Source organism: Oncorhynchus tshawytscha, linkage group LG22 (assembly GCF_018296145.1).
Source record: "Oncorhynchus tshawytscha isolate Ot180627B linkage group LG22, Otsh_v2.0, whole genome shotgun sequence".
Classification (NCBI taxonomy): Eukaryota; Metazoa; Chordata; class Actinopteri; order Salmoniformes; family Salmonidae; genus Oncorhynchus; species Oncorhynchus tshawytscha.
Genome location: NC_056450.1, coordinates 14,566,963 through 14,622,443, shown reverse-complemented (window position 1 = coordinate 14,622,443; position 55,481 = coordinate 14,566,963). Strand labels below are relative to the sequence as shown.

The following is a 55,481-nucleotide window of genomic DNA, read 5'->3' as shown; positions in this document are numbered from 1 at the left end:
TCTGGGGTGGCGCTAGAAGTAAAAGGAATCAAGTGTTAGGTGCACACCGACTGACTCATATGCTTTTTTTTGATGAAGAGTCTCTCCCTTCTCACGTGTATTTGGGTTTTACGACATATCCTGTTAGAGCCTTCGTGCCCAAACCAATGCAGTGTGATAGATGCAAAATACAGTGCCTTGCGAAAGTATTCGGCCCCCTTGAACTTTGCGACCTTTTGCCACATTTCAGGCTTCAAACATAAAGATATAAAACTGTATTTTTTTGTGAAGAATCAACAACAAGTGGGACACAATCATGAAGTGGAACGACATTTATTGGATATTTCAAACTTTTTTAACAAATCAAAAACTGAAAAATTGGGCGTGCAAAATTATTCAGCCCCTTTACTTTCAGTGCAGCAAACTCTCTCCAGAAGTTCAGTGAGGATCTCTGAATGATCCTATGTTGACCTAAATGACTAATGACGATAAATACAATCCACCTGTGTGTAATCAAGTCTCCGTATAAATGCACCTGCACTGTGATAGTCTCAGAGGTCCGTTAAAAGCGCAGAGAGCATCATGAAGAACAAGGAACACACCAGGCAGGTCCGAGATACTGTTGTGAAGAAATTTGGATACAAAAAGATTTCCCAAGCTTTAAACATCCCAAGGAGCACTGTGCAAGCGATAATATTGAAATGGAAGGAGGATCAGACCACTGCAAATCTACCAAGACCTGGCCGTCCCTCTAAACTTTCAGCTCATACAAGGAGAAGACTGATCAGAGATGCAGCCAAGAGGCCCATGATCACTCTGGATGAACCGCAGAGATCTACAGCTGAGGTGGGAGACTCTGTCCATAGGACAACAATCAGTCGTATATTGCACAAATCTGGCCTTTATGGAAGAGTGGCAAGAAGAAAGCCATTTCTTAAAGATATCCATAAAAAGTGTTGTCTAAAGTTTGCCACAAGCCACCTGGGAGACACACCAAACATGTGGAAGAAGGTGCTCTGGTCAGATGAAACCAAAATTGAACTTTTTGGCAACAATGCAAAACGTTATGTTTGGCGTAAAAGCAACACAGCTCATCACCCTGAGCACCTCATCCCCACTGTCAAACATGGTGGTGGCAGCGTCATGGTTTGGGCCTGGTTTTCTTCAGCAGGGACAGGGAAGATGGTTCAAATTGATGGGAAGATGGATGGAGCCAAATACAAGACCATTCTGGAAGAAAGCCTGATGGAGTCTGCAAAAGACCTGAGACTGGGACGGAGATTTGTCTTCCAACAAGACAATGATCCAAAACATAAAGTAAAATCTACAATGGAATGGTTCAAAAATAAACATATCCAGGTGTTAGAATGGCCAAGTCAAAGTCCAGACCTGAATCCAATTGAGAATCTGTGGAAAGAACTGAAAACTGCTGTTCACAAATGCTCTCCATCCAACCTCACTGAGCTCGAGCTGTTTTGCAAGGAGGAATGGGAAAAAATGTCAGTCTCTCGATGTGCAAAACTGATAGAGACATACCCCAAGCGACTTACAGCTGTAATCGCAGCAAAAGGTGGCGCTACAAAGTATTAACTTAAGGGGGCTGAATAATTTTGCACGCCCAATTTTTCAGTTTTTGATTTGTTAAAAAAGTTTGAAATATCCAATAAATGTCGTTCCACTTCATGATTGTGTCCCACTTGTTGTTGATTCTTCACAAAAAAATACAGTTTTATATCTTTATGTTTGAAGCCTGAAATGTGGCAAAAGGTCGAAAAGTTCAAGGGGGCCGAATACTTTCGCAAGGCACTGTAGTTGCATTGGCTCGGGAAGTCGGGTAGCCCTGGGTTCTCTCGGCAAAGGAACCGTCAGGGACTTCCGGGATGTCTCGGAGGCGAGGTGGAAGCCTTGGTCGGGCGAGAGAAATCAAACCTCCTTTCCTTCCTTCACTCCCGTAGTCTCCCATCGATCCGAATGGTCAAGGCAATGGGCGAGTCGAGATCCGTTGGTAGTTCCTGGGCTGCAAGCTCGTTCATTACTTCCTCCGATACTCCGTGCAGAAACATGTCAAACAGCGCTTCCAGGTTCCAGGCACTCTCAGATGCCAACGTGCGGAAATCCACCGCATAGTCTGCCACACTGCAGGAGTCTGGGAAGTTACCCTCGTGGTAGGCTGCCTAACAGACAACCCGTGGAATTGCTCCAGCAATGTGTTCACCGCTCAGTCTTAGCGTTCGGCCAAGGTCTGGACCCTTTCCATAAGGTCATGAAGCTTCTCCCCGTGCCTTCCAATGGTGGCTCCTTGGGAGGAGATGGTGTTCCGGAGCTGGTCCGAGTCTGCTGGGTCAGTCATGGCAAGTTCGTACTATCACGTTTCAGGGAAGACCCAGATGCAGACAATGTCAAAGTAACAAAAGTTTATTACAAGAACAAGGGGCAGGCAAAACGACAGGCCCCGGGCAGGCAGAGGCCAGTAATACAGATCAGAGTCCAAAAGGTACAGAACGGCAGGCAGACTCAGGGTCAGGCCAGGCAGAGGTTAATTAATAATCCAGGGTGGTGTGACAAGGTACAGAAACGGCAGGCAGGCTCAGGGACAGGGCAGGCAGAGGTCAATAATCCAGGCAGAAGGTGGACTTTGTAGCGTTTATTACATTGCTTATCAACTGCACAGCACACACAGAGTGGAAATCTGAGAAAATAGGTATCATTGTGAGTGCGGTTGATTGTTTTTTGGGACTCAGGGATTTTACAGCAGAGGCATTTACAAATAATTCTGTCGATGAATGCTCCATCCTCACAGGCAGCTAAGCCTGTTTAGGGATGTGATTTGAACTGTTACTGAAGAAGTGAGATGTTTCCCCCTCCCCCCTCAGTGGGATATTTTGGGGTTCAATAGACCGTGCAATAGGTGGCGGCAATAGACCAATAGGTGTAATCTGCCATAAAGAAGAAGAGTGAGCCATAGCCTGTTGTGTATACTCCAAGCCTGTAGATGGCAGCAACGTTAATGTTCAGCTACCTTCTAACCGTACAACAAGAGCCAAGAGGAAGGAACAAGGCACGTAAGAATTAAAACGCCGGTGAACGGCGAGAAAGTTTGGTGTATCCACAAGTTTTAACCTTTTTGTAATTTGATTCAACCAGTGGAAGATTAAGAAAATGTAAGTTCAAAAGCGGGTTTCACGTAAATTGATAATGCACAGTAGAACTACCCAGCGAAAATGAATAGTGTATCTAGTGTTAGCGATGATGTCGTTGTTGAAGGATAGGTGTGTTTGATAGCTAACAGCTAGCTCTCGTATTGTTAGGTTAGCTGTCCCGGATTAGCTCAATATTAGCTAAGCTGGTCAACTCTGTATAACGTGATGCTAACATTATATGACTAACGTTAGCTGGCAACGATCACTGTCAACTACGTCGAAGTTTATGACGGTTAACACGGCAATTTAGCTAATAGGGCGTAAAGTTAGCAAACGTTAGCTAAAACGTTGACTAGCTACTAGTAGCTGTCTAGCCATGAAGAACATTGATCGTGCGTGTCTTAGCTAGCTAACTAAGATGTAAATGAGCTAGATGTTTCTTTGTTTGTTCCTTCTTCCCTAAAACTTTTATTATTCTCATGTACCAAGCTAGAAGATGGCTGTCAACGTTTACTCCACATCTGTGACCGGCGACAACCTTAGTCGCCATGATATGCTTTCTTGGATCAACGAGTCTGTACAGATGAACTACGCCAAGATTGAGCAGTTGTGCTCAGGTCAGTAAGAAATCACGTTAGCTAGCTAATTTAGCTGATCTAGATCAAACCAGAAATATGTCCATCGGCATAGCTAACTAGCCTGTGATGGCCGTTCCGATGGTTCATTCAAAGCGTGGTAACGTTGTTTTCGACAAACCTTTATTTGGAGATGCATACCTTGCCTTTTAAACTCCTGTTTCCAGTTGCAGGTGGAACTAAAAAAAAGAGATTATAAATAAAAATAATTTCTGACTCAATACAGAAAGTGCATTTTAATATTTTTCAGAATATTAAATTGCAAGTTCCACCTGCAACTGCAAAATAACGTTTATAAGACACCTGTGGCATCAGAATGGAGAACCAAGAAAGTATCACCAGGAAATGTTGGATGTAAGTTTTTTAAATCGTATTGTCAATGCTCGATCAATTATTACATATCTATAACCAGTCTGGACTATGCTCAATTAAGACATAACTATAATGAGTCTGTTCTACTCTTGCTATGTGCAGAAGGTCCAAGCCCGCTCGGCAACTAACTACAACACCATCAGCCTGTATGTGTAGCCCTATACCATGCATTCGAAAGTATTCAGACCCCTTGACCTTTTCCACATTTTTTTTTTTTTACGTTACAGCCTTCTTCTAAAAGGTATTAACATCTCATCAAAATACCCAGAATGACAAAGCAGAAACTTGTTTAGAAATTTTTGCTAATTCATATTAAAAAATGAAATTACATTTACACAAGAACTCAGACCAATTACGCAGTACTTTGTTGAAGCACCTTTGGCAGCGATTAAAGGGGGGCCTCTAGGGGTTCTGAGCTTTCTGATTGTTCTGGAACATATAAGGGGATAATGTATTATAATGTCTTGGGTGTGACACTACAAGCTTGGCACAGCTTTATTTGGGTAGTTTATCCCATTCTTCTCTGCAGATTCTCTCAAGTTCTGTCAGGTTGGATGGAGAGCGTTGCTGCACAGTTATTTTCAGGTCTCTCCAGCGAGGTTAGATAGGGTTCAAGTCTGGGCTCTGGCTGGGCCCCTCAAGGACATTCAGAGACGTGTCCCAAAGCCACTCCTGTGTTGTCTTGGCTGTGTGCTTAGGGTTGTTGTCCAGTCGGAAGGGGAACCTTCGTCCAGGTTTCCTCCAGATGTGACGCTTGGCATTCAGGCCGAAGAGTTAAATCTTGGTTTCAGAGTCCTTTAGGTGCTCTTTGGCAAACTCCAAGTGGGCTGTCATTTGCCTTTTACTCTACCATAAAGGCCTGATTGGTGGAGTGCTGCAGAGATGGTTGTCCTTCTGGAAGGTTCTCCCATCTCCACAGAGGAACTGGAGCTCTGTCAGAGTGACCATCTGGTTCTTGGTCACCTCCGTGACCAATAATGGGGTATTGTGTGTAGATTGAGAAGGCTGTAACGTAAGAAAATGTGGGAAAAGTCAAGGGGTCTGAATACTTTCCGAATGCACTGTATATTTATCTACCGCCATCTTAGAAACTACTCCCCGTTCATGGAAATTGTACTTCCCACAGATAAGTGGCTTTGGCTGTCATAGGACATTTAGGCAAGAGGTAATGTCAGGAGCAGAGGAACAAGTACCCCATTTCTATACTTGAGTAAAAATAAAGATGCCTTAATAGAAAATGATTAAAATAAATTTCACCCAGTAAAATACTACTTGAGTAAGTTATGAATTATTTGGTATTAAGTATAGTTAAGTATCAATTGTGATTGCTAAAATATACTTATGTATCAAAAGTATGGATCATTTCAAATTCCTTATTAAGCACCCCCCCAAAAATGACTAAAGTAGTACTTTAAAGTAGTTTTACTTAAGTACTTCACACTGATTATAGCCTATAAAAGTTGAGACATGATTAGCTGGTAATTTAATAAATGATTTATCACATTCACACAGGTGCCGCTTACTGTCAGTTCATGGACATGCTTTTCCCTGGATGCATCCCTTTGAAGAAGGTAAAATTTCAGGCAAAACTAGAGACTGAGTTCCTCCACAACTTCAAACTTCTGCAGACCAGTTTTAAGAAGATTGGGGTTGACAAGGTGAGTGTTTCCGAGTGTCTAACTCAGTGTGTACCTTCGGCTATTGCAGTATTCCTAAAAGATCACATTACTGCCATTTTTGCCACTGAGATTGACACTTTTTAAACAATTTCCAGATCATTCCTGTGGATAAATTGATAAAAGGCAAGTTCCAGGACAACTTTGAGTTTGTGCAATGGTTCAAGAAATTATTTGATGCCAACTACGATGGAAAGGAGTATGACCCACTCGGTGCTCGCCAGGGCCAGGACACTGCTCCTACGCCCAACCCAGGGCAGGTCGCATCCAAGCCAAGAAAGCCCACCACTGGTGAGGAAGAAAAATGTATAATTTCTAACATGTTGATGACTATAACATAAATACCTAATTGAAAATATAGCTACACGCAACAACAGCGTCTAATCCAAGTTACTCCCAGTCAGCCGGTGGAACGTAAATTGTTCCTGTCTTTGATGCTTGATCCCTTAAATGCATACTGTATGCATCTCTATTTCAGTACAGTTCCACAGCTCCCCACCTCTTATCAGACCAGCGGCGAGAGTCGGTAAGGTGGTTTAATGGTCAAACGGGGATCTCCAATGGGCACATATGGTGGGCTTTCACAGTCATGGTCACACTAGGCTAGGTTAGGTCATAGATACCATACTAAATTACGAGAGGCTGTGTCATAAACATCAAAGTTCCAGAATGGGCTGAAAATGGCATCCAGGTTGGTCAGGGAGAAATCCAAACCAGTCTAATTGGAAGGAAGGGCAGTAGAGGCATAATCCTGATTATACTTATGCGGGACAATAAAAGGAGTGATAGATCATCAGCTGTTAGTGGCGGTCTCAGACGTTCCCGCAGGTGAAGAATCCGGATGTGGTCCTGGCCTGGCGTGGTTACACGTGCTCTGCGGTTGTGAGTCCTATTGGACATACTGCTAAATTCTCTAAAATGACATTGGAGGTAGGTTATGGTACTGAAATGAACATTCAATTCTCTGGCAACAGCTCTGGTGGACAATCCTGCAGTCAGCATGCCAATTGCACTTTCCCTCAACTTGAGACATCTGTGGTATATTTGAGTGGCCTTTTGATATCTCCATCACTGGGTGCAACTGTGTAATGATCATGCTGTTTAATCTGCTTCTTGATATGCCACACCTGTTAGGTAGATGGATTATCTTGGCAAAAGAGAAATACTCACTAACAGGGATGTAAACAAATTTGTATGCAACATTTGAGAGAAATAAGCTTTTTGTGTGTATGGAACATTTCTGGGATGTTTTATTTCAGCTCAGGAAACATGGAACCAACACTATCCGTGTTGCGTTTTATATTTTTATTCAGTGTATATGTGACACAGTATAGTTGTTGCATTTACAACTGTCTAAGTCCTATCATCAACTGATTTCAACCAGTGTATGGCTGTGTAGGGTCCTATAAAATCAGCGTTAAATCCACACTGCGGAGAAAGTGGACAGAATCCAGACATTAAAACGGAATTCAATATTCCACAATATATTGAATTTAGTAGGAAAAATGCATTAATTTGCCCAAGATTATCATAAGACATGAATAAAATGCATTAGTGATTTCGTATTTTGCCGTTTGTCTACCACTTTGTGTAGCCGTTAGCGATGATGCTAATGTAATGTCAACCATGTTCTGGTAGATGGAAAGGCTTTCCCCAAACATTTCTTGGTTAACTGTTAACTACAAAGTGGCCTATGCCTACCTGGCAGAATATAATTATTTGCACCAATCCAGTGGCCATTTGTTTAGCAAACTCGAATCACATGAGCGCTACAGAAACATTGCTAACCAAACAATGATCTCTGGCTGTTGCACATTTGAATTAAAGGGCAACTACACTAAATTCCTTTAAAAAAAATCCTATGCACACCTCAAGTGGTCTCCTGATGTGGTTTAAGCATTGCTGTTAACTTAGAAAAACTCAATTGGATGGTTTATTAAAAAAGCAATGTTGAGAGCTAAAACTAGGAAAAATGGAAACCTGGTACAAAAAAAATTAAAAAGATTTTAACGGGCTCTAGCTGTGCATTGATTGCATTTGTTTGAATGGCATATTGACAGTTAATTACAAAAATGTATGGAATCATTCCTCTAAAACTGTCTGGCTAGCTAACAGACAGAGTGCAGATGCATTCTTCAAATTCATTATTTTACTCTTATCACAGCACTGGAAAACCATTTAAGTCATGATGAGACAGTGGATTGTCCAGTCAGATGGAACAGAGTAACTAGGCATTTTAAGGTCATAGATTTAGCCGGTGGTAACTTGTGGAATAGACACCAGCTGGAATGCGGTTTTAACCAATCAGGATTAGACCCACCCATTGTATAAAGTTGACTGACCCCCTGACAAATAGCTGACCTTTATCCTATCATACGTAGGTTCATGTCCATTCCAGTATTCTATAGGCTAGGAACTGGAGTCAGTGGGTATAAATGTGCAATTGTGTGTATAAGGTTGAGTGCATGGACACAGTCCACTGTTATTATTCTGTTCTAGTTTGCCAACTTGTGATTTGTGTTGGATCCAGCTCCCACGAGGTCTACAACGGCAGTAACCAAACCCCCGCCCAGGTCAGCGGGGAGTGCCTTGCGGAGGCCCGGAGGGGCAGAGGACGTGGAGAGGGTGGAGCTAGCCCAGGAGGTATGTTCTTTCGGAGGGTCACTGCTAAAATGAGTTGTTGTGATGAGACACAATGAGATTTCCCCTCAATCTCCTGTCTGGCTTTTGTGTGCTCGGTCAACAGTTTACTGAAATTGAAGCTTGTTTAGTTGTAACATAAGTCATGACAGCCCTGCCCAGTCGTTCCCCTGTCACTTTTATGTATTCTCTCGCCTCAGGTCAGTTCCCTGAAGGCCACTGTCCAGGACATGGAAAAAGAGAGAGACTTTTATTTTGGAAAGCTGAGGTCCATTGAGGTCATCTGCCAAGAAGTGGATGGAGAGGCAGATACGACGATGCAGAAGATTATGGATGTTCTATACGCCACTGATGTGAGTGAAACTTCACAGGAATACTCTGACCGACACATCTGAGAGACTCCGTCTTCTGCATTTCTATACATGTTTCATAACCAATCATTATCTGTAGTAGGAAACCAATGTAGCGTTGTATTTGAATATTGAAATGCTAATTTTGTTTCCTGCTAACAGGAGGGGTTTGTTATTCCTGATGCTGAAGGAGAAGAACCAGAAGAGTTCTGATGAAAATGGACACAACTGCAGTTCATACCTTAATCACACACTTTTCAATACACACACACACACACACACAAGTTTCCATGTGCAACGTTCATACGCACTCTTTGGGTCTAATGAACATGCACTTACTCACACTGTGGATTAAGTTGCCTCTGGATTATACACTGCCTGCCACCTTGGTCCAAGTGTTTATTGGACCAAGTGTTTTTTTTGGACCATAAAATACATTTCAGAGACCCTGCTGATCCAGCCGCCAGAGAAGAAGAACCCTGGATAAAATTCCATTGGGTCCTTATTTTCTGGGGGTTTTCTGCCTTGTTCTTATTCTGGCCTTTTCTGTGCCTTTAAATTTAGGCCTGTTACTTTTGAAATATGTTCAGGTTGTCTTTTTATTCCTTATATATTTCCAATTTACCTAAACAGTACTGTACTAGATTATTTTGATATGATATTTGCAAATATGAGTAATTCTTAAATATATATATGAATGTTTACTCTGCCAATTGAAATGATTGTAATTTTTATGGTATGTTTACACACATTCATTATATACTTAAGAGTTAAAATTTGTGGTTTAGGCGATCAGCATTTGTATTTAGTTTGTTTTTATCTCCGCAGGTATTCATCACATTACTTATTTGATTTTTCAATGAAATTAAGTGTTTTTATTGAGCACCTTAAATAAAAAAAAGAATGTACTTCTTACTTAAAAGCAAAATTTACAAGACTCATTCTGCCATTTGTGTATTGTATGTAGGCTAGAGTTGCACTCCACTTACCTATGTTCTGATTTACTTCCTCGTGTAAGCCAAAGACCGGATGTATGGTTGCCAGTCCACACAGTGAAGAAATACATCCCTCGAGTCTACAGTTAGAGCAGAACTATACACTCTTAGTAGAGGAACTGAGAGCTCTATTCGTAGGAAGTCTGCTTGTGAACTTAGTAGCAATATACGGCTTCTACAGGCATCACTTTTCTTTAAAAATGAAGGTTTGATTGGAAAAACTAGATGTGTTTATAGGTTGAAATAGCTTGTTTTAACTTCTGTGATGTTATTAACTGAAATTGAATTGGAATGTGTATATTTATGTGCTCGTTAAAATGTCCTGACGTACATTTGCATTGCTATTGGCAGTTGGTTCTAACTGCCGTTACCCAAGGCCCGGTGGGCCTTATTCACCTGCAGTAAACTCAAATCAGAACAGTGACATAAATGTAAACCTGCCCAGAGTAAAGGGCCATAAATAAAAACAAATGTCTAGAAACCCACTGCGCCATAGACGTGGGTGGCAGGGTGTACTTGTCATACTGGGTGGTGTCAATTCTGCCACCGGTCGGCAACATGGCAGCCCTTTGTGTTGGCCGGATGCTGTTCCTGATCGGGCTCCCTGCCTGCACCCTGGGGGTTCGCAATAGGGAGCACCTGCCTTGTGGGGACCACTGTGAGGCAGGGGACCTGAGCGACGGTGGTGGTGTGGACCCTATCCGTGTCTTGATACTGTATGTCCTGTTGAGCCAGCTCCATCATCTGCGTCTTCGTGTTGCCCTCTTCCTCCGCTGTTGCACCAGGGGCTTCCTGACGACCGCTCTCCTCATTCTGAGCTGGTTTGTGTCATTTTCTCTGATCAGAATATACAGGTCCTCGTCTAGATCTTCCATGTGGGGTGTTCCTCCGTCTCTCACTGACCCCATCCTTGCATGTTGATCTGGCATCCGGTTTCTGTTTCCAGTGACTTGGCCCCACTAATCTGCCTATATATTCTCCTGCAGGTGAATGAGGCCCACAGGGCCTTGGGTAACTGCAGAGGTTGTTTGTCTACAACACTGCACTCTATTGATCTCTTCATCCATAAGCTTCTCTGTGTCTGTCAAGATGCAAAACAGATTTGGATAACTGGTCATAATCTTTTCATGTAACGATTGTGTCAAATGGGCAGGACTCTGTCTCTCCCCTTCTGTCTCCCTAGTGTCATCTTTCTGTCATCAAGTGTGCAAGGTCTTTTTTATCAACAGAAAAAAGCTTGGAAATCTGTTCAGAATCTGGTTAAGTTTGATCTCCATAGATATCAATGATTTATGTTAGGACCATCTCTCTCACATTGTGACATCACCAAAAGAGCATTGTTCTTCTGTGAGCATTTGTGCCTGTGTTAAAGGTGGAAAGCCATGACCAGTGTGAGCTTGTGGACTGTCACAGAGGTACTGTGAAGATGGCCAGCCTTACAAGGTCAGACAGTAATATCGATATAAAGCTAGTTCGAAATTGGGACTTTTTAAATGTGTCTGATCACGAAATCACATTTTGAATTGCTGGGTGTTCATTGTGTCCATTGCCCGTGTTGTCACAGTTCCACCTCCGATGACAAGCAGAAACACACCACAGCTCCGGTAAATCCAGAACTAAATGCATCTGCACACTGTTATGCTCCCCCAAAGTGCTCTGTTTTATTTACACAGACATTTCCATTCAAATTGCCTGGGTTTTTGCTGCCTTGTCACCCATAATTTCTATGCAGTTTTTAATGAATCTTGCCCTCCTAAGACCTTTTCAAGTGAAAGATGGTTCATGTTGGTTTTAATATCAAATGTGGAGTTAAGTATGACTGAGGTGCTCCATATCCTCCCTCCGCAGGGTATTTCAGGGGAGGCGGGGCGTTCAGGGAAGAGCAGTGACTCCGCGGAGGAGGACATGCCAGCTGAGGGGGGAGTGGAGAATCAGATCAACGAACAGCACCTTCGCCGCATTGAACGCATGTTCAGAGAGGCTGACACGGATGGAGGGGGGGGTGAGTGACCCGAACACATAACACCTCCCCATAACTAATAGTATACCACAGTATCATTTTTAGCCCAACCCAGTATCATTTTTAGCCCCCAGTGGATCCCTGCCAGTTTCACCAACCAGCTGCACATTTCTACATAGTGTTGTCATACAAACACACATGGGTCGTTCCATGAAATTAGTCCCATTTGATATTTTAAATTCAATTTAAAAGCTAAAGTGTCAAAATTCTGTATTGTTGGGTTTAGAGCTTGCAAATAAGGTATTTTACTGTACTTGTTGTGCATGTGACATTAAAACTTAAATTCTGTATTTTGGCTACTACCTCTATGCACCCTCTGTGACTTTTATTAAGATTTTAACCCCAAAAATTCCCCCAAGTTTTTACCATCATTGTAAAGCCCTCGTTATTTTGTTTCTTTGACAGAGTCATTTCTGGAGATGATTATTTATTTTTTTGTGATATATTTCATAGTGATTCATTATGAGGGAAAATAACAAAAACAACCCCGTCCCTCAATTTAAGGTTGATCCCGTTACGTGAACTGAACTCTTGTTTGAGCATGGTGAAACTATTCCTTTTAAAATATTTTTTCTCCAAAAGAAACATTGAACATCTAACAGTAAAATCATAGTGATAAAAGCAGGTGAGATGGTTCTATCCCCATTAAAAATCTGCAAACCTGACTCTCCACCCTATGGCAAAATGTGTGGAATCGCAGGAAATGAGTCATAGAATTGCAAAATCTTTTCTCCACCCCATGGAAAAATGTTTAGATTGCAGCAAGCTTACTGTAAAACAACATTTTCTCTATGCCCCATGGCAAAATGTGTAGAATTGCATGAAATGTACTTCAAAACTAAAAATGTTTTGCTCTTGCAAGGTGGGGGGGTGGCTCCCAAACAAAATGTTGCTAAGGGCCCTGAATAGGCTAGTGCCAGCTCTGACTGCATGTGTGGGTATGGATGTGGGTACGCAGACCCACGAGCCACTGTGGCCCCTCATGATTTTTTGTGGACCCCACCCCAATCTAAGTTGCCCATCCCTGCCATACATACATGCTAGAAATATTTTAACAATTTCAACTTTTTTTGTGAAGCTTGCATTCAATTGCCTGTCTCTGTTTGCACACGACAAGCTTCCATTCCTCCTGTAAACAAGGTGATTTATAGCTGATTTAAGATGAAATCGTCAACCCTGTTGAGGTCAACCCTGTTACTTTATTTGGCACATAATAAAGGGACACATTTTCTTAAACAATGTGTCATTCTCATTCTCTCTGTCAGGGTTGGATATGGCTCAGTTCCGAGATGCGATGAAGAAGATCATGGGCGATGTGGATGACGAGGATGTGGACATTATCTTTATGAAGGTGGACACCAACTGTGACGGCAGAATGGACTGGGTGAGAGAGCAAAACGACAATGAACAGGAGTGCTGTTTTGTCGTCAGTTGACCAACTCTGGTGTGTGACAAACACGTAAACACATTTAAGTTTTTACTCTCATAAACAACAACTTTGTGTGGTTTCAGGTTGAATATCTGAACTACATGCTTTTAGAGTACAGAGAGAAAGACTCTTTGCAGCAGCAAAACAGGCCAATCTACTTTCCCAAACCACTCAAGATTGTGCCTGTGTAAGTGGTATTTCATTGGCTATGTTCTACAGGTTCAAGTAGTATACAAGTAGTATATGTGCAGTGTATGCATGCTTTAATTTTTCTGTGTCTCTGCCTGTGTAGTGCACACTGTGAGACCATTGTTCGGCTCCAGTTCTACCCATTCCAGCCCCCAGCCGGGGAGAAAAAGACAGACTCTGGGGAGCATGGCAGGGCCTCGGGGGGTTCTAAGGGCCGCGCCCACAGTGGACGCTACCTGTCAATCAGCCGTGATGGCGTTCTCAACTACTGGAGCGAGAGGTTCAAGCTGCTGCGCACAGTCAATGTGCGTATCAGCCATGTTCAAGCATTATATCACGAATAATCAATCAATTCATCTATTACAATTGAATTGAATAGCAATTCATATGTTTTCCCCAGACAATAATGTTTGATATGATGTGAAAACTCTGAAGTAATACATGATGTTGACATAGATGGAGAAAAGACAGTTGTGAAACACTGCTATGTAATACAACATCCCACCAGTAGGTGTGCTTCATGTCATGCTTGTGGACCAGCAGGTATGCTTCATGTCATGCTTGTGGACCAGCAGGTATGCTTCATGTCATGCTTGTGGACAGCAGGTATGCTTCATGTCATGCTTGTGGACCAGCAGGTATGCTTCATGTCATGCTTGTGGACCAGTAGGTATGCTTCATGTCGTGCTTGTGGACCAGCAGGTATGCTTCATGTCATGCTTGTGGACCAGTAGGTATGCTTCATGTCGTGCTTGTGGACCAGTAGGTATGCTTCATGTCGTGCTTGTGGACCAGTAGGTATGCTTCATGTCATGCTTGTGGACAGCAGGGTATGCTTCATGTCATGCTTGTGGACCAGTAGGTATGCTTCATGTCATGCTTGTGGACCAGGTATGCTTCAGGTATGCTTCATGTCGTGCTTGTGGACAGCAGGTATGCTTCATGTCATGCTTGTGGACAGCAGGTATGCTTCATGTCATGCTTGTGGACCAGTAGGTATGCTTCATGTCGTGCTTGTGGACAGCAGGTATGCTTCATGTCGTGCTTGTGGACAGCAGGTATGCTTCATGTCATGCTTGTGGACCAGTAGGTATGCTTCATATGTTCATGTCATGCTTGTGGACCAGTAGGTATGCTTCATGTCATGCTTGTGGACCAGTAGGTATGCTTCATGTCGTGCTTGTGGACCAGTAGGTATGCTTCATGTCATGCTTGTGGACAGCAGGTATGCTTCATGTCGTGCTTGTGGACAGTAGGTATGCTTCATGTCGTGCTTGTGGACCAGTAGGTATGCTTCATGTCATGCTTGTGGACCAGCAGGTATGCTTCATGTCGTGCTTGTGGACCAGCAGGTATGCTTCATGTCATGCTTGTGGACCAGCAGGTATGCTTCATGTCATGCTTGTGGACCAGCAGGTATGCTTCATGTCGTGCTTGTGGACAGCAGGTATGCTTCATGTCGTGCTTGTGGACAGCAGGTATGCTTCATGTCGTGCTTGTGGACAGCAGGTATGCTTCATGTCATGCTTGTGGACAGCAGGTATGCTTCATGTCGTGCTTGTGGACAGTAGGTATGCTTCATGTCTGCTTGTGGACAGCAGGTATGCTTCATGTCGTGCTTGTGGACAGCAGGTATGCTTCATGTCGTGCTTGTGGACAGCAGGTATGCTTCATGTCGTGCTTGTGGACAGCAGGTATGCTTCATGTCGTGCTTGTGGACAGCAGGTATGCTTCATGTCGTGCTTGTGGACAGCAGGTATGCTTCATGTCGTGCTTGTGGACCAGCAGGTATGCTTCATGTCGTGCTTGTGGACAGCAGGTATGCTTCATGTCGTGCTTGTGGACAGCAGGTATGCTTCATGTCGTGCTTGTGGACAGCAGGTATGCTTCATGTCGTGCTTGTGGACAGCAGGTATGCTTCATGTCGTGCTTGTGGACAGCAGGTATGCTTCATGTCGTGCTTGTGGACAGCAGGTATGCTTCATGTCGTGCTTGTGGACAGCAGGTATGCTTCATGTCGTGCTTGTGGACAGCAGGTATGCTTCATGTCGTGCTTGTGGACCAGCAGGTATGCTTCATGTCATGCTTGTGGACAGCAGGTATGCTTCATGTCGTGCTTGTGGACAGCAGGTATGCTTCATGTCATGCTTGTGGACAGCAGGTATGCTTCATGTCATGCTTGTGGACAGCAGGTATGCTTCATGTCGTGCTTGTGGACAGCAGGTATGCTTCATGTCGTGCTTGTGGACAGCAGGTATGCTTCATGTCGTGCTTGTGGACAGCAGGTATGCTTCATGTCGTGCTTGTGGACCAGCAGGTATGCTTCATGTCGTGCTTGTGGACAGCAGGTATGCTTCATGTCGTGCTTGTGGACAGCAGGTATGCTTCATGTCGTGCTTGTGGACAGCAGGTATGCTTCATGTCGTGCTTGTGGACAGCAGGTATGCTTCATGTCGTGCTTGTGGACAGCAGGTATGCTTCATGTCATGCTTGTGGACCAGCAGGTATGCTTCATGTCATGCTTGTGGACAGCAGGTATGCTTCATGTCATGCTTGTGGACAGCAGGTATGCTTCATGTCATGCTTGTGGACAGCAGGTATGCTTCATGTCGTGCTTGTGGACAGCAGGTATGCTTCATGTCGTGCTTGTGGACAGCAGGTATGCTTCATGTCGTGCTTGTGGACAGCAGGTATGCTTCATGTCGTGCTTGTGGACAGCAGGTATGCTTCATGTCATGCTTGTGGACAGCAGGTATGCTTCATGTCATGCTTGTGGACTTGTGGACACAGCAGGTATGCTTCATGTCGTGCTTGTGGACAGCAGGTATGCTTCATGTCGTGCTTGTGGACAGCAGGTATGCTTCATGTCGTGCTTGTGGACAGCAGGTATGCTTCATGTCGTGCTTGTGGACCAGCAGGTATGCTTCATGTCGTGCTTGTGGACAGCAGGTATGCTTCATGTCGTGCTTGTAGACAGCAGGTATGCTTCATGTCGTGCTTGTGGGATGTTCTATTCTTTATCTGTGAAACATTCTTTGCATGTTTTTCTCTGCTCTAGATAAGTCAGATGCAGCACACAGTGGCCCAGCCCGTCTGGGTGACAGACATGGTCTGCCTGAGCAACATCAACCAGCTCTCCATCTCCTCCACAGGGCGAGACGTAGGTGTGTCTGTGGGAATCTCTGTACAAACATTTGTATACATGAAAACAGCTTGTTATGCAGTGATATTATGTTGTACAATGCCATAGCTACTGATTTATAGCTACTGTATGTTTGTTGAAGTGTTTGTACAGTGTGTTTGTTTTTCTCTCACCAGAATTCTATGACATCAGTGCCAGTAAGTGTGACATAGTGTTCTCCCTGTCGGAGCTGGAGGCCAACGTGGAGGTGATGGACTACTGGTAGGCTTTGTGTGTATTCCAAATGGCACCCTATTTCCTAGTGCACTACTATTATTATTGATTATTACTTCTGTTTAATGGAACATAATGACTTTTGCAGGCCTTTTTGTGAGAATAACCTTTTTCTCTCTGCTTCCTTTCAGGACAGATGGTAAGAGAGGAGTGTACTCCATTGGGGATGCCAGTGGCACCATATACATCTTTGTCTCCTCTGATGTGGTCCATAATGGCCTGTTCAACAGTGCTGCCTTCAAGACAGGTACTGCGTGAAAACATGCAGGTGAAGATGGTAGGTTCATGCCGAAGACCAAACTCACTTCTTTGCCTCTTTTTCAGGAACAAACTATCGCATCCCTGTGTCAGCCCTGCTCAAAAACACCTCCAGCTCATTTCTCTGCTTTCGAGTCGTAAGTAGCCTATATAACTTTAGTTTTTCCTGTTCACACTCTTTCTTCCCCTCTTTAGTTAGTTCTCTGTTTCATATCTTCCCCTTTTTTTTATGTTCCAGCCCAGCCACAATGACTGGATCCACCAGATCCGCTACATCCCAGAGTTGAATGCCATCGCCACCTGCTGTGCGGCAGACCAAACTTCCATGATCCTGACCACGCTGCCCCACTCACGCAAGTGTAAAATTCAGTACGCCCCCTTTCACGTTTTCCACATCTTTATTTTTTCAGTGTGTTTTACAGGACTGTTTAAAGACGCACTGCAGCTATATTTGAACTTTTCGTGTTGAAAAACAATATCCCATGTATAAGTACAGTAATATACACACACTTAAAGTTAACAAAATATGTTTTGAGCAACGTAGTTGTTTTTTTTGACACAACCACAAACTTCAAAGATTAGGCCGTAGAAGGAGTTGGCCTGATGCGATGTCATCGGCCTCCCTCCTTGGTTGTGGGAACATCTTGTGCCATGTAATGTCATACCTAGCACCTATTGAGATGTGCCTTTTTGTTCAGTAAAACAGGTGCTAAATGAGGTAAAGAAGAGGCTGGAGTGCCTCTTTAAAATGCCCTCAAATCTCTCATTTCTAATGTTCATTTCACGGATGAATATAATTCTCTTGTTTTTCTCAGAACTGCACTCTTTCACATGCAGAAGGGAATTCTGTGTTTTGACTACTCACCTGAGCTCAACGTTCTGGGTATGTGTAGAAGTAATTCTCCGTACAGTGCTGTTTATGATGTCTAAACCAATTACATATATAGTCAGTTACAAAATTATTGCCACCCTTGATAAAGATTAGCAACAAATACTGTATAAAATAAATAATAAATGCTTATTATTGCATGCTCCAAACATTTTAAAATTATATTATTTTATATTAAAACCGAAAGCATGTTTTGATTCCACTGGTCCTGGGGCCCTTGTTAAGGTCAACAGCATCAGGAACTTTAGGAGGTTGACACTTCCAGTAACCCCAAGCACACATCAAAATTCACAAAGAAATGGTTAATTGACTACAAAAATCTACATTTTGCAATGGCCGTTGACTTGAACCCCATTGAAAACCTGTGGTGTGAATGGAAGAGGACAGCCTATAAGCGCAGACGAAGGATATCAAGGATCTGGAAAGATTCTGTATGGAACAATGGTCTAAGATCGCTCCCAATGTGTTCTCCAATCTCATTAAACATTACAGAAACATACTAAGGGTCATTATCCTCACAAGGGGAGGGTGCTGGAGTATTGAAAACAAGAGGTGCTAATAATTCTGACCCCTATCTTTGAGTTTTTTTTTATTTTTATTACTTGTGAAACTAAATCTCTTTCTCTAAGCAAATGTATTCGTATAAAATAATATAATTTCCCTTTTTTTTTCATGCAATATAGCTCAGTATTTATATTACTTATTTTATACAGTATTCTTTGCTGATCTTTCTGTAGCTGTCAATCTGGATATTATTATTTTGATGCAATATCCCATGATGTGTGTTTGTCCGCGCTTGTTTTCCAATGTTCCAGTGACTGGATGCTTCGATCGGGTTGTGAGGGTCTGGAACCCCTATGTGACCAATCAGGCCACATCACAGATGAAAGGTCACAGCACCATCATCACTCACATCGCTGTCAACGGCAGAGACAACAAGATCATCAGTGTCTCCAAAGACAAGGTCAGATGTCCAGCATTATCACTACAGGGACACTCAATGTCACCCGTTGACTACTCAGATTTGTAATGCTCATTTAGACCACGAAACAGGTAAGGGTCGTTTCTTTCTGTTCCAGAATGTGCGGGTGTGGGACCTGCAGGACAGTGTCTGCCTCCAGAACATCCAATCCAGGAACGTCAACATGGGCTGCTTCCCCATCACCAGCACCTACTATAACCACACCAGTAACACCATGGTGATGGCTACGTACCTAGTGTGTGTTCGTTATTGCCTTTAACATGTGTACTCATACACACACTATTGGTTGTACAAGGTTCTTTGGTATTGCTGTGTATTTATTTCCTCATGTTTATGTTGCGCCGGGCAGATTGGAGTTCTTCGAGGGTCTATGGAGGATGCAAACTGCTCTGTACCCACAGCTACAACATCACATGAACAGCCACTCTGTGCTGCTCTCTACAACTCCAACTTCAAACAGGTTGGTGATGGTTCAACACTTGGGAGTGAGGTAAAGGTCAACTAAGGGATGATCATACAACCTATTGAAGCTAGGTAAACCCACCTTTTCTCCACTGCTCTGTGCCCAGGTGGTAAGTGGGTGCCATGCGGGTGTGGTCAGTGTGTGGGACATCCTGACGGGGGAGAAGGTAATGCAGTTCCAAACGACCCCTGAGCGACCAGTCGAGGTCACTGCCATGGCATTCGACGGGCCCAAACGCCGCCTCATCACCGGGTCTAAAGACGGCACCCTGCGTCTCTGGAACTTCAACAACGGGGCTCTCCTTTCTGAACTGCCCCTGGTGGACAGCAATGAGGTACTACGCTGTATCCTGCAGGGCACTGGTCCCTAAGTGACAGACCAGACTTGTCTTTCTTACCACCAAGCAATGCCGTTCGACTACAGAAACCGTACTTACTGAAATGACTTGTTGGCAGGTTACAGGGATTCTGTACATCAACGAGAGGATTTATGTTTCAGGCTGGAGCAAACGGGTCATGTGGTATCTGTGAGTGCTTCATGTTTTTACATCTTTGGACTGTATGCAACTTTTAAGCACTTTTTTGGCTGGCAATTGGTCAACTTGTGTGGCTTTTGTATGTTGTATCTGTATTATTTGTATCGTTTGTGTCTGTATGTTTACTTCTTCCCATCTGTCTGTCTTTCCTCCTGTCTGTCCGTCCGTGTGTCAGGGACAATAAGGAGGAGGATAAGATGGAGCACCGCGTGTGGAACCAGTACCACTCAGACGACATCTATTCCATGCACGCCCACGGCAGCAAGATGCTGGTGACCGCCTCCTACAGCGGTGACATCATTGTCTGGAACATAGATTCAGGGCAAGCCTTCTGCCGTTTCAACGCTAGCGAGAGCCCACTGCCCCTCTTACCCATACGGGTGAGGCGAGACACAATGGAGCGCTGACATTTTTTTTGTCTGTTGATGTTCATGTTGAGTTTCTAATCAGGTGATAGAGAAACCAGGCCAGGTGGTGACTGTTATGAGTCCAGACGGTTTGGGGAAGGAGGATGAGGACGATGTGTGGCTCCGCTCTATGGTGGAATTTCTTGAGACCGTGAGCCAGACTCTCAACCCTCAGGCTCGTCGTCCCAGCTGTGCCAACCCTGCCCACACCAACGTCATACAGGTACACATGGAGTGTGTGTGTGTGTGTGTGTGTGTGTGTGTGGGTGTGTACACTGACTTTAATACACGTGTGAGTGTGTGTGTGTACTGATGTAGAGGTGTGTGTGTTTGTGTCCCTCAGCAAATCAATCAAGCCCGGCGTTGCAGTATTCCAGAGCCCCCTCCTGATCCTGTGATTCAGGGGCCTCGCGCCAACATGCGGCATGTAAAAGAATGTTTCAATGCTTCTCTCTCTTTTTGTATGTTGACCGTTGTGTAAGGGGTTTCCATTACAGGAGGTTGGTGGCACCTTCATTTGGGAGGACGGGCTCATGGTAATGGCTGGAGCGGAATGGATGGAATGGTATCAAATACTTCAAACACATCATTTCCATGTGTTTGATGTCGTTCCATTTACTCCGTTCCAGCCATTATTATGAGCCGTTCTCCCCTCTGCAGTCTTCTGTGGTTTCCATGTATTGATGTGTGTATGCATGGGTGTGCATGTTTCTATGCATCCCACAGGGCCGGAGGGGTAGCATCTCGGCTCCAGTCTCTGCTTTACTGCCCCAGCCGGTCACAGTCTCCATGGGTAGGCGGACGACACTGCTGCCCAGACGCAAGAGCAAAACCATCAACCTAGACGAGCTGGAGAAGCCTCGGTTTGCAGTGGAGAAAGTACTGTCTGACTGACATGTACACTGTAACCTATCTGACGGTTTAATATTGTTCACCTTGATTACCGACAGAGGATGTCAATGACTGTCTCTCCCTCTCTTTCTCTCCCTATTTCTCTTTCTGACGAGCAGGTGTTGTTTCTGGCCACCCGTGAGCGTAGCCCTGACACGGCCATCCTCCTGACCAGCTCAGCAGACGGCTACATCTACGCCTGGTCTATCGGCCGTAACGGAGGGCTGCTGGGGAAATTCCGTGCCGTGCATAGCAAGGGGCCAGTCATCTGTGCCATGTCCACTGACAGACAGGAACAGATACTGCTCACTGGAGACAGCAACGGATACATCACGGTAGTACTGGAGGGTTTGGAGACCAGAGAATAGTCCATGTGTTGTTTATCTATGTTGGCTACACCAACTGATGTCTTTGAGTGAAGGGGACAGTGGTGAGAAGTGATCAGGGTGGAGACATTGGCAGGATGTTTTACAAATCGACTATGGACTGATAGTATCTTTCTTTTCTCTCTGTTTTTCTTTGTTCACGTCATCCCTCTACACCTGTATTTCCTTTCCCGCAGCTGTGGGACATTGAGAAGTATTGTTACCGTATGAGGGGTGGGGTGGCGGAGGAGGAATCATCCAATGAGGACTCTCTGAGGTTGCCTCAACTCATACCTCCCTACTGCAAAGTGGAGGGACCACGGAGGCTGGTGGTGGAGCAGGACAAAGAGGTAACTCGACAGCAGTGCACACAGAACATAATGACAGTTACAGAGCTTTAGGGAGGAGGGCAGGGTAGGATGAATGTGTAACAGATCTGAAACTAGCTAGTGGTCATTGATGATGTCACCTTCCGTAGACGGAACAGACTCTGTCATAAATAGATTTCCCACTCATTTCTATTATCCCTCTCTGACCAGATTTTGCAGGGACGGAGTGTGTCCCTGATCCCCCCTAGGCCCCTGAGTTCCTGGCGCTGCCACCTGAAAGGGATCGTTCATCTTGAGTTTGTGGAGCGTTTCCGCCTCATCGTCACAGCCAGCCTGGACTGTAACGTACGTCTGTGGACCACCGCTGGCAGATACATCGGTAAGCACCACCACTACCACCACTGTAGTTACGTGACCACTGTAGTTACGTGTATGGTGTCATTAGTTTGAGAACGTCTTATGGTTCTATGTAATATGTTTTATCATCAGCCACAAGGGGGCAGTGTTGGTACGCTCCAACTACAGTATGTCTACTAATACTGACAACTAGTACCCGGTCTGTCTCTACATCTCAGGTACATTTGGGCAGGGCCTGTGGCGGGTGGGCGACCCCAAGGCCCTCCACACAGAGCTCCCAGTGGACCTGAAGAGGATGGGGTCCTGTCAGACACTTAAAGTCCTTAATGAGGGGAAGTACCCGCACTGGAGGTGAGGGGAAAAGTCCAAATGCGCAAGCCCTTCTGTCTCCATAATTTGAACTCTATGGCTGATGAAAGGGACTTTCTACACACAAAAACATGCTAGTCATGCACTGTACCCATCCATGCACTGTACCCATCCATGCACTGTACCCATCCATGCACTGTACCCATCCATGCACTGTACCCATCCATGCACTATTACTGAGTCTGATGTTTGTCCGGTCATGTCATCTGTCTGCATCTCTTTGATGTCCTCCTATGCCTTCTTAGCTGTGCCAAACGCATCCTGGAGGGCCTGACTGCACAGAAGAGTCAGCAGTCGACAAAGTTTGGTGGGGTCACAACGCAGCTGAGGGAACTGGTTCCTACCGACCCACGGATCGTCATGTACACCGACGAGCAGATTGAGAACACATGGAGACTGTGGCAGGAGAAGGGAAGGCAGGTGAGTTACAGATGCCATCCACACTCACAGTAGCATACGCACATCTGATTAAAGTAAAGGACTGACTACAACACACCTGTGTGGTTACTGTGCCTAACGATAGAGTGTTGCTTCTGTCCTTCCCTCAGACCAGCAGCATTTTAGGACGAGCATACAAACAGAAAGTGAGACATCAGCTTCCGTCCTGTACCCCTGACCTCCAGACAACCTTCAGCAGTCAAGAGCAGGTAAGACTCATACCTTAAAGAGCCTACAACTAACTCTATGGGACTGTTTCCTGGCCTTAGATGTGTAGTTCTCTGTCATTTTTGAGAGAGTATGAGGCACCATCTCTGTTGTTCGAACTCAAAAGGGATAATGATGTGCCTGTTTATTTATTTTGTTTGTTTCTCTGTCTCTCTGTAGTTGAGGGTGTATAAGGCCTTGCCCTACAGTGTTCTGCGGCCCGTCACCCTGCCCCCTGTCCCAGAGCTTCTGAAGGACCATCAACACAGGTTAAATGAGGGCACAGACACTGGCGCCAAGCAGAAGAGGAGCACTAAGCGCCGGCCCCACTCACACACACGCTACCTGGCTGCTCCTCCATGACCAGCAACTCCCAGGTGCTAATATGACCCTCGCTGATTACACTCAGAAATAAAAATGAGTCTGGCAAGGCACTATTTCATGTGTTTGGTGTAGTTGTTTTAGACGGATCAGGTCGAGACAGTAATACAGGACACGTGTAACGCTTTTTCTCATATGTGATGAAATGGTGAAGAGCGCATTGATTTTTTATTTATTGCACGTTTAGAGGATATCAAAAAAATATACATTTTCTCAAAAAATGTGGAGAGTTTGAGGGAAAAAGTAATATGTACAAGCCATGTGTGTCTAAGAGTTCTCCCGGGGTTTAGGTCTCCTCTCCATCTGAGAGAGAGTTGGAGTTTGGTTATCAGGTTTCATGTCCAGCTTTGACAGGCCTGGGACCTCCTCTCCTGCTTGTCCAGCTGGGTCACTTCGTCGAATGAGAGGGTTGCATCGGTGTTTGCTGAGGACCCACCAGTGGTACTTAAAGAAATGCCAAAAGGTCAGCAGCAGAACGTACCGATTGTAAAATATGAATTGAATCCCCAAAGCAGTTTCCCCGCTGGGATCCTGAAGATTCTTCAAACCACTCTAGAAATTCTGATCCCCCTCTTGCAGTCATATGAATCAAACCGACTGTACAGACTCCATTCCACGTGGAGAATATTATTGCCTTTCGTGAAGCTGAGACTTATTGAAATCTGAAAATATATACTTTTGTCTACTACAGCAATGTATCTGAGTCAACTTTTTTCCTGTGAAGGGGAAGAGAAATAAGAGGGTGAGGTTAGAAACAACAGGACAAATATATAGAGCGCTCCCCCATTGAAGAATTTAAGTATTGTTGTTGATTTGCTGTCTTCTTTCGTTTGGCCCGTCATGGGTTCCGCTACTTATAGAAGATAAAAATGCAATTTGAGCTTTTGAGAAAGGGGAAAAGTTCATGGTAAGCAAAAATGTGACACTATGGTGTGGTTGAGTGACCCTGCCCCCGAACAAAACCAGCTGCCAGCCACACCTTGGAGTGGCACCGCAAGGCCTTGGGTAACTGCAAGAGGTTGATGATGATATTTTAACATTGAAATGTTTTTGTTCTTTTATGTTACCTACCCAGGCCAAACCCAGGCGACGCTGGGCCAATTGTGCGCCGCCCTGTGGGACTCCCAATCACTGCCGGTTGTAATACAGCCTGGAAATGAACCAGAGTGTCTGTAGTGACACTTCAAGCACTGAGATGTAGTGCCTTACACCGCTGCACCACTCGGGAGCCCTCAGTGACTCTCTTGTTTACTGCACTATACAATTGGATTAGCAGATCTGGGGAAACCATTGTTGAAATCAGGAGGGAAAGTCAGAGTGGGAGGTAGAGAGTGAGGGATGTACAGTGAGGCTTCACTGACTGCACAGTGACAGGACATCTGATCTCATCAACTGCGTAGTGTGGTCTCCCCTTAATTTGTCTGCATGTTACACATAATGAACAGCTGGCCATATACCCTATCCTATTCTAAGACCCACGTGTCTGTGGCCGAGGTAGGTCTCAAGGTGAACTGTCAACTTTGCTCTTATATGTCATGAATTTGTGACAGATGAGCTCAACTGACCCAGAGGGTTAACAGACAGCCACAGGACGACAGTACAGTATGTGAACTACAAGCATGGACAACATGAATTACAGTTCAGCATGGCATAGTATAGTTTATTCATCCTGACAATATTCATACAAGATATTATTTAGTTCTATAAGCTAATACAAAATCAATGACTACTGACAACTTTAACTGCTTTGGTGGACCCAAGAAAGGTTGTTGCATATTGTAAAAGCATGAAGTGCCATGGGCTGAACTGAAAGAAAACAACGAATTCAAGCACAAATAATAGGCATGTATGTATCTGAAATAACTGCAACCCTTATCATAATGGCTTCTAAAGTACTTCCATCCTGTCCCTTCATCCTGACTGCTGAATGCAGAATTCCGGAACATTCCAGGCCTTGGATTCACCATGTCCCTCGTAATCTTTATCAGCTGTCCAGTGGTGTCAATGTGTTACTGCCTCCACCCCCTCATTCACAGTTGGAGTTGGGCTCTCCAACCCCACCACCGTTTACAGCAGAGGAGTATCTATGTCGCTGTAGCTTGGTCGGGGTCAAGGCGTTTCGTTGGGTGGAGGAGCGAGATGATCGGGCGAAGCAGAAGGACAAGGACTTGGAACTGCTACATTCATAGTTCCTATCCTGAGAGAGGGAAAGACGGAGGGAGAGAGAGAATGAAATAACGACTATTATAGCATGTTCATTTATTGGGTATATTTGATCATTTATGCCTATTCCTTTCTCAAAACCAAGCAAGCAAACTAGTATGTCATGTGGAATAACATACATTAGCCACTAAATTTAATATGAGTGAAGTTCAGTATGTATTCAGTGTGTGGATCCTGTGTTGGGCAGGCCTACTGTACTTACCTCCAGTGTCACGTTACTCTCCAGGCTAGGTTCTTTTCTGACAGCCTGGTTCTGACTGTGGGCCTGACTGGGGCATATATGGCCCCGGCACGCTTCCTCTCTCTGCTTCATGAACCTCTGGTTCACAATCCTGGTGACACTGTCGTTCCTGTGTACTGGTGCAGCAGGGGGACGAGAGGGCCCTCGCTCTAGGGTTTTATGAGTTGGACTGCATTTCCCCTTCTGACCCCCGCCTGATGCTGATGCTGGGGCTGGCTTGTCTGCCCGACCACTCATTTTGCGTAGGAACTCAGTGACTAGGCCGTACCGGTTGGCCCCGGCAGGTTTGCTGGTGGGTTTAGTGTTTCCACCACTGCTCAACTCACTGTTTATTGTACTATGGTGGACAAGCCCTGGACCGGCTCTGGGATTGGTGGGACGGGCCCATGTCGACCCAGCTGGACCACGATGGGACAAGCCCCATAAAATACGCTCGCTGCCTGGGGTGGCAGAGGAGGCGGTGGAGGAGTTGGGTGTTGTGGTGTTGGACATGGTGGTGGTGAAACCAGTTGTGGAAGAAGGGAAAGAGCAGGAGGGGGAGATGGAAGATGCAGAGGCAGAGTGTCTGCGATACAGTTTTGGGGAGGTGGAGCCAGACTTGGGCCTTTCTGTCCTACCTGGGAGCCTCTCCAGGGAAGTAGAAATCTGTTGAGCACGGGCAGAAAGCCGTGAAGGGGAGGCTCTCACTGCACCTATACTGTAGGGCCCATCTGTCTGTATACCCACACTCACCATCTGTGGGTGCATCTGGGTCTGAGTCCCTGAGGTGGCCACATCCACCGTCCACCCCCCACTCATGATCACCCTCCCCTTCCTCCTCTCTGGCGAACTGGAGTGAACTGCCTGTCGTAAGCTAGCTGTCATCTCCTTCATGTCGTCGCTCAAGTTAGCGGAGAGCCTCAGACATAGGGGAGTGAGAGAGCTTTGGGACGTACTAAGTCTGGTGGAGATTACACTGGTAGTACCATTTCTATCAGTGTTGGAGCTGTGCCTCAGATGAACCAGATGGACTCTCCTTGCAGACAGGGGACTGTAGTAGATGCGGAGGACGGTCTTCTCTGGGGCAGTGTGGCTCCTGTCCAGGGACAACTGGTCCAAGTGCAGATTGTGGAAGCTCGGGGGCATGATGGGATGGTCCCAGGTCTTAAACGGGTCCCCTCTGTCCAACTGAGCTGCCTCATGGCTGAGATAGCACCAGTTCTTCTTATTGGACCCAAATGTAGAACTTTCTGGTCTGATCTTATTTCCTGTCTGAGAAGAAATAAGAGTCTCTGCAGATTATGGTGGAAAGAACAGAGAAACACATGGAAAACAGCCATGTAAAAAAAAATGTTTGCTCTTCCTAATTCACAGACTCACTGGGCCTTGACTTGTATTTCTGTCTTTCTCCTGGCAACAGCTAAAATATTTGCAATAGTTTTTATTTGATTTAAATTGCTATTGTGTTTGCCAGGAAAATAACATTCTATACATTAAAATGTAATCATGGAGACCAGAAACCTGTTTTAAGTTATCATTCAACATGTGGTGGGAGAAACCACTTCCCTGTTTAGCATTTTGCACATTTATAGACGTACATAGGATAAACAGAATGTGAGGGTTTTACGATCGAAATGTAGCCTATTATTGTCTTTGGACAACTATCCTCAGACCACAAGCTCAGGAAGTAGAGTGAGTTACGAGTTCAAGGCGCTTTCTTTTCTACCCACACTTCATTCCAAGTTTCTCTCCCACACTCTGCTTCTTATCACCCTCTTTCTCCCTTTTACCCTCTTTCTCCCTTTCACCCTCTTTCTCCCTTTCACCCTTTTACCCTCTTTCTCCCTTTCACCCTCTTTCTCCCTTTCACCCTTTTACCCTCTTTCTCCCTTTCACCCTCTTTCTCCCTTTCACCCTCTTTCTCCCTTTCACCCTCTTTCTCCATTTTCCTTCCTTGCTCTCACTTTCTTGCTCACACATGTTCCCCCTCTGTCTCTGTCTGAGTCTTGTGATGTCGTCAATGCACATGCCGGTCCAGCAGTGCTGCGTTTGGCAGTAGCCCCCACAAGAGCTTAGCCTAAATAAAATTGATCTTATGATGGCTGTACTGATTGCAGGCAGGCCAGGGAGAAGCCCTGCCAGATAGAAGCCATCAGCTGGGCTTACTGCTGAACCACATCCCATCACATGCTACCAAACACAACACAGGACAGATGAACAAAAGACTTCCTTACCTCAGTCATCTCACTCTGTGTGTCCATAGGGTGACTTGGCTGGACTGAATAACCCTGTGCCCTAGTCTTACCAGTGTTGCACTCCATCTGAGTTATTACAAGGAATGGGAAGGTATTACAGTCTGTGATGATTACTCAGAATCGGGATATCTGTCTGATCCCCTCCTTGCCTTCGAACATAACAGCGGTGTATCCCTCATTCTACGGGACAATGTACTTAAAGGGCCACTTTTCAACCTCATATTCAATATCTCCAGCACAATACCCGTGTCTACATATGTGAAAATGGTGGGTTTCTATGTTTTGTAGTAAAACATCTAAAGTTACAAAGTGTCCATCAAAACGTGGGGAGAAAGAAAAGAAAGATATTTCCCTGGAGATGAAGGATATGAGGTTGAAAAGTGGTGGAATTGCCCTTTAAGTACTATATCACAGTCATATCGATGTATGTAATTGGACAGTCACTTCATAGGCTGAGCCCACAGCGTGACAGTAGCATTAGCTTACCTTGGAGATTAAGTCATTCCAGTCTGATGCCCATGTGGCCTTGGAATCCTGTCCTGCTATACTGTCCTCTGAGTCCTGCAGCTCTGTACCCAAATACTGCAGCAGCCCGTGTAGCATAGACATGGTCGTAGGATCTCTGCTCTGCAAAAACCAACAGTAACACTTTCATGATTACTTGCAGAAAGAAAATGATTTATGAACATTTCAGTTACAGTATGTTGCAATTCATGTTCCCCTACATTCCCCTCCTTTCATACCTCCTTGCCCTCCTGGCCAGATCCCTTCCTTAGACAGTGCTGATGGAGGACCCAGAGCATCTTTAAGGTCAGCTGCATCATGGGGTCCATGCAGCTGTCCAGGTGTGTTGCCCATTTCACTTTCTCCTTCAGCACTACTGTGCACAGGCCTTCGCCATTTTCATGCTTGGCTAAGACCTCTGTGTTGTTCTTTGTGTCCTGATCAGCCAGGGAGGGGATGGTGATGGGATCCCCTTCAACCCTCAACTGTCCTCCTGGTGTCACCAGGTTCTCCACCCTCACAATTAAGGCCAACAGCATGGCCTTCAAAAGCTCCAGAGCCTCATACAGGTGGCCTTGCATGAGTGGGTCCAGAGCCAGAGGCTGGGCTTTACCCTGAGGGTAAGACTTTGCCCGGGGGAGGTGGGGAGATAAGGCAGGGGAGCTGTGGCCATTTTGGGTTGGTGAGGCAAGAAGTTGGATAGCTGAAGTCACAAGGCAGGCATGATCTCGCAAGGCAAGGAGGGCCTCATGATCTTTCACATTCAAGGCATTGGCAACAATGCCTCTGCATGTATCACTCTGCTGGTTGTCCAGGGGCTCCCGTTCCCCACCTACAGGCCCCTCTCGAGGGATCTGTTTGAGGGGACCCACCCTCTCTCTCTGGGATTGGTCTCTATGCTGTATTTCAATCACCTCCTCCTGAGAACACTTAATCACGCATCTCCTCTGTCTCTCCCTCGCCGCCTCCTCAAACTGGATGTACTCCATTGTCAAACCCCTTTCACCTTCCTCTGCATCCCTAAGATGGGCTGGTGGTAAATTCCCATGTTCCCCGACACCTTCCTGCAATGACTCCTCTTCCTCCTCTCCTCCTACTCTTCCACTATCCCTCATGTCGCTCATCTCCGCCCGGAGGCCACGGTTCTCCACCTCCAGTTCTACGATACGGCGGCTCAAGAGCGTTGCTTCCTCCTCCACCAGCCGCAGGTGAACCTTGACCTCTGCCTCCCTGGTGTGCGGGGACTTAGCAGTGGCACCCTCAGAGGAGTGGGCAGCAGCGTCTACGTCTCCGTAGGCTGAGCGGAACTTTGCCAGTTCCTCACGCATGCCCTCACTCTCCGACACCATCTTGGCCAGCTTCTTGCACATGAGAGATGATTCCTCCTTGGCGAAGTGGAGCTGGCACTTCAGATCAGCACTGTCATCCTGAGGAGTCAAATCACACAGACATAAAGAATCCTAACTTGTGATATGCAGTCGTAAGCTATTTAAGATGCTAATAACATTAAACTTTTACCTGAGACGACAGCTTCTTCTCAGTCTTGTTGGTTGGTGATCTGACATTTTTTCTCTTCAAAGAACTCTGTGGAGTAGAACAAATGTCAAAGAATGTTGAAGATTCGACAGTACTATTCACAGCGTCGTTACCACCCCATGAAAACATGACGGAGGAGAAGATATATTTGTCAAATGTCATCCAACAATGAACCCCTCTTTCTTTCAGCTCTCCTCTCCCGGCTCCTTCCTGTCTGTCTGTCTTTGACCTTCATATAGACATTCTGACAGGAAATCAGTGTTTTCTCACAGCATCTGCAGTGTCCAAGAGACACAAACCAAGAGAGTCAAAGTACATATGTACACAAACTCACTATTTTTCTCTCTCTTAGAAAGTTCCATCAGAGTGCAGCACTTCATGTATGAGTTGGTATGTTTACAGAGCTGAGTATGAAATGAATGTAGGCTGGTGTCACCGTGTCAGTCGCTGTCTGCAGCTTTGTCTGTTGGCAGGCAGGGGTCAAAGAGGTTAAAAGAACTAAAAATAATAATCTTACTGAGGCGTTGCAGTGGGAATTACGAATAAATAAGCACATTAACCTAACCCTATCTGTTGGTCTGTAAATGAACGAACCCAGAGGCAGTGAATAGTGAAAAAACTATAATCGCCAGTAGTACTGTATGATTCTGTATTTTATATATAAATATTATGTGAGTAATACTACCCTTCTGGATTCAGTTCCATAAGCAAGGAAGCAAACCACACAGACAACTTGCAGTAACAGCAGTTCTTCCATGTTGACTAGTTTCCCTTGTACTTGTCTGCCCAGATTAGGTAATCTAAGTAGATTTCCTAGTCAGGATCAGAGGGAGTAGCAGCTGAGCTGATGCCAAAGCACTGAATCCTGGATTAAACTAAAGCACGTGTAGATTGACTGCACTGCACTATAATAAAAGACCTGGGCTCCTCCATGGCCACCAGTTGATGACATTCAGTGATAGGATGCCAACATGCCAGGACCTAAACCACTCATTTTGATGCTGTAATACATCCTTCTGACCCAGATTTACCCATGCTTAAAATAACCAGAGGAGAGGGAGAGGGGAGTCTTGAGAGAACTATTGCTCTATTTTGGTCCATCTTTCTCTCTCGCTCTAGTCCCTGGTGCAACCTGGTCTCATAGAATTTTGTATCATTCTGTACATAAATCCAGGACACTCCGTTTAGTATGATATGTTAAATTTGGTATGGTATGTATTCGTTGGTGGATGTCCATCAACCATTTCATATGATATGTTACAAATTACAATTCATATTATGTTACCAATTCTAGCTAGGTGGCTAACTTTAGCTAGCTCGCTAATGTCAGCTAGGCTTAAGGTTAGTGTTAAATTCACGAGTTAGGTTAAAGGGTAATGGGAAGGGTTAGCTAAATGGGTTGTTAGTTTGAGGGTTAGCTAAAAAGGTTAAGTAACCATCTGTCTTATGTAATCATACCAAACGTAACATATCATACGAAATGGAGTGTCTTGGATTTATGTACAGAATAATATGAAATGCCCTGATACCAGGTTGCCTGGTGAGAAGAATGTCAGCTGTGCCCCCCATGTTCAGCCTCCTACATGCCACACCCCTCTACCACACCCACCGCCCAGCAGTCAGCTGCTAGCAATGTCCTCATTCTTCATCCCGGCAAAGCCCTAGGATCCAGTCAGGGTCATGTGTCACCTCACTTCAGAGTGACAGCAGGATGATGGGGGAGTACCAATCTGGTTGAGATGGGGCAGCTATAGTGTATATACTAGTATATGAAGAAATAGGACTCTGGACCAGAGCACTGTGGGTTAATGGTGGGGTTATGTTTAAAAGGATACCACTGAGGGCAGTGGGTTAAACTAATACAGTGCGTGGTAGATAGTAGTAGTTGATGAGGGTGTATAAAAATAGTAGTACCTCTCTGGCTTTCTCCATCTCGGCCTGCAGAACTTGCTTTGCCACCTCCAGCTCCTGCTGCATCTCCCGCAGTGCCTCATTCTCCCACTCTAGCCGGGAGTTCTTCTTCTGCACTGACTCCAACTCATTGTGTAGGCGGAGGGATACACTCTTTGCTACCTGTAAACAGAAAAACTTGATAAAGCAATGACTGACAGTAATTGTCCTCACTATAACTGCCTTCATTAGCGGTCGTTATTGTCGTAGTAGTGCATTCATTTCGTAGATTTTTTATTGGAAAACAAAAGGTCCTTTCTCAGATATTAGCCTTCAGAACAACAACACAGTTATTGATGTCGTCATTGATGTAATAAGGTGAATGAAACATCACTGGAGGGGCAACCTGTGATCACACACAGAAACGCCTAAAAGGCCCCCCCTTTTGCAAATCTGACAATAACTCTATCCTCCTGATTCCTGCTTACAATCAAAAACTCAAACAGGAAGTACCAGTGATGTGTTCAATACAGAAGTGGTCTGATGTAGCAGATGCTAAACTACAGGACTGTTTTGCTAGCACAGACTGGAATATGGATTCAGTCGATAACATTGAGGAGTTTACCACATCAGTCACCGGCTTCAGTAATAAGTGCATCGACGATGTCGTCCCCACAGTGACCGTGTGTACATCTCAACCAGAAGCCATGGATTACAGGCAACATCTGCACTAAGTTAAAGTCTAGAGCTGCTGCTTTCAAGGAGAGGGACACTAATCCGGACGCTTATAAGAAATCTCCCTACCACCTCCGACGAGCCATCAAACAGGCAAAGATTAAATACAGGACTAATATAGAATCCTACTATGCCGGTTCTGACGCCCGTCGGATGTGGCAGGGCTTGAAAACTATAACAGAGGGAAACCCGTCCGCGAGCTGCCAAGCGATGTCGAGCCTACCAGAGGATCTAAATGCCTTCTATGCTTACTTCAAGGCAAGCAGCACTGAACCATGCATGAGCGCACCAGCTGTTCCGGGTGACTGTGTGATTTTGCACTCCCGTAGCGGATGTGAGTAAAACCTTTAAACAGGTTAACATTCACAAGGCCGCAAGGCCAGACAGATTACCAGGGTGCGTGATCAGAGCATCCTCTGAAAGTGTCTTCCCTGACATTTTCAACCTCTCCCTGACCCTGTCTGTAATACCTACATGTTTCAAGCAGACCAACATAGTCCCTTGAAAGTCATGTGCAATGGCTCACATCAATACCATCATCCCAGACACCCTGGACTCCAATTCGCACACTGGCCCAACAGATCCACAGATGACACACTCTATTGCACTCTACACTGCCCTCTCCCACCTGGAAAGGAAGGACACCTACACTACATGACCAAAAGTCTCATTGAACATCTCATTCCAAAATCATGGGCATTAATATGGAGTTGGTCCCCCCCTTTGCTGCTATAACAGAATCCACTCTTCTGGGAAGGCTTTCCACTAGATGTTGGAACATTCCTGCTGGGACTTGTTTTCATTCTGCCACGAACATTAGTGAGGTTGAGCACTGATGTTGGGCAATTAGGCTTGGTTCCCAGTCTGCTTTCCAATTCATCCCAAAGGTGTTCGATGGGGTTTAGGTCAGGGCTCTGTGCAGGCCAGTCAAGTTCTTCCACACCAATCTCGACAAATCATTTCTGTATGGACCTTGCTTTGTTAACGGGGGCATTGTCATGCTGAACCAGGAAAGGACCTTCCCCAAACTGCTGCCACAAAGTCGGAAGCATAGAATTGTATAGAATGTCATTGTATGCTGTAGCGTTAAGATTTCCCTTCACTGGAACTAAAGGGCCTAGCCCGATAAACAGCCCCAGACCATTATTTCTCCTCCACCAAACTTTACCGTTGCACTATGCATTGGGGCAGGTAGCGGGTTCCTGGCATCTGCCAAACCCAGATTCCCCAGTCGGACTGTCAGATGGAGAACCGTGATTCATCACTCCAGAGAACACATTTCCATTGCTCCAGGGTCCAATGACAGTGAGCTTCACACCACTCCAGCTGACGCTTGGCATTGCGCATGGCTTGTGTGCAGCTGCTCGGCCATGGAAAGCCATTTCATGAAGCTCCCAACGAACAGTTATTGTGCTCACATTGCTTCCAGAGGCAGTTTAGAACTCAATAGTGATTGTTGCAACCAAGGACAGACAATTTTTATGCGCTATGAAATTCAGCACTTGGCGGTCCCGTTCTGTAAGCATGTGTGGCCTATCACTAAGCAGCTAAGCCGTTGTTGCTCCTATTTGTTTCCACTTCACAATTACAGCACTTACAGTTGACCGGGTAAGCTCTAGCAGGGCATTAATTTGACAAACTGACTTGTTGGAAAAGTAGCATCCTATGACAGTGCCATATTGAAATTCACTGAGCTCTTCAGTAAGGCCATTCTACTGCCAATGTTTGTCTATGGAGATTGCATGGCTGTGTGCTCAATTGTATACAACTGTCAGCAACGGGTGTGGCTGAAAAAGCCGAATCCACTAATTTGAAGGTTGCGTCCACATACATATAGAGTACATTCGGAAAATATTCAGACCCCTTGACATTTTCCACATTATGTTACGTTATAGCCTTATTCTAAAATTATTTAATAGTTTTTTCCCTCATCAATCTACAGACAATACCCCATAATGACAAAGCAAAAACTGTTTTTTAGAAATGTAAATATCATATTTACATAAGTATTCAGATCCATTGCTCAGTACTTTGTTGAAGCACCTTTGGCAGTGATTACAGCCTCAAAGTCTTCTTCTTGGGTATGACGCTACAAGCTTGGCACACTGGTATTTTTCCCATTATATCTCGCATTCTTTTCTGCAGATCCTCTCAAGCTCTGTCAGGTTGGATGGGGAGTGTCGCTGCACAGCTATTTTCAGGTCTCTCCAGATATATTCGATTAGGTTCAAGTCCAGACTCTGGCTGGGCCACTCAAGGACATTCAGAGACTTGTCCCGAAACTACTCCTGCATTGTCTTGGCTGTGTGCTTAGTGTTGTCCTTTTGGAACCTTCGCCCCAGTCTGAGGTCCTGAGCGCACTGGAGAAGGTTTTCATCAAGGATCTCTCTGTACTTTGCTCTGTTAATCTTTCCCTCAATCCTGACTAGTCTCCCAGTACCTGCCGCTGAAAAACATCCCCACAGAATGATGCTGCCACCACCATGCTTCACCTTAGGGATGGTGACAGGTTTCCTCCAGATGTGACACTTGGCATTCAGGCCAAAATGTTCAATATTGGTTTCATCAGACCAGAGAATCTTGTTTCTCATGGACTTTACGTGCCTTTAGGCAAACTCCAAGCGGGCTTTAATGTTCCTTTTACTGAGGTATGGCTTCCATCTGGCCACTCTACCATAAAGGCCTGATTGGTGGAGTGCTGCAGAGATGGTTGTCCTTTAGAAGGTTCTCCCATCTCCACAGAGAAACTCTGGAGTTCTGTCAGAGTGACTATTGGGTTCTTGGTCACCTCCCTGACCAAGGCCCTTCTCCCCCAATTGCTCAGTTTGGTTGGGCAGGCCAGCTCTAGGAAGAGGCTTGGTGGTTCCAAACTTCTTCCATTTAAGAATAATTGAGGCCACTGTGTTCTTGGGGACCTTCATTGTTGCAGACATTTTTTGGTACCCTTCCCCAGATCTGTGCCTCGACACAATCTTGTCTTGGAGCTCTACGAACAATTCCTTCAACCTCATGTCTTGGTTTTTGCTCTGTCAACTGTGGGACATTATATAGACAGATGTGTGCCTTTCCAAATCATGTCCAATCAATTGAATTTACCACTACTGGACTCCGATCAAGTTTTAGAAACATCTCAAGGATGATCAATGGTAACAGGATACACCTGAGCACAATTTAAGTCTCACAGCAAAGGGTCTGAATAGTGATGTAAATACTTCAGGATTTTGGCTTTAAGGCCCTTTTATCCAGTTCCCCTGAGTCAGATGAACTCGTGGATGCTATTTTTATGTCTCTGTGTCCAGTATGAAGGAAGTTAGAGGTAGTTTTGTGAGGCAATGCTAACTAGTGTTAGCGCAATGCCTGGAGGTCTTTCAGTCCGTTGTGTTAACGCTAGTTGGCAATTGCTTTAGGGCTACTTAGCAACTTCCTTCAAACTGCACACTGAGACATAAAAATGTTATACACGAGTTCATCTGACTCTGGGGCAGTGGATAAAAGGGCCTTATTGCCAAAATCCTGAAGTATCCCTTTAAGTTCCAGGTCAGAATACTCATATAGAGAAAAGTGCATAAAAAGGGAATTACGTTTCATTTGCACGCACTTAACTCGGGTTGGAATTTCCCCCTAAATGATTATATTGTGGAAGATATTCATTCTCCCAACGAGAAAATGTATTAAACACAGACACTATACTTTTGTTAAAATACCTACTTTTTAAACTTGGTGGGAAAACACAGAAAGAGAAAATCCATGTGTTTGAAAAATGTAAGGAGTGAAGAAGGGGGAAGCCAAGGGTATCAAATTCACTGCCATGCGGCTGGTTGGTATTCTATTACAACACACAGCTGTGCAAATAAACTCAGCATTGCAACCTCCAACAGAGGAATCAGCCCACATACCAGTAAACTTTCCACAGTGATCTGCCCAGTACCCACTCAACCCACAGTCTTCAGAGTGATCATGGGTTATTTGGTAACCCAGCATTGGGTAAATATTGGACAGAACACACACTGGGTTATTCTGACCCAGCCAGTTGGGTTGCGTGAATATCCCTACATATTCACGCATGTAGGGGATATCCTGCTTTCACTGGAACAGGCCGAGATCCACGCCTTTTGCGTGAAGAAAATACGCCAAAAAAGGGGCCTGAAAATCCGAAGCGAGCGAGTAAACTCCCGCTCCCTTCCATTCATTGGAAAATAAAATTGATGACCTACGATTAAGATTATCCTACCAGCGGGACATTAAAAACTGTAACATCCACGAGATGTGGCTGAATGGAGATATGGAACAATATAGAACTAGCGGGATTTTTCATGCACTGGTAGAACAGAGACGCTACCTCTGGTAAGACATGGGTGGGGGGAGTGTGTCTTTTTGTCAATAACAGCTGGTGAGCGATGTCTAATATTAAAGAAGTCTCGAGGTATTGCTCGCCCGAGTACCTTATGATAAGCTGTAGATCATACTACCTACCAAGAGAGTTCTCATCTGTATTATTCGTAGCAGTCTATTTACCACCACAAAACGAAGCTGGCACTAAGACCGCTCTCAACCAACTCTATAAGACCATAAGCAAAGAAGAAAATGCTCACCCAGAAGCGGCGCTCCTAGTGGCCGGGGACTTTAATGCAGGCAAACTTAAATCAATTTTACCACATTTTTACCAGCATGCAACCAGGGGGGAAAAAAATCCTAGACCACCTTTACTCCACAGACAGAAATGCATACAAAGCTCTCCCCGTCCTCGATTTGGCAAATCTGACCATAATTCTATGTACCTACCGCCCCAACAGATCCACAGATGACGCAATCTCAGTCGCACTCCACACTGCCCTTTCTCACCTGGACAAAAGGAACACCTATGTGAGAATGCTGTTCATTGACTGCAGCTCAGTGTTCAACACCATAGTGCCCACAAAGCTCATCACTAAGCTAAGGACTCTGGGACTAAACACCTCCCTCTGCAACTGGATCCTGGACTTCCTGACGGGCCGCACCCAGGTGGTAAGAAGAGTAGGCAACAACATGTCTGCCACGCTGATCCTTAACACTGGGGCCCCTCAGGGGTGTGTACTTAGTCCCCTCCTGTACTCCCTGTTCACCCACGACTGCGTGGCCAAACACGACTCCAACACCATCATTAAGTTTGCTCACAACAGTGGTAGGCCTGATCACCGACAACGATGAGGCGGCTTATAGGGAGGAGGTCAGAGACCTCAATGTGAGTAAGACAAAGGAGATGATCGTAGACTATAGGAAAAGGCGGGCCGAACAGGCCCCCATTAACATCGACGGGGCTGTAGTGGAGCGGGTCGAGAGTTTCAAGTTCCTTGGTGTCCACATCACCAACAAACGATCATGGTCCAAACATACCAAGACAGTCGTGAAGAGGGCACAAAAAAAAAAAATCCTTTTCAGGAGATTGAAAAGATTTGGCATGGGTCCCCAGATCCTCAAAAGGTTCTACAGCTGCACCATCGAGGGCATCCTGACCGGTTGCAACACCGCCTGGTATGGCAACTGCTCAGCACCTGACCGTAAGGCGCTACAGAGGGTAGTGCGAACGGCCCAGTACATCACTGGGGCCAAGCTTCCTGCCATCCAGGAATGTTATACGAGCCCATAAAATTGTCAGAGACTCCAGTCACCCAAGTTATGGACTGTTTTCTCTGCTACCGCACGGCAAGCGGTACCGTGCCAAGTCTAGGCCCAAAAGGCTCCTCAACAGCTTCTACCCCCAAGCAATAAGACTGCTGAACAACTCATCAAATTGCCACCGGACAATTTACATTGACCCCCCCCCCCGGTGATCCCTTTGGTACACTCGCTGTTTGTTGGTTATCTATGCATAGTCACTTCGCCCCCACCTACATGTACAGATTACCTCAACTAGCCTGTACCGGTGCCCCCTGTATATAGCCTCCACACTGACTCAGTACCGGTGCCCCCTGTATATAGCCTCCACACTGACTCGGTACCGGTGCCCCCTGTATATAGCCTCCACACTGACTCGGTACCGGTGCCCCCTGTATATAGCCTCCACACTGACTCGGTACCGGTGCCCCTGTATATAACCTCCACACTGACTCGGTACCGGTGCCCCCTGTATATAACCTCCACACTGACTCAGTACCGGTGCCCCCTGTATATAACCACCACACTGACTCGGTACTGGTGCCCCCTGTATATAACCTCCACACTGACTCGGTACTGGTGCCCCCTGTATATAACCTCCACACTGACTCGGTACTGGTGCCCCCTGTATATAACCTCCACACTGACTCGGTACTGGTGCCCCCTGGTGCCCCACACTGACTATAACCTCCACACTGACTCTGTACTGGTGCCCCCTGTAAATAACCTCCACACTGACTCGGTACCGGTGCCCCCTGTATATAACCTCCACACTGACTCGGTACCTGTGCCCCCTGTATATAAACTCCACACTTTCTCGGTACCGGTGCCCCCTGTATATAGCCTCCACACTGACTCGGTACCGGTGCCCCCTGTATATAACCTCCACACTGACTCGGTACCGTTGCCCCCTCTATATAACCTTCACACTGACTCGGTACTGGTGCCTCCTGTATATAGCCTCGTTATTGTTATTCTTATTGTGTTACTTTTATTATAACTTTTTTTGTCTGCTTTTTGTCTGCTTGGTAAATATTTTCCTTAAGTAAGTGTTTCACGCTAAAGTCTACACTTGTTGTATTCTTGCGCATGTGGCAAATAAAGTTTGATTTGATTTGATGTTGGGTTGTTTGGATTATCCAAACATGGGCTATTTCAACCATTAGTTGGTGTTTTATTCACTTTCATGCTGGGTTGACCCAGCAGCTGCTTAATGTAATCCATAGGTTATTTTCAGAAGGTGTGGCCTATTAGGGGTGTGGCTTTCAGGTAATCCCACCAATGAGAGTAAATGTCATTCCTGTTCATCAGGTTAAGTTTGTAAATTACAAATAAACATTTCCTTTAATATTTTTGCACATTATATATTTGAATATAAAATTAATAACATTATTGCACTGAACAAAAATATAAACGCAACATGTAAAGTGTTGGTCCCATGTTTCATGAACTGAAATAAAAGATCCCAGAAATTTTCCATATGCACAAAAAGCTTATTTCTCTCAAATTCTGTGCACAAATTTGTTTACATCCCTGTTAGTGAGTATTTCTTCTTTGCCAGCACAATACATCCACCTGAAAGGTGTGGCATATCAAGAAACTTATTAAACAGCATGATCATTACACAGGTGCACATTGTGCTGGGACGACAATAAAAGGCCACTCTAAAATGCTCAGTTTTGCCACAGATGTCTAAAGTTTTGAGGGAGTGTTGACTTCAGGAATGTTGAGCTGTTACCAGAGAATTTAATGTTCATTTCTGTACCATAGGCACCCTCCAACGTCGTTTTAGAGAATTTGGCAGTACGTCCAACTGGCATCACAACCGCAGACCGCATGTATGAAGTCGTGTTGGTGAGCGGTTTGCTGATGTCAATGTTGTGAACAGAGTTCCCCATGGTGGCGGTGGAGGTATGGTATTGGAAGGCATAAGATACAGACAACAAATACAATTGCATTTTAACGATGGCAATTTGAATGCACAGAGATACCATTTTTTAAGGTATCTTTGACCAACAGATGCATATCGGTATTCACAGTCATGTGAAATTGATAGATTAGGGCCTAATGAATGTATTTCAATTGATTTATTTCCTTATATGAACTGTAACTCAGTAAAATCTTAGAAATTGTTGCATGTTGTGTTTATATTTTTGGTCAGTGTATTTACATATTCTAACAAAGTGGTAACTATCCCAACATTTGGATATGCATAAGCTCGTGAGGAACTCATACACTTGTGTAAGCCTTGTTTAAGCTACAAAAAGTGTCAGTGTTCAACCTTAACATACGCACACTGGAAAACAGCATCTAGTGGTTTAAGTATAGACGTTGCTGCAAGCATTTAGATAATATCCCCATAATCTAATATAGACATAAAAGAAGGTTTGTGCTCTCTTGACAAGAGTGGTGGTGTTGTTGGTCCATGACAAGTGCTCAATTCTGAGGAATTTAACTTGTGACTCTCTCTACTGCAGTCCTGTTAATGTGGATTGGGGCATGTTCCATCCTCTGCTTTTTGAAGTCAACAATCACTCCATTGTTTTGCTGACATTGAGGGAGAGGTTGTTGTCATGACACAATGCCAGTTCACTTAGGTTCTCCCTATAGGCTGACTCGCCTACAACCGTGGTGTCGTCAGCAAAATGGATGATGGAGTTGGTATCGTGCAAAGTCACACAGTCGTGGGTGAACAGGGAGTAGAGGACTGAGGACACACCCCTGGGGGGCCCCTGTGTTAAGAGTCGGTGTGGAGGAGGTGTTGTTGCCAATCCTCACAGCCTATGGTCTGCCCTTCAGTAAGTCCAGGATCCAGTTGCAGAGGGTGGTGTCGAGACCCAGGGCTCTGAGCTTGGTGTTGAGCTTGGAGGAAACAATGGTGTTGAATGCTGAACTGTAATCAATGAACAGATGTGTGAATAGCAATGGAAATTGTATCTTCTGTGAATCTGTTGGAGTGGTAGACAAATTGGAGTGGATCCAGTGTGCCTGGCATGCTGGCCTTGATGTGGGCCATGTCCAGCCTCTCGAAGCACTTCATCATGACCGAGGTTAGCGTTACAGGACGCTAGTCATTTGGGCATGTCACTTTGTTTTTCTTCGGCACTGGGATGATCGTGGTCTCCTTAAAGCATATGGGGACTACAGCCTGGGACAGGTTGAAGATGTCCGAGAAGACGCCCACCAGCTGGTCAGCACACTCTCTGAGGACGTGACCAGGGATATCATCTGGGCCGGAGGCTTTGTGAGCATTCACTCTTTTGTGCGTTTTCAACTCAATTTTAGGAAGGTTTTCTTAATGTTTTGTACACTCAGTGTTCCTCAATGTTGATGGATGAGTCCTGAGTGGGTGAATCTTTCAACATATTCCAATCAGTATTCTCAAAACAATCCTCCAGCATCTCACAGCGCAGCTCCTCCATCTCATCCTGGACATGACACCAAAGACATCCTCTCAATCAGCATTGTCAACAGCGCCTCACTTTTCTCTGTGTTGGTGGCTTCCTCTTGTCTTGCTGCTTGTAGTTGTGGAGTAGAAACAGAGAGACATGATCTGATTGGCTGAAGTGGGGGCAGGGGATGGCTTTGTATGCGTCACGGATGTTTGTGTATACATGTTCAAGCACGCTGGATCCTCTTGTGGGGCAGGATACATGTTATTGATATTTTGGGAACATTTGTTTTAGACAGGCTTGGTTAAAAGTCACCCGTGACCATTAAGACTGCTTCCGGGTGAGAGGATTCTTGCTGGCTAATGACCTTGTAAAGTTCATTGAGTGCCGCCTTGGTGTTTGTTTGTGGCGGTATGTACAGAGCTGTGATAAAAACACACATGAATGCCCTCTGCATATAGTGTGGTTGGCATTTTAGCATCAGGAAACTCCAGGTTGGTTGAACAGGAGCTCACAATGTGTTCAACTTCAGTACACCAGTAATTGCTTATGAGGAAACGTACCCCTCCCCCCCGACTATTACCAGAAGCTGCCATTTGATCCATTCGGAATATGGAGAAGCCATCTGGTTGATTAGCAGAGTCGAGGGTATTGTCCGTAAGCCACATCTCACTAAAAGCAAAGACACAGGATTCCCTGATGTCCCGCTGCAATTGCAGCCTTACTCGGAGTTCACAATATTTATTTTCCAGCGATTGGACATTAGCCAGCAGGATACTAGGTAGAAGAGGCTGTGTAGGCCGTCTTTTAAGCCTAGCTAGGAGTCTAGCTGAGAGATAAGTTTGTAGCTTCCAATTCATGATCCAGACGTGTTCTCAGTCGTAGAAAACTATTGCACGAACATTCTGACCAAACAAACAAATAATTGATGCAAAAATAGCCTTAAAAAGGAAAGTCGAGCAGGAACCGTCAAGACACGCGCTCTCCTCAGCGCCCTCATCTCATCACAGGTGCCCAAAAAATAGCTATCTGAAAGCCACGTCCCTACTAAGCCACGCCTATAGTCTTCTGATATGTTTTTTTTTTTAACAACCCAACTAAGTGACTCTACCTGCAACTCAACAGTTGGGTCATCCAAACAACGCACTATTTTGTTATGTGCTTGATTTAATGTCTCTGTCACACAAGTTAACAACTTCCACCACAACAAATAAACACAAACAAAAGCTGCACACACAAGGATTCATTAAAATACCTACTCCAAATATTTTGAAGCCCATCTGACAGGATTTGGCTGAGCCATAACATTGTTAAATACTGTAATTACGAGCCATAACATTGTCAAATACTGTAATTACAGTTTAATGTGCACTTATAAAACTAAGTCATAGGATGTGAGCAGTACAGTTGCTCTAAAATGTTTTGGACTCATGACACAGTAGAGTGGTATTTGGTACAGCCATTCAAGGGGCTTTTCAACTGAGTTTTTACATTGACTGGAATACTAATGACTCACTCGACCCCACTGATAATATTGTGCAACATAGCAAGAGATGGAGGGATTACGGTACAATCCTTAAAGGAGAAAGATGCCTGAAAATCAAAAGTTGCTTTGAGTGAGCACTCCACATGCACACATAGCTGTGAGAACGAAGGAGTGCTGGGGGTGCTGCAGCACTCCACATGCACACATAGCTGCGAGAACGAAGGAGTGCTGGGGGTGGTGCAGCACCCCCTGAAAAATCGGGCAAAAAAAATATGAATAAACCTTTTTCACAAAAGCAGTGCACTGTGCCTTTAACAGTCTTGTATTAGCAGTTCGATATAGCCTTCTGTAGCAGCAGAGAAAAAAATGTAGCTTGGCCTTGCAAACCTTGTTGTAATCTGATAGCCAGGGGTTCATTTAATTGGGAATTGGGAGGTGGGGAGCCCTCCTTTTTGGTGACCAATCGAAACCAAAAGCTGTTTTATTGCTATTAAAATATAGGTTGTGATAACTGTAAACCTAATTGTATTTCCATTTATTCGCCCAGTAGGCTAATGTAATTTTGGTTTCATTTGTAATTTTGGTTTCATTTGGTTTCAACTTGCTATTTAGAGCGTTTCCCCAAAATACATTTTTGGCTTCGAAGACAATAACAATTGTAGGTTAACAAATCTGCATTGTCATACAGTGACAGAATGATAATTGAGATAATGCAGATAATGAATGATTAGTTGGGATAACCTTTTTAACTTCCTGGTGTAGTCCTACCTGCCTCTGGTATAATGCGTTTCCACCTCTCACTCTATCAGTCTTGCTTGTCCATCTTCCTGAATTAAAATGAGATATTCTAACAGATCAATCTTGCTGGAAAAACATAATTGAATATTGATAAGTTATTCAGCTATAGTGTGGATGTAGAGCTGTTTATTTGTATAGAATGAGCACCCAGATTACAACATGTTGGTTGGAAGTGCCAGAGACAGTGACACTGCTGTCATAGTAAACTGTATGCGTGGTTCCACAAGGGTGACTTCATTTAGCCTATGACAAGGGGTCTGCAACCTTTTTCATTAGCGTGACAATTTACAATTGATCCTACAATTTCTAAAGATCTGCGTGCCAGTTATGATTTTCATATAAGCATTGTAGGATACTCAACTCTGCCCAAAAGATGTATCACATTTTTCTTCATTCCTTGATTGAGTTTGTCTTTATGCATCCTTGTCGATTGTAGGACTAAGTAATTCCTTTGATGTATACCTGTTATTTAAATGCGTGTTTAGGATTTATCTGGCATAGTTTGCATCCGCAGTCAGCTTCTTTATATTTTTTTTTAGCTCGGATTACTTTCACATTGATATCGGTATTTGAATTCGGCCTTGGTAGCGTGTATTATGCATCTATTTCATGTTGCATTTGTATGCTCTGTTCCACAAGTAGGCTAAATGAGTCAATGTTGCCTATGTATGATGAGGTTGAGTAGTACATTGTACACGCCATTCCACAGACCTTTAAACCTAATATAAACCTAATATTGCGGTGATAATGTCTGTGGGACATTTTTGTTTATTTTTGCGGTTCTCCAAATAGCTTTTTAGTGTTTCAAAATTGTGTAGAAACCTAGTAAATGATCTTCAACTGTTGGGTGTATTTCTACACACCCCACTTTGCCATAACCTAGGTTTAGCTGAACTGAAGCCACTCACACACACACACACACACACACACACACACACAGACACACACACACACACACAGACAGAGACAGATGCTTCACCTTGACGTCGTGTTCCAGGGAGCGGACTAGTTCCCCGTCCACTTGGCCTGTCTGGGCCACCCTGAGGCTGCGTCGCTCAGCCTTTCGGAGGCGGTACTGCAGGATGCGACACATCTTATTGGCCTGCTCCAGCTGCAGCCGCAGCTCCTGCAGCTGATACACCTCATCCTCCAGGAACAGATCCCGCATCTCCAGCATCTCACAGCGCAGCTCCTCCATCTCATCCTGGACATGACACCAAAGACATAATCTCAATCAGCATTAGCAGCATCATCATCAACAACAGTATCGCCATCATCATCAGGCGACTTTATTAGGCTTTATTAGGCGAGTTATGCACAACCAAGTGTCAGTTCTAAAGGTGGAACTGTTGAATTCGGTTTTTTCTTAGTCAAGCGCCTAATGTTTGTGTGTGTGTATCAAATCTAATTGTATTTGTCACATGCAGCGAATACAACGAGTGTAGAGGAATGCCCTTTCAAACGATGCAGTTTTAAAAAGCAAGATTCCGGGAGTACCAGTACCAGATCAATTTGTAGGGTTATACTTTTTGTTTTGCTTTACCCCAACCTTGAACAACCCAGGTTGGGATACACACCCACTGTGGATATTGACTTTTGATGCTCCTTGCGTGAGCGTGCTGCTCCTGCAGTCACGTGTAAGTAATTATGGTTGACACGGCCAATTACATAAAGTATTTAATCGGCTCTGCTAAGGAAAGTCTGGCCCTCTTACCCTGAAACAACTAATGTCACGAGCGTGCCTGCGTTGTTGTTTCAATAGTCCACTTCAGTATTAAACTCTATTCAAATCAGTCGATATTCAACTTATTTTCTTTATGATAAGGGGGGATCAAGACTTGAGGAAATGTGTTAAATAATAAAAGGCCTCGTTTTTACGGGACATGACAATTAAGTGAATCGTCTTACTTTCAAATACTCATTTTCTGATCTCAAGTCGTCGTTTTCTCTGACAAGATCCTCGTGCGTCTCGTCCACGAGCTCCCCGGTCAGTTCTGAATAAGACAGGGATGCTACACTGACATTCAGCGAAGGAAGAAGAGACCCTCCACATCCAGGAGATGTCCAGGGATAGTTTCCACCCCTACCAGAATGCATGATGGAATTGTCATGTGATATGCCTATCCGTGTGAATGGGTTGCCTCCAGTACTCATATCGGAAACACTGTTTAGAGCATTCCCACTCAACCTGTCACTATTTGCATCTCCGTCTCGAACACTTGATCCAGTCTCGCTGCTTGGAGACAGAGTGTCCGCAGAAAGTTGGTTTTCCTCTGATGCAGTCCGAAATCCCTCCGTGCAGTCAGACATTTCAGAACTGCTGTCGGATGATGATAGCTTCCCCGAGACGCAATCTGAGTCCTTGCTCAAATCCCCCGAAGCATTTCTGGCATCAGATAGTTTCCTAAGTGTGATTTGATTATTTTGGCACTCGGTAACGCATGGCACGCCATTTCCTGTACACGTCCCTTTCTCCGATTTAATTTCATTCCCTTTGCCCACGATGCGCCGTATAGTCCCGGTTGACCTGGATGAGCCTGGGGCATCTTTGGTTTGCACACTCGATGGGGTTCGGTTCTTCTTCATGCTGAAAACGTTTTGCGCCTTGGGCTGTCTTTGTCCCCGGTGCGCCTGTTTTGGCACGGGACTGTCACCATCCCTGCTGTTCATTTCTTGTCCTTTTTTTATTGAAAGGAGTGCATAAAACGAAGAATTTCCCTAAATTAATCTTTAAAGTCTATCATGTTTTGTTGAGTCCAACAAAATAAACATAATGAGTTATAACAGAATTGCCACAACTATTTTCTGTGGAAGCCAAAATCCAGACTTTACGCACAGAGCGCGCATGAACGCTGTGAAGTACGCTGTGGATCTCTCCTTCTTTCGGACAGTCGATCAAGTGGTGCTTGATTTAAACCGGGACAGATATTTAAACACACCCCGCCCACTTTTTACTCGTGCACTGTGGCAAAGTATGGGGTGCGTCAATGGCATTGCCATTGGAATCCCAATTATAATTTATTCAGTTGCTGTGATGGGCTACATTTTGCCATGGAAACAGTCTATTATTTATGGACAGATGTATGAGAAAATGAAAAAGCCCATCCAACGTGTGTAGGCCAACTCAATGCAGAGGCCTATTCAATTCAGCCCTGTCTGCGCGCATGTTCTTTTTTATTAAATCAATGACGCCCTCACGTGGCCAGAATAGAAATTAAAACATTTGCAACACTGACACTTGAACGCACACCTGTCAGGCTATCAGATAACGTGATTTATTATAGCGATTATAAATAACACCCGTTATCCTGGCCTTTTTCAGTGTCTTGTACGCGGAGAGGCACTGTAGACCATCATACCCATCATGCATCACTATTCTTCCATTGGATATAATGGTAGGAGGGTCAAGAGATTCTTCTGTGCAAAACAAATTCAAGGCTAATGTCAATCATTTAGGATATTGTCCATTAAAATCTGAACTTGAACTTGCTTTCCAAATAAACAGCTAGACCTATATGGACCATTACCATTCAAGAGGGTCACAATGGGTCACAAAACTTTTTTATGTCGACGATTTTAGTGGCATTGTACTGTATCCACGTGTGGTTGTACTGTGTTTAAAATGGTCAAATAAATCAAGTAAAATAACAAATTAGGCTACTGAATTGATACCCATATTGGGCAATATGGAATTGGTGTCCATCACTAAAATCTCTGAGAATCTGGTGCATGTCTTACTGATCAATGCATAAAATATTTTTAGACCTTTATCCATTCTATTTCTATTTTTCTTGCACTGTCTATGACAGGACTAGAACCCGAGATTGGGATTGGTTGACAGGCCTATCAGTAGCATCGTCCTTACCGCCCACTTCCGCCCCCTAGAGTTCTTCAAGACTAGTACACTCTTCGTTGTTTATGTTTTGTACAGCAACACATTTGGACTTTGAAAGGCTGGTAAATCACATTTACTACATTCCTTCAATTCTTTACATTGTATTTAGGCACTTTCAGTCGTTAGCTGACGTTTGCTAGCCGTTTGAATCTTTGATCCAGCACCAGCTCACTTTGCGCGCAGTTTTCGCAGAATCCAAAGACATTGGAGTGACTGGCTTGGTGGCTGACATTAGCTGTAGCTGGCTACAGTAGTACTGTAACGTTAGCTAGCTAGTGGTCCTAGTTGCTAGCCAGCCCATCACAGCTCAACAAGCTAGGGTATTTCGCAATAAGTAAATTGATTTTCTCATGGAAAAAAATAAATAAAAAATAAATATAATTGTATCATTAACTGTAACTATTTTCGTATTATTTTTCTTGTGGCACACACTGATGGATGGGAATGTGTGTTTTTGATTCCAGGTGTCTGTGAGGCTTGGATAGCCTGAACCACAAGTACCCGGCCAAAAAATAAAGATATGTTTTGAGTGACATTGCACAATACTGCTCAGAATGAACAGCGAGGAAGAGTTCTACGATGCTGAGACAGGTGGATGCATGCTTTAGAAATGTCATAAAAAGTACATTAGCTAATTGGTGGGAGACTAATCGCTATGTGTTTATAATAGCAGACGCCCGTGACTGTCTAAGGGAGACTTCTTAGTGTGAGTGACCCTTTTTTCTTGTATTTCTCAGGTCTCGAATCAGATGAGGACTCTTGTGAGGTCAATTTTGAAGATGCCCAAGTGTATGACAGCAAGCATTCATCCAATGCCAGCACACCTCAGGCAAATGGAGTGTGGGAGCGCAGGTGAGGTTGCAAAGGAAAGACCTATGTCCTGTAGCATCACAGTTTGCATGTGTATTCAGTGTCCATATGTCTTTGTGTTGGTGTTTATTACAGGAAAACCCTGCCTGCTCCAATGATCTCCAGATGTGACTACAGTGTATGGGGCATACTAAAGAAATGCATTGGCATGGTGAGGATGTCTCCAACACTTCTATGCCCCCAAAACCATCCACTATACAGACGCACAAACAGAAATGATAACAAAGCTACAAATTGGATGACATTCTGTTTTACCCACATCTTACAGAGGAGTTCATACAAACGCTTTAAGGTAAATGTAATAAACAAGCTATTATCTATTAATGACTATTAATTTGTTCTTTGCTGCGTTTACACAGGAGCTGTCCAAGATAACGATGCCCATCGTGTTCAACGAGCCCCTGAGTTTCCTCCAGAGAATGTCAGAGTACATGGAACACACTCACCTCATCCACAAAGCCTGCACCCTGTCAGACTCCATAGACCGCATGCAGGTAAACAAAACAGATGGGATACACTGACACCCTCCCCTCAACAAGGCCTATAGTTGTACCTGCTCTTACGGGGCTTCACACAATGACAGACTTTGTTTTCTCCTGTGTTATCTCTATGAGGTGGTAGCTGCTTTTGCAGTTTCTTCTGTGGCATCTCAATGGGACAGGACTGGAAAGCCATTTAATCCGTTGCTGGGGGAGACCTATGAACTCACACGGTACAGTTAGCATTTTTCGTACTGTACCTCTTTTTCCTGGAAACCTTTTTGAGATTTGTATTGATTTCAGAGGACAGTTTAAATAAGTCGAATCTCTTTGGATAATCTATTTACTGAGGTGTTGAGTATGCTCTTTTTAACATGCTCTTCTCTGTCTTAGTGAGGACGAGGGGTACAGGTTGATCTCAGAACAAGTCAGCCACCATCCACCTATCAGTGCCTTCCATGCCCAGTCTCTGAAGCAGGAGTTTGAGTTCCACGGCTCCATCTACCCCAAACTCAAGTTCTGGGGCAAGAGCGTGGAGGCGGAGCCTAAAGGCACCATGACACTGGAGCTGCTCAAGTGAGTGACTGCGTGTAAGAAAGCGTATGCAGTATGTACGTTGACATCTGTGTGTACTAAGCACACAATACAGACTCTCTCACATCAACCGCTAGTGACGTAATAACAAATTGTTTTGTTGCAGACGTAAAGAGGCGTTTACATGGACAAACCCTCTCTGCTGTGTACATAACATCATCATGGGCAAACTCTGGATTGAGCAATACGGAACTGTGGAAATAGTCAACCACAAGTAAGACAGCAAATGCCAAACCTTGATTCAGAACAAACGTTTATTATGATTTATTTGATTGAATTTACTATAAATAAATGAATATTCTCCCTCCCGCCTCTTCTGATTGGTCAGCACGGGGGACAGGTGTGTGTTGAACTTCAAGCCGTGCGGCATGTTTGGGAAAGAGCTGCACAAAGTGGAGGGCTACATTCAGGATAAGAGGTGAGAGAAGAATAGAGTAAAGAGCCCACAATTAGGAATTTGTTAAGTCATAGTAATACACTACCTTTCAAAAGTTTGGGGACACTTAGAAATGTTTTTGTTTTTGAAATTAAAATAACATCAAATTGATCAGAAATACAGTGTAGACATTGTTAATGTTGTTAATGACTATTTTAGCTGGAAATAGTCATTAATAGTTGGATTTTTAATGGAATATCTGCATCGGTGTACAGAGGCCCATTATAAGCAACCATCACTAATGTGTTCTAATGGCACATTGTGTTAGCTAATCCAAGTTTATCATTTTAAAAGGCTAATTGATCATTAGAAAACCCTTTTGCAATTATGTTAACACAGCTGAAAACTGTTGTGCTGATTACAGACGCCTCACAAGTCCTCAACTGGCAGCTTCATGAAATAGTACCCGCAAAACACCAGTCTCAACGTCAACAGTGGAGAGGCGATTCCAGGATGTTGGCCTTCCAGGCAGAGTCCCTCTGTCCAGTGTCTGTGTTCTTTTCCCCAGCTTAATCTTTTCTTTTTATTGTCCAGTCTGAGATATGGCTTTTTCTTTGCAACTCTGCCTAGAAGGCCAGCATCCCAGAGTCACCTCTTCACTGTTGACATTGGCATTGGTGTTTTGCGGGTACTATTTCAATGAAGCTGCCAGTTGAGGACTTGTGAGGCGTCTGTTTCTCAAACAAGACATTTTAATGTACTTGTCCTCTTGCTCAGTTGTTTCAAAAGAAAGTTTTTTTGTTTCTGGCCATTTTGAGCCTGTAATCAAACCCACAAATGCTGATGCTCCAGATACTCAACTAGTCTAAAGAAGACCAGTGTTATTGCTTCTTTAATCAGAACAACAGTTTTCAGCTGTGCTAACATAATTGCAAAAGGGTTTTCTAATGATCAATTAGCCTTTCAAAATGATAAACTTGGATTAGCTAACACAATGTACCGTTAGAACACAGGCGTGATGGTTGGTGATAATGGGCCTCTGTAAGCCTATGTAGATATTCCGTAGAAAATCTGCCGTTTCCAGCTACAATAGTCATTTACAACATTAACAATGTCTACTCTACACTGTATTTCTGATCAATTTGATGTTATTTTAATAGACAGAAAATGTGCTTTTCTTTCAAGAACAAGAACATTTCTAAGTGACCCAAACTTCTAAACGGCAGTGTGTGTCGTCTGTTATGCATTCTGTCAGCATTGACGTACAATAAGGACTGGATGTTTTAACTTGTATCTCACTGTTTCGTGTGGTTGTTCCTAAATGAACTGTGGTTGCATTGTTTTGGGAACAGTAAGAAGAAGCAACGTGTGCTGTATGGGAAGTGGACAGAGTGTATGTACAGTGTGGCGCCTAAGGTGTATGAAGCCAACAAGAAGAAGGCCGAAAAGGGAGATGCTAAGAAAAATAAACCGGTGAGCACTCAGAAGTGATTTGTCCAAGAACCGGCCCAATGGCAACAACAAAAAAGGTGAAATCATTTTCCTAAAATTGTGTTTCTTCCTTTCACATAAACATGCAGTGGCTTTAGGTGAAGGTATTGTAAGTACTGTAGGCATAGTGTGCTACAGCAGTTCTAGTTATGACTGTTCTATTAGTGTATTATGGTAGATGGCTCTTTATGTTGCTTTAAAGTTTGTGTAAATGCAACTGTCTGTAGTTTATAGTAGGCTAATGTGCATAGTCTTGTATGTAGGAGCAAAGTGCTGGAAAACAGGAGACTGAAGATATGCCTGGGGTTCAAGAGACCATCTCTGTGATAACAGGAAGTGCCTTACTGTGGAGAATAACCCCACGACCTGCACATTCTGAAGAGGTAACACACACACACACACACACACACACACACACACACACACACAGGGAGCCATTAGGGATATGGTGTTTCTTACTGTTTCTCCTGTGTACCTAATTAACCCTGACTCTCATCCTTGGTCTCTCTGGTATAGATGTATAACTTCACCAGCTTCACCATGACACTAAATGAGCTGGAGCCTGGTATGGAGAGGCTGTTGGCACCCACAGACTGCCGTCTACGACCTGACGTCAGAGCAATGGAGAATGGAGACCTGGGTAATGACTCACATTGAAACACAGACGCGCGCACACACACTATTCGATAACAACATTCAAGATGAATCGATAACCAAACAAAATGGAGCACATTTGTTTGTATATTGCAGACACAGCAAGTGTAGAGAAGGACAGGCTAGAGGAAAAACAGAGAGCTGCACGCAAGGAATGTTCCAAGGATGAAGGAGAGTGGTCAACCAGGTGTGTTCGCTATGCAACAATAATAAGTATACGTAATGCCCTGAGATGTGAATGTGTTTTCATGTTAATGTAATCCAATTTGGATTCAATCATTTCCCTGAAACAAATTCCTGTACCATTTCTTTTGAACTTCACAGGTGGTTTCGGTTGGGAACAAACCCTCACACAGGAGCCCAGGACTGGCTGTACACAGGGGGATATTTTGATAGAAATTACACAGACTGTCCCAACCTTTACTGATGGGGCAGGAGGAACAAGGAAGGGTTTCCATCACCACCCGTAGTGGACTGATGTTTGCCCGATGATCCCGTTCGTTCTCAGCCTTAGAATGTCAGGCAGCTGAGCCCACAATTTTATTACAGTTTTCCCAACCTAGACAAACCTCTCCCGCAATACAACAATGGAATCAAGAAGTGAATATGTATGTGACAAACATGATTTAATTCCCATTTTGCAAGTGACAAAGGGAACGTTTGAGCATTGTGAAAAATACTTAAAATCGAGGCTAAGATAAGAGAATATTCAGTCTTCCTAAATGGCCTGGGCCTCCTGGTTAATTAACTGGAAGAATCCCACTCATCTCTGATGGTTTTATTTATGGTACCCAAAGCTTTCTAAAACCACATCCGATAATGTGACATCTGTGGTGGTGGCCATTGTTCAGCAGTGGAATAATGTACTATAGCTCTGATCGACATACATTATCATGTTGAGCTAGATTGGAAGGAGGAGTTTGTACAATACTCACTGTACAAACACAGTTACATTCAAAGATCAGGCGTCATTCACACAACTTTTATTCATAAGTTGTGTGAGTGTTAAGACTTTTATTTGAGATGTTTCTAAAACATGATGTGCACATTGTTCACGTTCGTTCTTAAATGTTAAGGATTTGAACGTGTTGTTTTGTGACTACAAGTCTAGAACTGAAAGCTGCTAATGACCATGTTTATACTAACTTAGTAAACTAAGTGTTATTTGTAAATGATTGTTATGGCATTGAAAACTGTAACAAATGCAGATGATAATTTGGTGTGTGTGTGTGCGTGTGTGCATGGTCACCTAAACAATTCTTTACACAAACGAAAGCCATACAACACTTGAAAGATTGTTTTTCCAAATCGCATCCCCCTTTTTCATTACGTAAAGCTCTGGTATTGATCACAGCGACATGAAATAAAATGGAGCACCTTTTAAATGTCAGCCATCGTAAATCTATGCAAACAAACATGACCATTTTTGTCTGTCTACTGCATAACTAGGAGACATAGAATGTGAAAATAAACAAACACCACTTATGGGCCTCCATCATTGGTATCTGACCGCTGAAGATTCTGTGCTGAACATACAGTACTTCTAGATTTGGAGAGGGTGTCATACTCCAATGGGATAGCACTAGTTATCTCTTAACACTACCATCGGAGTATGCTTCCAGTCCTGTGCACAGAATGATGGTATCTGACCTGCTTCCCCCACCCTCACAACACTTATGTTTTGTTACCCTTAATAAAAACTGTTTTATGTAGAAGTAGGCTACGTTTGGCATGTTTCTAACAGTGTATCCCCTCAGATATTGATCGGTATCATTAATTAGCTGTCAGGGTTATGGTGCACAGTGGAACACTCAAAGGTCTGGTTATATATACTGTATATACGTACAAAAGTAGATGGACACCACTTCAAATTAGTGGATTCGGCTTTTTCAGCCACACCCGTTGCTGACAGTTGTATAAAATTGAGCACACAGCCATGCAATCTCAGTAGACAAACATTGGCAGTAGAATGGCCTTACTGAAGAGCTCAGTGACTCAACGTGGCACCGTCATTCGTTAGACTTCTGCCCTGCTTGAGCTGCCCTGGTCAACTGTAAGTGCTGTTATTATGAAGTGGAAACTTCTAGGAGGAACAATGGCTCAGCCTCAAAGTGGTAGGCCACACAAGCTCACAAAACGGTACTGCCTTGTGCTGAAGCGCATCTGTGCTTGGTTATAACACTCACTACCAAGTTCCAAACTGCCTCTTGAAGCAATGTCAGCACAATAACTGTTCGTCGGGAGCTTAAAGAAATGGGTGACCATGGCCGAGCAGCCACACAAGCCTAAGATCAGCATGCGTAATTCCAAGTGTCGGCTGAATTGTTGTAAAGCTTGCCGCCCATTGGATTCTGGAGCAGTGCAAATGCGTTTTCTGGAGTGATGAATCATGCTTCACCATCTACCAGTCTGACGGACTAATCTGGGTTTGGCGGATGCCAGGAAAACACTACCTGTCCGAATGCAAAGTGCCAACTGTAAAGTTTGGTAGAGGAGTAATGGTCTGGGGCTGTTTTCCTTAGTTTGGACTAGGCCCCTTAGTTCCAGTGAAGGGAAATCTTAATGCTACAGCATATAATGACATTCTAGACTATTCTGTGCTTCCAACTTTGTAGCAACAAAGCCCCCGTGCACAATGGTTTGTCGAGATTGGTGTGAAAAAACTTGACATCGAACGACTTTGGGATGAATTGGAACGCCGACTGCGAGCCAGGCCCAATCACCCAACATTAGTGCCC

At 44.4% G+C, this 55,481-nt stretch overlaps 5 protein-coding genes across 8 annotated transcripts; 4 read left to right on the top strand and 1 right to left on the bottom strand.

Moving 5' to 3' along the window:
• The first annotated feature begins 2,993 nt into the window (after positions 1 to 2,993).
• On the top strand, positions 2,994 to 9,720 carry LOC112221880 (microtubule-associated protein RP/EB family member 1). Of its 3 annotated transcripts, none has more exons than XM_024384283.2 (8): positions 2,994 to 3,140; positions 3,609 to 3,736; positions 5,639 to 5,784; positions 5,901 to 6,093; positions 6,281 to 6,328; positions 8,333 to 8,445; positions 8,643 to 8,795; positions 8,955 to 9,720. In XM_024384283.2, exons 2-8 carry the CDS (start codon positions 3,616 to 3,618, stop codon positions 9,003 to 9,005), a joined length of 825 nt encoding a protein of 274 aa, XP_024240051.1. In that variant the 5' UTR covers positions 2,994 to 3,140; positions 3,609 to 3,615; the 3' UTR covers positions 9,006 to 9,720. The 3 variants fall into 3 exon arrangements, with proteins under 3 accessions (XP_024240051.1, XP_024240053.1, XP_024240052.1); XM_024384284.2 differs by having other exon boundaries at positions 2,995 to 3,140; positions 3,613 to 3,736; XM_024384285.2 differs by lacking the exon at positions 6,281 to 6,328.
• A 6,509-nt stretch (positions 9,721 to 16,229) lies between these two features.
• On the top strand, positions 16,230 to 19,228 carry LOC112221525 (uncharacterized WD repeat-containing protein alr3466-like). The gene is made up of 8 exons (XM_024383654.2): positions 16,230 to 16,589; positions 16,744 to 16,828; positions 16,972 to 17,087; positions 17,165 to 17,235; positions 17,337 to 17,467; positions 17,914 to 17,981; positions 18,803 to 18,951; positions 19,067 to 19,228. The coding sequence occupies exons 1-8, from the start codon at positions 16,493 to 16,495 to the stop codon at positions 19,226 to 19,228; spliced, it is 879 nt and encodes a 292-aa protein (XP_024239422.2). The 5' UTR covers positions 16,230 to 16,492.
• A 96-nt stretch (positions 19,229 to 19,324) lies between these two features.
• LOC112221421 (WD repeat-containing protein on Y chromosome-like) lies at positions 19,325 to 24,538 on the top strand. Its single transcript, XM_024383568.2, has 14 exons — positions 19,325 to 19,429; positions 19,539 to 19,766; positions 19,888 to 19,958; positions 20,143 to 20,347; positions 20,418 to 20,597; positions 20,718 to 20,801; positions 21,101 to 21,253; positions 21,385 to 21,600; positions 21,828 to 21,980; positions 22,170 to 22,338; positions 22,535 to 22,667; positions 22,931 to 23,105; positions 23,234 to 23,332; positions 23,511 to 24,538. The coding sequence occupies exons 1-14, from the start codon at positions 19,340 to 19,342 to the stop codon at positions 23,691 to 23,693; spliced, it is 2,139 nt and encodes a 712-aa protein (XP_024239336.1). The 5' UTR covers positions 19,325 to 19,339; the 3' UTR covers positions 23,694 to 24,538.
• A 363-nt stretch (positions 24,539 to 24,901) lies between these two features.
• LOC112221879 (protein SOGA1) lies at positions 24,902 to 47,267 on the bottom strand. 2 transcript variants are annotated; one of them, XM_024384282.2, is made up of 9 exons: positions 46,293 to 47,267; positions 45,364 to 45,588; positions 32,364 to 32,522; positions 30,432 to 30,497; positions 29,153 to 30,340; positions 28,896 to 29,036; positions 28,389 to 28,475; positions 26,137 to 27,426; positions 24,903 to 25,908 (listed from the first exon to the last, which is right to left on the bottom strand). In XM_024384282.2, the coding sequence occupies exons 1-9, from the start codon at positions 47,052 to 47,054 to the stop codon at positions 25,738 to 25,740; spliced, it is 4,089 nt and encodes a 1,362-aa protein (XP_024240050.1). In that variant the 5' UTR covers positions 47,055 to 47,267; the 3' UTR covers positions 24,903 to 25,737. The 2 variants fall into 2 exon arrangements, with proteins under 2 accessions (XP_042159747.1, XP_024240050.1); XM_042303813.1 differs by lacking the exon at positions 28,389 to 28,475 and having other exon boundaries at positions 24,902 to 25,908.
• Positions 47,268 to 48,256: 989 nt separating this feature from the next.
• LOC112221878 (oxysterol-binding protein-related protein 2) lies at positions 48,257 to 54,462 on the top strand. Its single transcript, XM_024384281.1, has 14 exons — positions 48,257 to 48,341; positions 48,744 to 48,870; positions 49,017 to 49,131; positions 49,225 to 49,300; positions 49,509 to 49,643; positions 49,764 to 49,861; positions 50,022 to 50,204; positions 50,329 to 50,436; positions 50,551 to 50,640; positions 51,951 to 52,071; positions 52,353 to 52,472; positions 52,606 to 52,729; positions 52,840 to 52,930; positions 53,068 to 54,462. Exons 2-14 carry the CDS (start codon positions 48,834 to 48,836, stop codon positions 53,168 to 53,170), a joined length of 1,401 nt encoding a protein of 466 aa, XP_024240049.1. The 5' UTR covers positions 48,257 to 48,341; positions 48,744 to 48,833; the 3' UTR covers positions 53,171 to 54,462.
• The last annotated feature ends 1,019 nt before the right edge of the window (positions 54,463 to 55,481 follow it).

What these genes read in the sequence shown, in the direction of transcription:
- LOC112221880 (XM_024384283.2), top strand. Translation starts at nt 3,616, where the DNA reads ATGGCTGTCAACGTTTACTCCACATCTGTGACCGGCGACAACCTTAGT. An exon ending in GATTGAGCAGTTGTGCTCAG is followed by an intron (nt 3,737 to 5,638) that starts GTCAGTAAGAAA and finishes ACATTCACACAG; the next exon opens with GTGCCGCTTACTGTCAGTTC. An exon ending in ATGTTCTATACGCCACTGAT is followed by an intron (nt 8,796 to 8,954) that starts GTGAGTGAAACT and finishes TCCTGCTAACAG; the next exon opens with GAGGGGTTTGTTATTCCTGA.
- LOC112221525 (XM_024383654.2), top strand. Translation starts at nt 16,493, where the DNA reads ATGCAGCACACAGTGGCCCAGCCCGTCTGGGTGACAGACATGGTCTGC. An exon ending in GTGGAGGTGATGGACTACTG is followed by an intron (nt 16,829 to 16,971) that starts GTAGGCTTTGTG and finishes GCTTCCTTTCAG; the next exon opens with GACAGATGGTAAGAGAGGAG. An exon ending in ACCTGAGCTCAACGTTCTGG is followed by an intron (nt 17,982 to 18,802) that starts GTATGTGTAGAA and finishes CCAATGTTCCAG; the next exon opens with TGACTGGATGCTTCGATCGG.
- LOC112221421 (XM_024383568.2), top strand. Translation starts at nt 19,340, where the DNA reads ATGGAGGATGCAAACTGCTCTGTACCCACAGCTACAACATCACATGAA. An exon ending in TGGTGGAGCAGGACAAAGAG is followed by an intron (nt 21,981 to 22,169) that starts GTAACTCGACAG and finishes CTCTCTGACCAG; the next exon opens with ATTTTGCAGGGACGGAGTGT. An exon ending in CACCGCTGGCAGATACATCG is followed by an intron (nt 22,339 to 22,534) that starts GTAAGCACCACC and finishes TCTACATCTCAG; the next exon opens with GTACATTTGGGCAGGGCCTG.
- LOC112221879 (XM_024384282.2), bottom strand. Translation starts at nt 47,054, where the DNA reads ATGAACAGCAGGGATGGTGACAGTCCCGTGCCAAAACAGGCGCACCGG. An exon ending in AGATGGAGAAAGCCAGAGAG is followed by an intron (nt 30,498 to 32,363) that starts GTACTACTATTT and finishes TCTACTCCACAG; the next exon opens with AGTTCTTTGAAGAGAAAAAA. An exon ending in GGAATGACTTAATCTCCAAG is followed by an intron (nt 28,476 to 28,895) that starts GTAAGCTAATGC and finishes GTAATAACTCAG; the next exon opens with ATGGAGTGCAACACTGGTAA.
- LOC112221878 (XM_024384281.1), top strand. Translation starts at nt 48,834, where the DNA reads ATGAACAGCGAGGAAGAGTTCTACGATGCTGAGACAG. An exon ending in ATGACACTGGAGCTGCTCAA is followed by an intron (nt 50,205 to 50,328) that starts GTGAGTGACTGC and finishes GTTTTGTTGCAG; the next exon opens with ACGTAAAGAGGCGTTTACAT. An exon ending in GGCTACATTCAGGATAAGAG is followed by an intron (nt 50,641 to 51,950) that starts GTGAGAGAAGAA and finishes TTTTGGGAACAG; the next exon opens with TAAGAAGAAGCAACGTGTGC.